The 72089-nt window shown below is 42.6% G+C and overlaps 3 protein-coding genes across 4 annotated transcripts; 1 reads left to right on the top strand and 2 right to left on the bottom strand.

The window, feature by feature from the left end:
• Positions 1-3124: 3124 nt before the first annotated feature.
• Positions 3125-3934, bottom strand: LOC311119113 (hatching enzyme 1.2-like; the record flags this gene model as incomplete). Its single annotated transcript, XM_084193855.1, has 1 exon — positions 3125-3934. One exon carries the CDS (start codon positions 3932-3934, stop codon positions 3125-3127), a length of 810 nt encoding a protein of 269 aa, XP_084049981.1.
• Positions 3935-13840: 9906 nt separating this feature from the next.
• On the top strand, positions 13841-16669 carry LOC311119128 (uncharacterized protein). Its single transcript, XM_084193875.1, has 3 exons — positions 13841-13977; positions 14230-14326; positions 15528-16669. Exons 1-3 carry the CDS (start codon positions 13866-13868, stop codon positions 15847-15849), a joined length of 531 nt encoding a protein of 176 aa, XP_084050001.1. The 5' UTR covers positions 13841-13865; the 3' UTR covers positions 15850-16669.
• Positions 16000-27221, bottom strand: LOC311119127 (xaa-Pro aminopeptidase 1-like). Of its 2 annotated transcripts, none has more exons than XM_084193874.1 (20): positions 27118-27221; positions 25479-25603; positions 24718-24781; positions 24109-24213; positions 23764-23856; positions 23421-23564; positions 23085-23180; positions 22011-22092; positions 21646-21856; positions 21198-21287; positions 21023-21073; positions 20800-20858; positions 20191-20268; positions 19998-20069; positions 19327-19387; positions 19152-19221; positions 18863-19036; positions 17028-17104; positions 16728-16826; positions 16000-16371 (listed from the first exon to the last, which is right to left on the bottom strand). In XM_084193874.1, the coding sequence occupies exons 2-20, from the start codon at positions 25593-25595 to the stop codon at positions 16252-16254; spliced, it is 1863 nt and encodes a 620-aa protein (XP_084050000.1). In that variant the 5' UTR covers positions 25596-25603; positions 27118-27221; the 3' UTR covers positions 16000-16251. The 2 variants fall into 2 exon arrangements, with proteins under 2 accessions (XP_084050000.1, XP_084049999.1); XM_084193873.1 differs by lacking the exon at positions 27118-27221 and adding an exon at positions 26130-26216.
• Between the last annotated feature and the right edge of the window lie 44868 nt (positions 27222-72089).

Here is a 72089-nt window from a genome sequence, read left to right on the forward strand (position 1 = left end):
CTGGGGGCGGCCCGTCAGGAAGTCCAGGATCCAGTTGCAGAGGGAGGTGTTTATTCCCAGGATCCTTAGCTTAGTGATGAGCTTTGAGGGCACTATGGTGTTGAATGCTGAGCTGTAGTCAATGAATAGCATTCTCACGTAGGTGTTCCTCTTGTCCAGGTGGGAAAGGGCAGTGTGGAGTGCGATAGAGATTGCATCATCTGTGGATCTGTTGGGGCGGTATGCAAATTGGAGTGGGTCTAGGGTTTCTGGGATTATGCTGTTGATGTGAGCCATGACCAGTCTTTCAAAGCACTTCATGGCTACAGACGTCAGTGCCACGGGTCGGTAGTCATTTAGGCAGGTTATCTTAGCGTTCTTGGGCACGGGGACTATGGTGGTCTGCTTGAAACATGTTGGTATTACAGACTCAGTCAGGGACATGTTGAAAATGTCAGTGAAGACACTTGCCAGTTGGTCAGCACATGCTCGGAGTACACGTCCTGGTAATCCGTCTGGCCCTGCGGCCTTGTGAATGTTGACCTGCTTAAAAGTCTTACTCACATCGGCTACGGAGAGCGTGATCACATAGTCGTCCGGAACAGCTGGTGCTCTCATGCATGCTTCAGTGTTGCTTGCCTCGAAGCGAGCATAGAAGTGGTTTAGCTCGTCTGGTAGGCTTGTGTCACTGGGCAGCTCGCGGCTGTGCTTCCCTTTGTAGTCTGTAATAGTTTTCAAGCCCTGCCACATCCGACGAGCGTCAGAGCCAGTGTAGTATGATTCAATCTTAGACCTGTATTGACTCTTTGCCTGTTTGATGGTTCGTCGGAGGTCATAGCGGGATTTCTTATAAGCGTCCGGGTTAGAGTCCCGTTCCTTGAAAGCGGCAGCTCTACCCTTTAGCTCAGTGCGGATGTTTCCTGTAATCCATGGCTTCTGGTTGGGGTATGTACGTACGGTCACTGTGGGGACGACATCATCGATGCACTTATTGATGAAGCCAGTGACTGATGTGGTGTACTCCTCAATGCTGTCTGAAGAATCCCGGAACATGTTCCAGTCTGTGCTAGCAAAACATTTAGGAGTGTTACATAGCTCCATTATAGCTCTGCAGATGTAAAGGAACATAGGAGTGAATTCGACCTCCTTGCTTACGTTCAACATTTTCTTTGGGCTTTGAGCCACTTCTATACTTTAAAACGCATGAGGTGAGTCTTCATAACAGAATCAGTACTATTAGATGGAAGAGATAGACCTAATGGCAGAGGGAAATAATCTTTATGCTTTTTATGAAATCTTCCACAATAGGTCATCTACTGTATTCATCTGCGTTTGTACTCTTGCCAAATGCACTCATTCCACTAGACTCAAGAGGATGTTCAGTTCCATTTTGAGAGCACTTTCACATGGACATACATTCCTCCTAGTACCAGAGATCCAAAGATAGCTAGCTCTTTCTACATGTAATTCAAAATGTGGCTCATCCTCATCCGCATAAACATATGACAATGAACAGATAGGATGTTGTCCAATGGCACCCTATTCCCTATTTAGTGCACTACTTTTGACCAGGGCTCATAGGGCATGGGCCATGGGCCCTGGTCAAAAGTAGGGCACTATGTATGGGAATAGGGAGTGATTTGAGATGCAGCCCATGCTTCCACTATGGCAAAGGATATGGTTTCATACAGCATTCAGAGAGAGAATGTGTGTGTCTGTCTGTGGGACCAGGGGCTGGAAGATAAGTGTCTAGAACAAGAAGGATGGAGGGAGACTCCGCAAGTGCATGGTCAGTGGGAGTGAACCAGTAGAATCCCACTTTATCTGGATAGTCCCCGTCAGATGATTTATAGATGTTCAAACTAACTATCAACAACTGTTCAACTAACTATCCACTAACCCTAACCCTAACTCTAGGTTCATGTTCATCCAATTGCTCAACCCTAACCATAGCCATAACCACATTTACATTTACATTTACGTCATTTAACAGACGCTCTTATCCAGAGCGACTTACAAATTGGTGCATTCACCTTTTAGCCAGTGGGATAACCACTTTACAATTTTTTTTGTAACCCTAACCCTAACCCTAACCCTAACCCTAGCTCTACCCATAGCTATAACCCTAACTCTAGCTCCAACCATAGCCATAACCCTAACCCTAGCTCTAACCATAGCTATAACCCTAACCCTAACCCTAGCTCTAACCAAAGCCATAACCCTAACCCTAGCTCTAACCAAAGCCATAACCCGAACACTAGCTCTAACCAAAGCCATAACCCTAACACTAGCTCTAACCATAGCCATAACCCTAACCCTAGCTCTAACCAAAGCCATAACCCTAACCCTAGCTCTAACCATAGCCATAACCCTAACCCTAACCCTAGCTCTAACCAAAGCCATAACCCTAACACTAGCTCTAACCAAAGCCATAACCCTAACCCTAGCTCTAACCAGAGCCATAACCCGAACACTAGCTCTAACCAAAGCCATAACCCTAACACTAGCTCTAACCATAGCCATAACCCTAACCCTAGCTCTAACCATAGCCATAACCCTAACCCTAACCCTAGCTCTAACCAAAGCCATAACCCTAACCCTAGCTCTAACCAAAGCCATAACCCTAACCCTAGCTTCATGTTCATCCCCTAGCTCTAACCCTAACCTTAAACCTAACCCCAGCACTTAGAGGTTACTAAGCCATATAACAACTTTAATAAAAATGGATCCCTAGGAGCAATAGAATTAGAGAGAGGTCAATTTTCCCCCAACCTAACCATAGCTCTAACCCTAACCCGAACTCTAATCTAACCCTAGCTCTAACCCTAACCCAAGCTCTAATCTAACCCTAGCTCTAACCCTAACCCTAGCTCTAATCTAACCCTAAATTATGTAGTTTGAACAATTGACTGAAATGACTTGACAAAATAAATACTTATTTGCTTCCTCATGAAATGTATTTTTATTTAATTACTATCAAGTAATGAACATGACAAAATGAGTTAACCCCACGTTGCCTCCAAACAACACAATGCCAGATCATTTTAACATTGACAGTCAGACATCAAATTCAGACATCAAATTCATACATCAAATTCAGACATCAGATTCAGACATCAAATTCAGCTCCAACTTTTCCCTCCCTTTAACACCTGTAGAGCTTGTTGACCCTCTGATAGTCGGTCGCAGACATCTCCAAGCTTTGTCCGATGGGCACAGCGGCATCAGGAATAGGAGTGATCGTCTCCTTCCCATACACAGTGCTGAACGACCATCTATTATAATGCATGACGGAGGAGTAGTCATAGGGAATGTCTAGGTTGTTGGTGTCCTCTTTGTCGAAGTTGGGCTCCTCCCCGCGTTCAACATACTCCCAATTGATCCTGATGTACTTGTCGCGGTCACTCCTGTTCTGCTCGTGGTAGAAACCCAGAGTGTGAAGCAACTCGTGCTGGATGGTACCGTGGTAAATACACCCTATTTTCTGCAGGGATACGAGCTGCTTACCTCCAGTTTTGCCAACCCATGAATAACAGCCGGATCTACTTTCGATGCTAAGGTAGTCCTTCTGGTTGCTACGGGGGACGAAGCGCACGCAGGTCTTGGTGTGGAAGGTGTTCATGGCGTACTTGATCTTCCACTGGGAATTATAGTCAAAATCTGAGCTGAGCGTGTAAGGAACCTCGACGATGTTCTCTGACTTCTTCTTCTCCCAGAGGCATTCGTTGAACCACCAGCACTTGATGGCGGTCCTGATTCTGGGGATCATGATGTCTCCTTCCATCAGCATCTCTGTGGTGGCATTGTTGGTCTCCAGGATCCTGGTGGTGATGTCCACCAGATCATCATGGTCTTCTGTGAAGACCATCTCATCCTTCTCATCCACCTGGAGAGGGTGGGCCTCTGTGAGTCCTAGGAAGAGAAGGAAGAAGGTGAGAGAAAGAAGGTAGACCATTGTTCTTAGCAGTGGAGAGACTGTTTGGATGTCCTCTTTTGCTGTGGCAGTGGGGGCAAGCCCAGCCGGCCGGATGCCTGACTATGACACAGATCACACAGGGCACAACATTCTCAGAGGCCTCAACTCGTGATGAATCCAACCTTGAACTAGCTAAACCTGCTGGTCATCACTCTCTGCACCCAAAGTAGCAAATGTTTCACTGTTCCCATTGTTCAGTTGAAAGTAGGTATCAATTTCATATCAACCAACGTCTGTACTGATGCATATACTGTATGCGTAATTCAGAATGACTACATAATCTTCAGACCATGTCTTTTTCAGGTCATTCAGGTCAGTTCAGGTCATTTAATGTCTCTGTACCAGAGCTGTAGGAGTTATCCAGTTATGCTGGCACACTCTTTATGATGCATCCCCACCAGACCAGACACTCTCCCCACATATTTCTAAACCATAAACTCTGATTGTAATTGCCCTACTCTGGGGCAGCTGAGGCCATTGTAGCCTGGTTGAGGCATTAAAGCCTTCGTCTCAGTGACTAGAAACATGGTGTAAGGACAGACAATACTGTATATTCAACAAGTGGTAACAATTTCATTTGATTGAATAATCCGGTTTACATTAATACAGCGTTTAAAAGGCCTTATACCCAATCATTCCAATCCTAGCTGTGCTGCAGACATTGTATTGGATACCATTACATAGACTTTGTGTCTGGGGCTGGTGTTTGTAGTGTCATGGAAGACTGGAGGGACAACAGGAATGCTGTTCTTGATTCTGTTAGATGCCATAGCCGCACTGGAGAAATCCTAAAATGGTTGAGGATTGTGATTGGTGCAACAGATAGAGAACAGACTGTCTCTCTCTCTCTCTCTCTCTCTCTCTCTCTCTCTCTCTCTCTCTCTCTCTCTCTCTCTCTCTCTCTCTCTCTCTCTCTCTCTCTCTCTCTCTCTCTCTCTCTCTCTCTCTCTCTCTCTCTCTCTCTCTCTGTCTCTCTCTCTCTCTGTCTCACATACTGTAATTCATCCTCCAGTGTTTATCTGCATGTGTGTGCCACACACTGACACACTCCCTCCTCCTTCCTACACCATATCATCAGACATGACCACAGTTCCTTGTCGTCATTCATCACGGCTGAGGTGAGAGGGCGAGGAGAGCTGGGTCTGATGTATGGCCATGGGCCTGACATACAGACACTGTCTCCATACGTTCTGCTTCACACTGATTAAGCTACACTGTGTGAGGGACGACCTTGGATCAACTGCACTTCAAGGATAAAGATCTGTATATGTCTGAAAGCTACACACTCCTATGTGTTGGACCATCACTCTACTCTATTCACCCTCCCTAATGGTACATTCACATATATAAATGACTAGTAGTCTAAGGATTAAAAGCCACCCGTGTTACATTTGTTTAAATTATTCTATCTTATCAACAAGTGCAAAGCTTCTATCGCACCGCTGTCATATTCAAGCTTAGTTCATCGACTGTGAGTTGACTCTACTCTTGTGGTACGGCAGATAGCACCCCTCTTATCACATACACAGATTAATATAACATGAACGGGAGTTAGATGATCAAGATAGAGACTATGGTTGCATCTCTAATGCCACCCTATTCCCTACATACAGATGTAGGATCTTCATTTGAGCCAGTTTGCTACAGCAGGAAAATAATCCCGTGGCAACAGGAAATGTGAATTATTATGTGGATTATAATCAATTGACATTTTTCGTAGGGGTTGATACATTTTTCGTTAGGGTAAATCAAGTCTGGAATGTCAAAGTGGAAATTACAAACTTTAGAAGCCTTTTTAAACCTTGAATACACTACATGTTTGCATTTCCTGCTGTGCAGGAAGATTCCTGCAACAATAGGATGATCAAATTAAGATACGGCATCTGTAGTGCAGTACTTATGACTAGCCCTCCCCCTATATAGTGCACTACACTTTGTAGGGAATAGGGTGCCATTTGGGACGCACAGTATGTTCCTATCCAGGGTGTGTAAATGAAGCCAGAGATGCCACTGTAATGAATTTTACGCTACAGTACAGTGCTGAGAACACACAGATGGAATGAGGAGGAGATGGGCTAAAGTGGGAGAGGAGGAGAGGAGGAGAGGAGGAGAGGAGGAGAGGATGAGAGAAGGAGAGGGGGAGAGGAGAGGAGAGGAGGAGAGGAGGAGAGGAGGAGAGGAGGAGAGGAGGAGAGGGGGAGAGGAGAGGAGAGGAGAGGAGAGGAGGAGAGGAGGAGTGGAAGAAGAGAAGAGAAGGAGAGGGGGAGAGGAGAGGAGAGGAGGAGAGGGGGAGAGGGGAGATAGTTGGTTAATATAGGTCACACACAGACTGAAGAATCCTAGGCCTTCTATACAGTACATTGATGTCTGTCTGGAAACAACCCCTAATGCCTATCTCTCATTAGGGGTGAAAACTGATCTAAAATCAGCATATAGTGGCAGCTTCATTGTACTGCGCTTCTGTCAGACGTTGAATAAAATACTTACGTGATACCATAACCACTCAGTAATGAAGCACTAACCCTTCTATAGAACAACATGGACAGAAGACATCTATTTAGACCTGCTTATTACACCCAAATGTAAACTGAACGTGCATGTTTTCAGTAGGCATGGTGTTGTGTGACCAACATGGATTATTAAGGGATCATCGCCTAGTTGGAATTGCGGGGTTAAACTGTGAGAAACTCCCATTTGGTGTTTGTACAGGACAGGTAGGATGGACACTAACCCATAATACTAATCCAGACACACCTATGAAGGTTCTATATAAAATACATGGTCTCCCTGGTCTTCCAGTCTATGGAGTCTCCACACATCCAGACACAGCTAAGGAGTCTTCCAGTCTAGGGAGTCTCCACACATCCAGACACAGCCAAGGAGTCTTCCAGTCTAGGGAGTCTCCACACATCCAGACACAGCCAAGGAGTCTTCCAGTCTATGGAGTCTCCACACATCCAGACACAGCTAAGGAGTCTTCCAGTCTAGGGAGTCTCCACACATCCAGACACAGCCAAGGAGTCTTCCAGTCTAGGGAGTCTCCACACATCCAGACACAGCCAAGGAGTCTTCCAGTCTAGGGAGTCTCCACACATCCAGACACAGCCAAGGAGTCTTCCAGTCTAGGGAGTCTCCACACATCCAGACACAGCCAAGGAGTCTTCCAGTCTAGGGAGTCTCCACACATCCAGACACAGCCAAGGAGTCTTCCAGTCTAGGGAGTCTCCACACATCCAGACACAGCCAAGGAGTCTTCCAGTCTAGGGAGTCTCCACACATCCAGACACAGCCAAGGAGTCTTCCAGTCTAGGGAGTCTCCACACATCCAGACACAGCCAAGGAGTCTTCCAGTCTAGGGAGTCTCCACACATCCAGACACAGCCAAGGAGTCTTCCAGTCTAGGGAGTCTCCACACATCCAGACACAGCCAAGGAGTCTTCCAGTCTAGGGAGTCTCCACAACTGCAGCAGAAGAAGAGGACATCCAAAGACTCTCCCCTCCAAAGTCTCCTCTCCACTGCCAAGAAAGATCAGCTACATTCGTTATCTCGCCTTTCTCCTTCTCTTCCTAGGCCTCTCCATGGGGATGACGAGGATGGGATGATCTTCACAGAAGACCCAGATGATCAAATTAAGATCCTACATCTGTACAAGTGTTAAAGGAATGGGTGGCATGTTGGATTTAAAGATGGTCTTTATTTGAAACAATCAGATTTTAGTTCAATGTGTCGACTGATTTTATCATAATGTCAATTCATTGTAATAGCATGGAAGTAAAAACACGCTTCATAAAAAAAAAAAGTCTAGCAGTTTTTTTATTCCCAATTGTCCACAATACATCATAATAAATATTGGGTCTTGTAGGGACTGTGTTGTAGCAAGCCTCCCTTGTCAGCCTGTCAGAGATATGAGTATTAATGCACATTTGATGGGTTTTGTTTAGATAACAGGGTTGACTTAGGGGTGGTAATGTGTGTGTGTGTGCGTGTGTGTGTGTGTGTGTGTGTGTGTGTGTGGGAGTTCATCTTCCTGACAGAGTATGTGTTTGGTACAAGCACGGACCGTGGTGCTCTGTCTGATGACAGCACACACAGACATAGATCAGGGTATTTGTGTGGGCTGTCAGGGATCCCACATGCCAACTCCACACTCTCTGGCTGAATCCCAAATGGCAAGCTATTCCCTACATAGTGCACTACTTTTGACCAGGGTCCATACTGTATGTCTCTGGTCAAAAGTAGTGCACTATGTAGGGAATAGTGTGCCTTTTGGGACGCAGCCTCCCTCTTACACACACACTGTCTTGTCTGGAAAAGGGGATCACCTCGGAGGGGTGAAATCACTGGGAGAGATAAACTGACTGGACTGAGTTTGTCCTGAAATGTTCACCTAGAAAACAGGAGGCAGAGAGAGAGAGAGTTGTGTGAGAATGAACAGGGTTTTGATAAGACTCTATGAGCAAAAAAGGTACATTTTGTCGAGATATATTGTATTGACTTTAATTCTGTTTGAATTATATTTGGATATTTGTCATTTAGCAGACACTCTTACCAGAGCAACTTACAATACATCTTTATGTAGTAAAGTTGATTTAAGGGTGTAGTTTAACTAAAATGACCACATTTTCCCACTACACCATAAAGTGACTGTTCCCTTGTGACAAGCCCCTTAGAGAGTACTGGGTGGTCTATGTTCTCTTGTGGTAGGGAGGGAAACTTCTTCTGCATTGGCTCATTTGAAATGTGACCCAATTATCGTTAAATAGCACGAGGTGACGAGGGGCAAACCACTCACACACACACACATGCACACATGCACGCACACACACACACACTGTGACAAGGGGCAAACTGCTACGCTGCATCTCAGACAAAGAAACGTACAAACACACAATGTCAGGCCCTCCACTTGGAGAACATTTGGGCTGTGTCATGGCACGTAGGCTACCAAGTGTTCGCTGTCATTACAATTTCCACTAAGAGGACGACTTTGCATCACAACAGATGCCAAGACTGTTGAGTTATACTTGAATGTATCTAGCCTATCTAACATTTCTTGTCATGAATCAAGGTCCCTACAGTCCTCTGCCAGATAGTCAGCTTACATCCATCTCAATACCAAGCAAGCCTAGCAACAAGCAACAAGCCTAGCAACAAGCCCTAACAGCAAAAGGACCTAGTCGCACTAGGAACAGTCCAAAACACAGCAACAAGTGTTTTCTTCTTTTAGTTCCCACAGTGTCTCCACGTCCACTTCCAACCCAACTGTATTTGCTACCACCAGCCAGAATAGTAGGCCTGGCTATCCTCAAGGGGTCGAGGAGGGCTTGGTACCCAGCCAACAGTGCACTGAGCTGGGCCGGGAAGGAAGGAGCATTGGGGGTGCTTGGATGATCTATGATCCATGCCCCCGTGGTTGTATTGAGTTATGGCAGACAGACAGACAGATAGACAGTCAGACATGTAATGGCATTTTAGTGGATAGCTTTCTGGTGGGTAAGATAGGTAGAGATTGATAGATGTGTAGAGATTGATAGAATCATTTCAGCTTTGTTGGGTATCCTAAAGCGTTATCTAATGGAAAAATATTGGTCAAAATGAATGCTTCTCTCCAGACAGAATAACTTCGGCAGAAAAGTAATAATTATTTTTGGAAGGCCGACACACACAAACTTGATAATTTTTGGTAAAATAATTCACCACTAAATAAGAAGCATATCTTTCTGATTCATGTATGATCTTTGCTCACACTGATTTCTCCTACACATCTGGTACAAGTTACAACCTCCCTGTGGGGTTACAAGGATCTTCATTTGTCCATCGCCGTATGCTCTAACTGTGTGAAGGATGAGGTAAGGGATATAGTAAAGCCATGGATTGCAACAGATATTCTAGGAATCCATTAAGTTATGTTTTTCTATATTATGGGATCACAGAGGGCTATATTGTTTATGAAAACAGGGATTTTCGTAAAGAGTAATTACATTAAATATAACGTTAAAGCTTAGCTGGATATGTATTTCGGTGTATGGCTACAAAGCTCTTGTTGGCATCCGAACAGTATGTATAGGTCAGACAGGATCGTGGAGGCAGTGCATTAACAGAGTTTATGGGTCAAGCACCATGTATAATCCCTCTCTGATATATGATACAGTCACACTGGGACCTGTGTGTGTGTGTGTGTTTGTGTGTGTGTGTGTGTGTGTGTGTGTGTGTGTGTGTTAAACTGGGACCTGTTATACATGACATATGACCATGTGCCATGTGTATGGATTCAATAGGATGGAACGGCGATGACAGCAGGAATCATTCAATCATTGTCTTGACTGTCTGGGTTTTCAATGGTCCTTGGTGGCTCCCATTCTGCTATGGGTGAATACAGTGAGATTAGTGGAGGGGTTTAACTGGTCATGTTAAGCTGGTCTCAATGCCTTCTATTTGTAAATGGTCATAGAAAAAAAATGGAAATGTGTAGGCAACATACAGAAACAGTACAATATGTTTTTGAAGATTTGATCTTCAAAATGTTCTCCTATAGGTCCACTGAGGCTACGTTCACCAGACAGTCGGCGTACAATATCATAATATATCATATATAATATAATATATTGGCACCTATTAATCAATTGAAAGTAGGTAGATGCTGGATGAATTGCTTGATGATGTATAACAAGATAAAGTGGGATTCTAGAACCAACAGATGACTGGATAAACAGCATTTATCGGTTCTGTACCCATGCAAATAAGAGTAGTGTGTACTCAGGCAGTGCCCTATGGTTAACAAGTATCCTGGGTATTATAACTGACACGTGCTATAAATCAATAGTCTGCCCTTGCCATTGAACCGCATCAGAACAAATGTACCATGTCACAACACTAATTCCCTACCAGCTTTTCCATAAACATAGACTACAGGGTGAGAAGGGGAGGAGGGGCGAGGGTATGGGGTGAGGAGTGGGGTAGGAGGATGGATGTGCGGAATGGGGAGGGGAGGGTGAGGAGGAGCGAGGCAGACGGGTGAGGGGTAATGGAGGGGCATTCATTCATTAATGACGACGTTAAACACGTACAATCTACCATGCCAAAGCTGGAACTACCTGGCACTCTCTCTGACAGAAACTTGGCTTATTTACTCAACAAAGTACGTCAAGAGGAATAAGGTTTACACAATAATTACCCCAGACACTTTCCCTCCTCATAAAATACAATTCCTGCACCACTTGCCCAAATAAACTGTATTAAAAGCAACCACATGTAGCCACTTCACTATGGTGTGAGGGGAATGCTATAGGGCTTGGCGTAAACTAGGGCACAAAATGGCAGCTCATGGCCATATGATTGAGCGATGGTGCATTAAGTGGCGTGCGTGCATGCTTGTGTGACATATTAGCACATTCAAACGTGTTAATATTTTAACACAATTGTAAATGGAGTTAGAATATAGACTCTCCTTCCCACGGTTGTTCTTGTAAGGTGCATAGTTTATGAATACCAAGTGCAGCTCAAATAAACCTTACCATCCACTGCCACACACAAACCCTCAGATCAAAACAGTTAGACTCCAGTATAGGCTATGGTATAATAACATATCAAACAGTGTAAGTAGGTAAATAAACACATTTAAGAGGCCAGTGTCATGCTTGATTTCCTTATCAGTCAATCTGTCTCCATACTGCTGTTTTTGCTCATTAGCTTCCCTTAACAGCTGTAACATATACACTACAGTGTGTTATATTATTACTGTAACATATACAGGTTATAACTGTCACTCAACTCAGCAGCATGTCCTCAATGTAGACGTAATGTGCTTTACATATCTGGGTACCCAAAACTTGTGAAAACTGGCTTGAGGAAGAACTTTCCCCTAACAGCAGATCTAGGATCAGATGACCTATTCCTCAATCCTATCCATAACTACAAGGTGGAAAAGAAACATCTGATCCTGGACCAGCATTAAAGGTACAACATCTTACAACTACAGTAGTTTAATGACAAATACTGACCTCTAGTGGATTATAAAGTAAAAACTATTCCTCTTTCAAATTCCAAAGGTCCTACAATAAGATATCACAGCCAAGGATAACATAAGATATTTTTAATTTGACATCCACATTATTTAATTTCTGTTATTGAATATTTACCATGTCAGTATTCTGTTATTGTTTCAGGCAAATTGACCAATCACACTCAGCACTTATCTAGCGGGCTATGACTGTCCGTCCAGTTTACAGTAGCCAGTTTGGTTGCTGTCCAATTGGTCTCGGTCAGGACAGTCAAATAAGCAGCAGTGAGAGTTCACAAAGAAACTATTTCTCCCACGTTCCATTGGCTCATTGCGGAGAGAAGAGCAAGGCACTGATTTCCCATGAGGTGAACAGACCCCCCTATGTCTAGAGAACTGTCCCGCTAGACTCCCAAGTCCAGTGGGTTCTTTCTTTCTCTCTCTCCTCTTATTTCTTTCTCTCTTTACCCTTCTCCCTCTTTATATTTCTGTCTGCTTCTGTATAACCATTTCTCTCACCATTTCTCCCTCTCTCTCCTTCCATCCATCCCTCCATCTCTCTAACCAGGATTGAAGCCAGACTCATCACAATAAACTTGTTGGTGGGATGATATGACCATGAAGACAGCCCCAGGAGAACAAGAGGAAAGAGTAGGAAGATGTTTACTGAACTTCTACTGGGACAATCTATTAATACATGTCTGGCATTGGATGGAGCGGCCGGGGACTGTGATATTGTCAAAAATGTCCAAAACAGTATTGAAGATGAGCATGGAAAATATACGATATCATCCACTATGATGGGATTATTCTAGAAGTATCAGGGGAGATTGAGATGTTTTCCTATTCACAGATATGGACATTGGACAGTAGGACTGATGTAGATTTGATACATCCACAAGGGCCTAATGATGACCTATGAACTATAGACACACATACACTGGAAAGTGATGAAGCCCAAATAAAATGGTCATAGATCGATGGGAGATGGCTTGGTTGAGTGAATGAATACCGAGAATCATAATAATGACTTCTATATCCAGGTTGTCTCCATGGTTTCACAGACAGAGACAAAGAGAGCATTCTATTCCTCTACCAACTCTTCATGCTTCATTTCACACTGGAACGCTACTGGAGATAGCCAGGCTATTACGCAATGTGTTCCAATGCAATACAGTGCGTGCCCCCCAAATGGGACCCTATTCCCTATAAAGTGCACTACTTTTGACAAGGGCTCTGGTCAAAAGTAGTGCACTAGTTAGGGATAGGGGCCATTTGGGACACAGACAGTGTGTTCCTTGTTTGACAAGACATGATGAAGAGAAGCCGATACGTGATGTATTGAACATGACGGACTTCTGTCTTATAGAGCCCATATTGCAACATATTGCTATTATTGGGTTCATTAGCTGAAACCAATTATAATGTCAGAACATGAACACAACATATCTTGTCTGTACTGAAGTGGGTGGCGGTGTTGAGGGAAAAGTTGGTGTTGTTGTTGTTCAACCCAAGAGGCCTAAAGTACTGTAGTTCCCTGTTAATGTAGTGGGGCACCACTCAGAACCTACCATTAGTATTTAGACTGTTACCCATCCACCCTCCTCCCTCCATCACTATCCCCCTCTCCTTCTCTTTCACTCTCACTGTCCCTCAGAGATGGAGAGAATACTAATAATATGTAAATGAGGGGTGTATGGAGAGATGGAGGGGGCAGAGGGGTACAATAACTAAAAAGGGTACAAAACAAAGACTGGGGTGCGACTAAAGAGGGGTGCCAAGTTTCCACGACGACAGAACAGAGCCAAGAATAGTTGGGGCGAGTCACATGGTGTTGAGGGCTTTTGAAATCCGCGAGTGGAGCTTGAAGCCTGGGATCAGTCTATGTGGTGGATGCCAATGGCAACAACATGAGTGGGATTGGGACCCACAACCACAGCAGTGTGACGGTGATGGCATTTGATATGAACAGGACCGCAGCTCTCACCACGGTCGACCAGGATATGAACGCAGCATTGCATGGTAGGTAAGGTAAACTATAGGCCTGCTTTTGGTATCTACAAACATATTGTATGAAGGGTCACTGTTGAATCCAAACCTAGCCTCTTCATTTGTAAGTTGAATTGGGAATTTTTTTGGTTGAGTGTGACATTGTGTGTTGAATAAGTTTAAGCGTTTTACTTGAAATGAAGGTGGACCCTAGTCTTCACTTGTTTTCCCCTCTTCTCAGAATATGGTCACCATAGTCACCTGTTCTGTTTTTTCTTGTTCCAGAGTTCAAGGTGTTCAACATCATCCTAATGTCTCTAGCCTTGTGTGTTCTCACCATCACTGGCCTGTTCTGCAGCATATCCTGTCACAACCGCAGACGGTAAGGCTTGATGTACTACAATACCCATAATGCTCTGTACTACATATGAAACTATTGTTTATTATATTGACAAGATATTGGATATGTCCTCAAAGATAGCAGGAAGAAGGAGGCGAGATCAGGTGGGACCATTCTAGCCAATGAGAGGGCAGATAATTGTGTAAACAAGCCATAGATATAAATAGAGGACTCATCGTTGTATCTGTGCCATTATAGCGTCTGTGAGAGCATCTCTATTTAAAATTAGCAAATTGTCTACTCCAATGGCTGATTTCTCCCAACTCATAGGAATATCCACTCAGTTTACTACTTTAAAATGGTGGAAGCCCTCAATGGCAATGTCTATGCTAAAACAGGTTAAAACCATGATGAGTCCTCTATCTATCTCTATCACAACAGGCACATATCCAATATAGTCGTTTTTGGGTAAGTTGCAGAAATGCCACGTGTCCACTTATATCAGTGCATTCGTAACAACCTAACCATTACGAAACGTCTATTTTATCAAAAAAGCCTCACTTAGCAAATTAGCAATTAAATGTTTTATTGACCAAAATTCAACACTCTCTTTTTGACCTCCATAGAAATATTTTTGTGGACAGATTTTGGGCAGTCATACCTCTTGCTTTGCATCTCCTGTCACAGTCGCATGAGGTTACCTGTCTCTGGGTCATGTTAATATCGCTGCCTTATAATTACCTCTCTGAGTCATGTTGGCATCCTCAACTAAAGTAATCTTAGTAATGACTCTCACTCATTAGGCTTCATTGAAGCAAACTAAGTATTTGGTAATCTAATAGGAGGCTGGTGGGAGGAGCTATAGGAGGACTGGCTCATTGGAATGGTTGGAATGGAATCAATGGAACGGAGTCAAACATGTGGTTTTCATATGTTTGACGTGTTTAATACCGTTCCATTGATTCCATTCCAGTCATTATAATGAGCCAATCTTCCTCTGGTGTAGTCTTTTCCTCACTGTCCAGCTCTACATTTAACACAGCTGAACAGTGCCACTCCATGGACATATGATGAAACTGCATGGTCTTTTACAGCAACAGTTTTTGCCATGTTGGTGGGACACACAAAATAATGACGGACATTTGAATGCATTGGTTTAAAATGACATGAAAGAACACAGAATGTCCCACAGTTCCCTGAAAGCGCATTACATATCTCTCCCTCCTCCCCCCCCCCCTTTCAGGCTGTCCAAGAGGGCCCTTATGTATGAGAGTGCTGTGCTTCGTGAAGTACCAGTCAACCCGGTGGACATCAGAGCCGTCAAGAGATCCACCAGTTTCAGAAACCCTCTCTCATTCTTCAGAAAACAGGATGCACCTAAGGACAACTCTAGAATATACTACATCTACAGTAACCCTCTACCCATAGGGATGGAGGAAGAGGACAATATCCAGAATATCACCCCCGGTGGATCGAAGGAGCAAGAGCCAACTTTTCAGGACTACGCCAACGATCCCAATAGTGGTATCATCCTGGACCCACCCAACTTTTACATGCAGCTCTAGAGGAAGGTGGAATGTTCCACTTCATAGGAGGGGTGTTTTACATTTTTGTTGTCCTATTCAAGTTTGTAAGGTGGAGGAGTACACATTGTCCACAATTTTGGAAACAACTGTCTAAAGTGGATGAACTTAGTTATTTGGAAGTTGTGAAAGTTAATTTTTTCCACACTTGAGATTTTTTATTTAATCGCCATAAAACAGTTCAGACATGGATGGTGTGCTTTAGAAAATAAGCGTAGCGTGAAATACACAGAGACCAGAACGATAGATAGTAGCTTCTCAGAGAAAATATCAAAAGAAAAGATAATCACTGCTGAGATGAGCAATCAACTGATCGATCGATCTATCAATCATACTCCTGGGCAATACCATTGGATTAAATAAGAGTCAGTCACAGATTAGCCTTCAGGTGATTGGCTGGGTTTCCCTGATCAGCCAATCCAGAGCCTCCTTGCGGCCCTGCCTCTGCAGCTCTGCTCCAATCGTCTCCCGGCACTGCCTGTGGTACTCGTTCACCCAATCACGCTGCAGGAAGAGAGGAGAGCGTGTCACACACATAGTGATATCATACAAAATGGCAGAACTATTTCTGATCGATTTCCCCGGTTTCAAAGAGCACCCGTGGATATTTGGATATTTCCTGAAGACTTCCTTATCTCATATGGCAAAACTGATTTGAAACAAAGATTGTCCCTTCATTCAACTCAACCAACCATTACAGTATTTCTACCCAAGTTTCAAGTGCTATGTTTACATTTTCCAGCTTTTTTATTAGAAATAAATTAGTGCTTTATTTTAGTATAAATAAATGAATGATAATTCCTAAAGAAACAGTGTGTTTGGTAAAATATGAATTCCAAAGAATGAGGACCAAGACTGACCTCTTTCTGGGTGAGAAGATCTGTGTTCACCATCTTGGCTTGGATGGGGACCAGAGTGAGAGGCTCAAACGTCAGACTACCCTTGTTTCTGTAGTTGTACTGAGGACACAGACACAAAGGTCACATGGTCTTCACTCCAGTGTTCACACTTCATTTTACACTTATTCAGTCAATGTCTTACCACAAATATAAATACTCATTCTCCACTCTATCCACTTTACACTTAGTCAATCTGTCTCCAGAGACATCAACTCATTCTTCACTTCACTTCATTTTATTCTTATTCAGTCAATCTCTTACCTTGGGTTTTGCTGGCACCACCAGGACAACGTTTTCAATTCTAATGCCAAAGGAGCCGTCCTCATAGTACCCAGGTTCTGAGGAAAGGAAGGAGGCAAGTTCAGGTGTGTATGTGAGAGAGAGAAACAGACAGAGACGGAAAGAAACAGACAGAGAGAAATACAGTGGGGAGAACAAGTATTTGATACACTGCCAATTTTGCAGGTTTTCCTACTTACAAAGCATGTAGAGGTCTGTAATTTTTATCCTAGGTACACTTAAACTGTGAGAGACGGAATCTAAAACAAAAATCCAGAAAATCACATTGTATGATTAAGTAATTAATTTGCATTTTATTGCATGACATAAGTATTTGATCACCTACCAACCAGTAAAAATTCCGTCTCTCACAGACCTGTTAGTTTTTCTTTAAGAAGCCCTCCTGTTCTCCACTCATTACCTGTATTAACTGCACCTGTTTGAACTCGTTACCTGTATAAAAGACACCTGTCCACACATTCAATCAAAACAGACTCCAACCTCTCCACAATGGCCAAGACCAGAGAGCTGTGTAAGGACATCAGGGATAAAATTGTAGACCAGCACAAGGCTGGGATGGGCTACAGGACAATAGGCAAGCAGCTTGGGGAGAAGGCAACAACTGTTGGCGCAATTATTAGAAAATGGAAGGAGTTCAAGATGACGGTCAATCACCCTCGGTCTGGGGCTCCATGCAAGATCTCACCTCGTGGGGCATCAATGATCATGAGGAAGGTGAGGGATCAGCCCAGAACTACACGGCAGGACCTGGTCAATGACCTGAAGAGAGCTGGGACCACAGTCTCAAAGAAAACCATTAGTAACGCACTACGCCGTCATGGATTAAGATCCTGCAGCACACGCAAGGTCCCCCTGCTCAAACTAGCGCATGTCCAGGCCCGTCTGAAGTTTGCCAATGACCATCTGGATGATCCAGAGGAGGAATGGGAGAAGGTCATGTGGTCTGATGAGACAAAAATAGAGTTTTTTGGTCTAAACTCCACTCACCGTGTTTGGAGGAAGAAGAAGGATGAGTACAACCCCAAGAACACCATCCCAACCGTGAAGCATGGCAGTGGAAACATCATTCTTTGGGGATGCTTTTCTGCAAAGGGGACAGGACGACTGCACCGTATTGAGGGGAGGATGGATGGGGCCATGTATCGCGAGATCTTGGCCAACAACCTCCTTCCCTCAGTAAGAGCATTGAAGATGGGTCGTGGCTGGGTCTTCCAGCATGACAACAACCCGAAACACACAGCCAGGGCAACTAAGGAGTGGTTCCGTAAGAAGCATCTCAAGGTCCTGGAGTGGCCTAGCCAGTCTCCAGACCTGAACCCAATAGAAAATCTTTGGAGGGAGCTGAAAGTCCGTATTGCCCAGCGACAGCCCCGAAACCTGAAGGATCTGGAGGTTTGTATGGAGGAGTGGGCCAAAATCCCTGCTGCAGTGTGTGCAAACCTGGTCAAGACCTACAGGAAACGTATGATCTCTGTAATTGCAAACAAAGGTTTCTGTACCAAATATTAAGTTCTGCTTTTCTGATGGATCAAATACTTATGTCATGCAATAAAATGCAAATTAATTACTTAAAAATCATACAATGTAATTTTCTGGATTGAAGTGTCCCTATGATAAAAAATTACAGACCTCTACATGCCTTGTAAGTAGGAAAACCTGCAAAATCGGCAGTGTATCAAATACTTGTTCTCCCCACTGTAGTTAAATTGTCTGTGTGTTTGTGTATGCATGCATGCATGATAGTGAGTGTGTGTGTATGTGAGTGCGTGTACGTCCATATGTGTGTGTGTACCCACCATCGCTGACGATCATGCCTGCCTCCAAGGGCTCGTCGGCGAAGGTCTTGTAGGAGATGCCACAGGGTCCCTCGTGGACATTGAGGAAACATCCCACCCCGTGGCCCGTACCATGGAGGTAGTCCAGCCCAGACTCCCACAGCGCCTGGCGGGCAAACGAGTCCAGCAGGTGGCCTAAGGGTGGAGGGGGTGGAGGAGGAGGGAGTGGAGGTAGTTTATATTTCACATATTATTCATTTAAAAACAAACACTGGCAATCTTGAGCACTCCATAAACAACAAGGTCTCACCTTTGGTTCCGTTGGGGAAAATGGCAGCGCTGACGGCTATATGTCCCTTCAGAACATAGGTGAAGGTTTCCTGAGATACAGAGAGAAAATCCATAGGTCAATGACCATAACACTGGGACTTTCCCTCTGTCATATGCTGTAGCATGAGAGGAGAGGCCATATGGAGAACTGTTACCTTCTCATAAGCAGAGGGGGATCCAAAGTGCATGGTGCGGGTGACGTCTGTTGTTCCGTCACTATAAATCACCAGAACTTATTATAATAATAATACTAAGTTGTATTTGTAACGCGCTTTTCTTATGTGTCACATTATTACATGTCTTGGTGAATGCCATGCTTACATGAAGGATTATGTGTAGCATTATCACATGTAGGATTATGTGTAGCATTATTACATGTAGGATTATGTGTGGCATTATCACCTGTAGGATTATGTGTGGCATTATTACATGTAGGATTATGTGTAGCATTATCACATGTAGGATTATGTGTAGCATTATTACATGTAGGATTATGTGTGGCATTATCACATGTAGGATTATTTGTGGCATTATTACATGTATGATTATGTGTGGCATTATTACATGTAGGATTATGTGTGGCATTATTACATGTAGGATTATGTGTGGCATTATTACATGTAGGATTATGTGTGGCATTATTACATGTAGGATTATGTGTGGCATTATTACATGTAGGATTATGTGTGGCATTATTACATGTAGGATTATGTGTGGCATTATCACATGTAGGATTATGTGTGGCATTATTACATGTAGGATTATGTGTGGCATTATTACATGTAGGATTATGTGTGGCATTATCACATGTAGGATTATTGCTTACATATACTGGGCTCCAGAGTCAAGGAGGTAGATTTCATTTAAAGAGAGAGTTCTGTTGGTTTCAGGGAGGGGACTATAGGAGGACAACAAAAATAAGTACATAAATACAAATCAGTTATCAAAAACATGATTATAGACAACTTTACATTAATTACATTGTAATAAAGTTACATTAATGCAATAAACAAAGATACCTGTAATGAATGATTGCCCCGTTTGGTCCAACACTGGAAATGGATGGAAAACTGAGCCCGACAAAGTCTTTCTGTTGGCTAAAACCACATAAAACACATTAATATTTAAGCAATAAGGCCTGAGGGGGTGTGGTATATGGCCAATATACCACGGCTAAGGGCTGTTCTTAAGCACGATGCAACACAGAGTTGCAGTAGAAACATACAGTTCCTAATTGTTTCAATAGAGGGAGTTAAAATGCTAAATATCCCTCTCATGCAAAAACCTCTTACTCACTGGGAATATCCTTGCATCCTCTCTACTCTCTCCTTGTCTCCTTCTCAAAACCCATTGGATGAGAAAGCCAGAGGTCCCTCCCCTCTGCCCTTCTCCTCCAATCGGTTTTGAGAAAGAGATGAGGAGTATGCAATTGAGATCTTCCCATTGTCCTATTGCCTTGTGCTTCAGAAATTATTTTTCACTGTGTAGTGACTGCACAGAACCTATCAAATCTAAATCTAAAGATCCAGGATAATAAGTGAAGTTGGAGTGAAACAGATTGCAGATCACAGATTGTGTTATTACATAGTTTTGTTATTTTATGGTTGAAGTGAAAAGGAGACCCCCACCTGCGTAACTCCTCAGCCTTATCTGCTGCAGAGATCTCAGTCACTGTGCCTTTTGGAATCTATAAAACAACCACCACGCAGGTCATGACACGTAGCCATGGCAACACTGTCACAGCCAAAAAGTCTGTAATCATAAAACTGTAATACTACATTCAGCTACAAAACTACTGGAAAATATATATATATTTTTTTAAAGGTGTAAGGTGCAAACAATATATAGTACCTCTTTTTCCAACCAAGCGAAGAGCTCACAAAGGGCGACAGCATCCTTGATCTGTGGTTGAGGAGAAAAAGTCAAACATGATCAATGGCTGGTTGTTGATACATTTATGGAGATTTTATGATGTCTGAAATCAAATGAAATACATCTAGGGGTCAAAAGGTCAAACGTAACTTACATGGGCCATTTTCATCCCTTGAATCTCGGTGGCGTTCTTGACAGCTTTGGCGAGGCAGAGAGGAGTGTAGGGGACAGGAGACCGGTGGGCCTGTGGACAAAACAGAAAAACAAAGCAATTAATTAGTAGGTACCTTATGTTACACATATCATTTTACTAAATAGGCCTACATGTATTAACAGAAAGGTAGAGCTTTTCTTTACGACAAATTACTTTACATTGTTTGGGGGTAACTCATCCCCATCCACCAGTGTGATATAGCTATGCACAGTGGTCATTTTGTGCCTGACTATGCAGTTGCACTCTCTCACTTTGGGAATAACCTGCATGAGCACCCACAACAGCCATTTTGTGTCAGACATTCACACTCTCTCACCTTGGGAATAACCTGCATGAGCACCCACAACAGCCATTTTGTGTCAGACATTCCACAGTCGCACTCTCTCACCTTGGGGATGACCTGCGTGAGGGCGCAGCTGGCCTTGTCGCTGATCCACACCTTCTCCTTGGGCCCCAGGGAGGCACACACGGCCTGCAGCTCCGTGAACACAGACTCGTAGGGGGCAGTCTGGATGCTAAGCTCCGCCTTAGAGGGTGTGTCAAGCTGAAGGTGCTCCCTCACCGTCGGCTCGGCCAGACGCTTGACATCCACGAAGAGCCTAGGAGAGGTCAGAGGTTAGAGGTCAGATTCATGACCTACTTCTCATGGGAGGTCAAACTATGTTGTGCATTCTATGCTGTGTCAGAGAAAGGACAGTCTGGAAAGAAAGTAAAGTGTTTTTATGTTATTTTAGATTCATTTATGTATTTTACCTTATTGTGTTCATTCCAACGATGGCATACGCAAAGAAAACAGGGTTGTACTCGATGTCAGAGCCACGGAGGTTGAACAGCCCTGGGAAGAGTAACACAGTTAAAAGACTACCACTTTACACCTGTTTTGTGGATGCGATTTTTCCTGTTCTCCTTCAACAAATTCAGTAGTGTATGTATGTACAGTAGTTAGAATTTTGAAAGCTCAAAATAAATTAGCTAGGACTGTGTGTATTATTATTATTATTATTATTATAATAATCATTATAATATTCATTATTATTATAATCATAATCGTCATTATTATTATTGTTATTATTATTTATATTATTATTATTATGAGGTTACCCTCTTCACCCTCTAGGGAAGAAGCCCAGACAAACCCCCTCATTTAGACACACTGGTCTAAAAGTGACTGGACGACTGCAATCAACATCAACATTGTCCTCCCTAATTAACACAAACACTCTGGCCAGCCAATCAGCTCTGAGAGCTCTATAGGCTCGTTAGGGCTGGCTAACGTGGTGCTCAGACAGGCATCCACAGGGTCACCCGTACAGCCCCAGGGTCCTTGGATCGTGATCAGGGGGTGCCGTGTCTACCTCACAGGGTTATGCAATGTAACCGTGGAGTCGATGCGATTGGCTGTGCCTGCTACCACTCTTTGGTGAGGTCATTCAATGAAGAGCATCAACCCATCCTGGAGAGCTACTGGTCGGGCAGACTTTTGTTCCAGCCCAGCACTAACACACCTGATTCAACCGATCAACTACTCATCAATCAAGACATTTCATTTGCTGAATCAGGTGTGCTAGAGCTGGGTTGGAACGAAAGTCTGTGCACATTGTAACACAACATGACCAGGGTTAGTGAGCTGGTGTTATTGTACATGGTAAATCCAATTACTGTTTAGGGTAAAAATCAAATCAAATTTTATTTGTCACATGCGCCGAATACAACAGGTGTAGACCTTACCGTGAAATGCTTACTTACAAGCTCTTAACCAACAAATCATATAGGAAAATGTCTCTGTGTTGTGTGATAGTAACTATATTAGTATAAAGGGAATCATACATGCAATCTCATCCAGCGCCGTGGCAACGAACCAGGAGATCTTCCTCTCGGCCATCTTGGATCTTAGAGCGGTCATCTTGTCCTGCCAGGTCAGACCTGGAACAGAGGAGGACCTGGATTAATTGTGAACCATTGCTGAGGAAGATGTCATCATGCCATCATCACTGCTCAACAAAATCCTTTCTGTATCAATACATTGTACACACATGTACAGCTACTACCTTTCAACCAATCACAAGATAGGATACATAACACCTCTACAATGTTGAATAGGTCAATAATGCATTTGTTTCATGTATTTGACATAGACCAACTGCTCCAAGTGGTACTACCGACCGGTGAACCCCAGGCCCAGGGTGATGAGCTGAGTGGAGGGTCTGGTTGGACGGTCCATCCAGATGGCATCTATCAGGTTGTCCTGAACAGCCACCAGGGAGTGGCCTGCACTGGCCAGGGCCTTAGACATGTTCTTCCACTGGTCTGGATGGAACAACCGACAGGTCATGTAATGATAGAAAGCCAGGAACAAAATGGTAGATACTTAGTACTGTAAGTATAGTACACAACATTTAATTCATGTAATTCTATACATGTATAACGGGAGCAATCTGCGAATGTGTATTACATAATTATTACTGTGTTATTTTATATGACGTAAGAGATGTAGCGCTCTACTGACCAGCAGCAATGATCCAGGGGTCCACTCCTACTGTAGAGTTCTCAGGCAGAACACTGATCAGCCAGTCCTCCTGGCTAAGAGTCTCCTTTAGACCTGGTGACAGGAAAGATCCACAATGAACCATCAAATACGGACACATTTCAAAACACAGCAGACTGTCCCATGTGTAGTATGTCTTATCAAGAGAAGCATTGGCCAATCTATACTAAGGTGGTTAAGGGCAGTTGCTTTAAAGTTGGAACTTTAGATGCAGAAGAAACCAAGTTCCACATATACTAGCTTCAACTAGGTGTCTTCAGATGCCATTTCAATTCAAGAACTAAGAGTGCTGCTGTTGTTGTTTACCCATCTTCATGAGGGTCCAGTTGTTGTCCATCTGCTGGCTGGCCTGGAGGAAGTACCGTCCGTCTGTCCACATGGCTGCATGCTTCTCTGTCACTATGGCCGTGCCTGGAGACATGTCATCAATCAATCAAGGCTACATACAGTATCTATTCTCTGTCACTATGGCTGTACCTGTAGACATGTCGTCTTAATATCTGATTGTTAGTCATGTCTTTAGTTGTCACTATGCTACTGTTCAAAGCTTGTCAAGCAAGGCTACATAACTGTTCTCTGTTTCTATGGCCTTATTTCATTTGATTATCAATGTGTCCAATCTCTAACCCGAATTCAATAAGAGCAAAATGTCTGTCTTTTTGTTTATAGATGTCCTGTTCTTTCTTAGGGCGTAGCGTATAAATTCACTGTTATAAGCATGGTGTGCATTTATGGGAAATTACAATACAACTGCCCTGGTATTGTATGAAGTGTGGATTTCATATGGTCTGACATTACCAAAGTTTTAATAATAGTTTGTCTTTGTGTATTCACTGGTGTTCTCAACATATCAACCTCCTTTATAACAAGGGAACTAGATCCTGACACAAGTACACAGACACACACACACAATACCTGCGGAGCCATTGAAACCACAAATGAATTCACGTCTGCAGTCACATGGTGCGATGTATTCACTCTAACGAGAGAGAGAAAAAGAGGAAAAAGATAGAGAGAGACAGACAGAGAGACAGACAGACAGAGTGAGAGAGAGAGAGACAGAGAGACAGAGACACACAGACACAGAGAGAGAGAGAGAGAGAGATAAAGAGAGACAGAGAGAGAAAGAGAGAGAGAGACAGAGAGAGAGAGAGAGACAGAGAGAGACAGAGAGCGAGAGAGAGAGACAGAGAGAGACAGAGAGAGAGACAGACAGAGACAGAGAGAGACAGACAGAGACAGAGAGAGAGAGATTAGATCAGATCCAGCAGTAATCAGGTTTAAGTGGTCCCCTAGCAGTTATTATAACATCTTAATTATTCCTCTTTTCACATCACGACTCAAGACCAGAGAGTGAAAGAGAGGGTGAAAGGGAGGGATGAGGATTAGAGAGAGAGAGAGAGAGAGAGAGAGAGAGAGAGAGAGAGAGAGAGAGAGAGAGAGAGAGAGAGAGAGAGAGAGAGAGAGAGAGAGAGAAAGAGAGAAAGAAAGAGTTGAGAGAAAGATGTGGAGATGGATAGGACCCTGCTAGAAAGTCACCTTGTCTATGTCTAGAGGTCAGGCAGACTTATACTAACTATCGTTAATTATTTATAATTAGTAATTGTGTGTACATGTGTGTGTTCTTGCGTGCGTGCGACCGTGTGTGTGCGTGACCTTGTGTGTGTGTTCAGTACCTGGTGTGCGTCTCCAGAGGGGACAATGTAGGCCTGGATGGGCTCAGCGATGTATTTGGTGTTCCTCATGGCTTGCCGTAGCTGCCGCAGCAGCTCCACCGTGATCTTTGGAGACATGGCAGCGTCTAGGGAGAGATATACAGGTGGTAAAGCCATAACAAATTAACTGAACAGGCAGCCCAACAATGGGAAAATCCAAAGGTACAGTATGCTCCTGCCTCCCCTGTTGAGTAGGTTAGTTAATCTGTCTCAGACACAGTTTTACTCCACAGATGCAGGGGTTTAAACCACGATAGAGTGACTGAACCTGCAAAACATGGCTAAACATGCTCCCTCAAACCTAGATTATGCTCAGTAGTGTAATACAATTGTAGCGACCCTGGTTTATAAGCACGGATATCGACTCTACCACTGGAGCATGCTTTTGTGGCAGAGTTGCTTTCCGTGGGGCTACGGGCCAGAAGGTTGCGGGTTCGCACGGCAATCCCTGCCTGTTTCGTTACATTGTGGACCATGTATAGCCTAAACTAGAATCGACCTCCTACAAAATGATAAAGAATAGTAACATAAACGCTTTGTTTAACATACCGGACAAACTAAACAGATATGTTACTCATTATTATGAAATCAAAGTATTAATAACGCGATTACCTGAGGCCATGTTGTCTTCAGCCAGCTATGAAGACAAATAGCCTATTAACGTGGAGCTCAAAGTCTTAGTTTGCACCTGGATCTTTAACCTTGCTGACTCAGACAAACCCAGGGTTAAATATTGACAGATTATGATTCTTATCTTTGCTGCAATTGCAAACTAATCCATTACCCGTAGGCCTGAATGCTGCCTTTATATACGTTGATCATGCATAAGGAACACATCTACAAAGAGGCATTTTGTGAGATCCTGATTTAGAAAGATTTGACATACTGTAAGATGTATAATGGATAATATCAATGGTTTCATTTCAGGCTGTTAAAGGAATATAATCATCCCATATTATTGATGGTGGAGTTTTATTCATCGATGCAAGTATGGGCATATCCAATCGCCTCAACAAAAGCACCGCAGAACTCACGGATTGGCTGAACCCTACATGCGATGTTATTTACCATTTGAAAACAATTATTTAGGAGGTTCGCTTTAACGGATGAGTGCTGGCAACAAGTGGGGGGAAACTAGTTAGCTACTTCAATTACTAATTGAATGATTCCAAATTGCATAATTGTGTTAATCAATTCAATGCAGTTATTGTGTCGCAGTTGGGGTAGGTGTGGCATTCCATCAGTCTGCTGTGGGGGTCTTCAATGGGAAAGTTACTTTGAGCAAAATAATACACATTTCTTAGCCAATATTGTATATATTTCATTAGAGTATGAGTCACATTTTGTTCATAGCTGTAGTAGGTAACACATTAGACATCGCCTTTTCACCAAAACCAGGCGTGGGCTTTGCCTATCTAGCTAGCTAGACAAGCCTTATGGGGCTACGTGAGTAGCATGTAGCACACAAGCGTCTACCACATTACAACCACACGCGATATTCTCCATTCATTGCTTTCTTGCATCGGGCAACTGAACCCCATCTAGAAAGTGTATTAACACCTTGTCGGCTTAATAAGATAACGTTAAATTGTAAATTTACCTTAGAAATGTGATTCTGTCGTTAAAAACAGTATTTTATACAGCTGTTCCTTGTGTTAATTTACAAAACAGTAGGCTGCCATTGAATCGTTGACGTTTCTGGTCACGTGACACGAGCTTCTTCCAGTAACCACACAGAGATGAGACTCGCCCCCCTTTCATTCAAAACACAGTGGATCAACTAAACAACAACATGTATATGTAGCCTACACCCCTGCATAGGAGCAAACGGCCTATAGAGATTTCATGAAATACACGTTTTCAATAATCCGTATTTATCCAAATATATTTTGTTCATCATCACATATTATTTTTATGGTTACTCAATAAAAACATAAACAGCAAAAAAAAAGAAACGTCCTCTCACTGTCAACTGCGTTTATTTTCAGCAAATTTAACATGTGTAAATATTTGTATGAACATAACAAGATTCAACAACTGAGAGATAAACTGAACAAGTTCCACAGACATGTGACTAACAGAAATTGAATAATGTGTCCCTGAACAAAGGGGGGGGGGTCAAAATCAAAAGTAACAGTCAGTATCTGGTGTGGCCACCAGCTGCATTAAGTACTGCAGTGCATCTCCTCCTCATGGACTGCACCAGATTTGCCAGTTTTGCTGTGAGATGTTACCCCACTCTTCCACCAAGGCACCTGCAAGTGCGATCCAACAGGTCCCAGACGTGCTCAATGGGATTGAGATCCGGGCTCTTCGCTGGCCATGGCAGAACACTGACATTCCTGTCTTCCAGGAAATCACGCACAGAACGAGTAGTATGGCTGGTGGCATTGTCATGCAGGAGGGTCATGTCAGGATGAGCCTGCAGGAAGGGTACCACATGAGGGAGGAGGACATCTTCCCTGTAACACACAGCGTTGAGATTGCCTGCAATGACAACAAGCTCAGTCCGATGATGCTGTGACACACGGCCCCAGACCATGACGGACCCTCCACCTCCAAATCGATCTCGCTCCAGAGTACAGGCCTCGGTGTAACGCTCATTCCTTCGACGATAAACGCAAATCCGACCATCACCCCTGGTGGGACAAAACCGCGACTCGTCAGTGAAGAGCACTTTTTGCCAGTCCTGTCTGGTCCAGCGACGGTGGGTTTGTGCCCATAGACGACGTTGTTGCTGGTGATGTCTGGTGAGGACCTGCCTACCAACAGGCCTACAAGCCCTCAGTCCAGCATCTCTCAGCCTATTGTGGACAGTCCGAGCACTGATGGAGGGATTGTGCATTCCTGGTGTAACTCGTTGTTGTTGCCATCCTGTACCTGTCCCGCAGGTGTGATGTTCGGATGTACCGATCCTGTGCAGGTGTTGTTACACGTGGTCTGCCACTGCGAGGACGATCAGCTGTCCATCCTGTCTCCCTGTAGCGCTGTCTTAGGCGTCTCACAGTACAGATATTGCAATTTATTGCCCTGGCCACATCTGCAGTCCTCATGCCTCCTTACAGCATGCAAGGCACGTTCACGCAGATGAGCAGGGACCCTGGGCATCTTTCTTTTGAGTCAGTAGAAAGGCCTCTTTAGTGTCCTAAGTTTTCATAACTATGACCTTAATTGCCTACCGTCTGTAAGCTGTTAGTGTCTTAACGACCGTTCCACAGGTGCATGTTCATTAAATGTTTATGGTTCATTGAACAAGCATGGGAAACAGTGTTTAATCCCTTTACAATGAAGATCTGTGAAGTTATTTGGATTTTTACGAATTATCTTTGAAAGACAGGGTCCTGAAAAAGGGACGTTTATTTTTTTGCTGAGTTTATATATAAGACTTGGAAATTCACCTTAAATGGGAAAGTGGCAATGTAATACATTCATGCATGAGAAAAAATGCATATATACAATGGGACACATTTACAAACATTTACAGCATCTCTTTCCTTCAAATTGCATTTTTGATACAGTAATTGGACAGGGAAGGACAATGAACAATTGTTGCTCTATTATGTTTTCTTTGATGTTCTGGATATTGGCCTGAAACAGTATACTCAGTCATATTTTCCCAAACTTGGAATATTTACAAGGATAAAAAACGAATAAACAAAAAAATACTTGCTTCAAGAGCAAATTCAAACCCACACCATTCAGATCAATGACAAAAAGATAATCAAAAGATAGACTTAATTGCAGTTTAGAAAATAGAAATATTTGACAGTTCCAGTGTTGATTCAATGTGAGGTTTAGGCGTATTCCCAAATGGCACCCTATTCCCTATATAGTGCACTTCTTTTGACCAAAGCCCAGGTCTCTGGTCAGAAGTAGTGCACTATTTGGGGAATAGGGTGCCATTTGGGATGCAAGTCTAGATCTAAAGTATAAACTACTGCTGGATCAGAGAGTATAGGATGTAGGCTGCAGCTGTCATCAACATCATCAGATATCTCCCAGCCTCCAGCAGTTGTCCAGAACTTCCTGTTTGAATGAAAATTGAGATGAAAGATTGTTTTACATTAATACGTCTACACAGTAAGGTTTATTTGTATGTTTCTGTTCAGTCATACACTATCACACCTACTGTATTGTGTGTGTGTGTGTGTGTGTGGGTGCGTGTGTGTGTGTCAGTGGTGTACTTACTTGAGCAACCTTCTGTCTGCTTAAACATGCCCATCTTCTTACTGTCTTTGATAGAGTTAATCTTGTCCATACTCACCTCCCCTGTAAGTCAACAGGGTATTGGTTATTAAAAGTCAGAATATTATGGAGCATTGTGAGTAACTTGTTACCATGGTATTTTTACAATGTTATTACCACTTTATTCCCCCCTGTAATGTCTTCATCAGGCTTCCCTAAACTGAGAATATTTTGTAATGATTGTTTTGGAGTCTGTAAAAGCTTGGATGGTATATCATGCATTCTCTACCAGAAAGTTGGTTGGCCCTCTTTGATGTCATGTAGGTTAATGCATTGCTATGTTTTCATTTATAAAGCCCTTTTACAAAAAGTCCCACTGTACCTAACATCATTACTAAACTTTAGACATACGAGTTACCACACCCGGTCTCAGGGATGGTTAACACTGGAAATTCCTTTGGTCTCTACTGAGTTAGGTAAATCAGCTTTTGTTTTCTTGCACCTTATTTGTAGAACAATCTTCAAACTGTTCTTACATTTGATGTTCTGGTGCCTATAGGGCAATTCAGAAAGCTGATTGAGGACCTTATTACTGATGAATGTGTTAGTTTTTTATGACAGTGTTTTTCTTTCTGCTTGCTTTTTTTATTTATATTTTGATGTGTGTATTTTCTGTAATTTATGGTCTCAGTATGACTCCCTGATAAAATAAAGGTTCAATAAATAAATCTACAGCCTAGTCTGAGTACACAGATCAAGGAAAATACATGTTTTTAAACGAGACAAATACACTTTTTTCACAAACATAGTTTAGCATTCACAAGTCTATATGTCTTCATCAGGCAGTCCTAGACTGAGAACGTTCCACTGATGTATTCTTCTAATGTCATAAAGGCCATCCTGTCTGTGCTACACTGTGGCACCACTTCTCCATACACTGCTCTCCTCTGTCCTACTGGGACAGACAACTTGGAGGGGACACATGCTGCATCCCAAAGGCCACCCTATTCCCTACTTAGTGCACTACTTTTGAGCAGGGTACATAGGGCTTTGGTCAAAAGTAGTACACTATAGAGAATAGCCAGACACTCAACTCCAGCATCAGGTTACCCAGCAGTTTTTCCAGGTTTTCTAAGGCTTTTGAATGGGCAGAATTCTTCATTGTCTGGACAGACACAGAGGCCTGAGCAGTTAGCTACTTAGTGCACTACTTTTGACCAGGGCCCATTGGGTTCTGTTAAAAGTAGTGCACTATGTAGGGAATAGGGTGCCTTTGGAACGCAGATATCTCTGAGTAGCTCTCAGAGTGGGGCGCAAGGGCTGAGAAAACAACAAAGCTTTATGGAGGGAAGAATCAACACCTAGCATAGCATCTACACAGACTCCCACGATTTGACAGTTCATTGAATATGACACACAAAAACCCTGGTAAATTGCTCTGTAGCGATAGGAGGAGTTGTTTGTCTCCATTATACTACATTTACATACGTTTTCTACATTTAGCAGACGCTCTTATCCAGAGCGACTTACACGAGCAATTAGGGTTAAGTGCCTTTTTCAAGGGCACATCAACAGATTGTTCCCCTAGTCAGATTGGGGATTCGAACCCGCGTCCTTTCGGTTACTGGCCAAACGCTCTTAACCATTAGGCTACCTGCCGCCCGTCTGTGAGTGGCCTACTTCCTCATTCTTCAAATAGGTATTCCTCCACCCACCACCAAAGCCACATACAGCTCGTTTTGCAGCACCTCTATTCCCTCTCTCCCTGACTGTCTGCTGTGACACTTGAATGACTAAGACAACTATATAAGTGGTGTGATGTTCAATCACCCAGACAACATAATTATAATGTTTGGGATGTAAACAATAGGTTTACATTCCAGGTTAATGCTTTTGACTAATGTAGTGTGTCATGACCTCCAAGAAACTGGCTTGCCAAATATAAATGCACGCACACACACACACAATCACACACACACACACACAGACACACACACACACACACACACACACACACACACACACACACCTTTCCAATATAACTTTAGACTGGTGATAGGCCTAGACTGTATTGTCACTGTCAGTAGTTTACTTGAACTGATGTTTACCTTAAACTAAGTGACGTGGTACTGAAGCACTTCAACAATGTGCAGTAGCTGTCATTCTTACTTGAATTACTGTCATCGCTTCAACACCTCTGCAGTGAACCTGTCCTGAAACCACTTCTGAATACGGGTGACTAACTTCTCACTACTTTCAATGACTCACTGAGGAAGATACTTTATTGTTTTTCTGAAGTTGCTGTAGGCTTGTAGACTATAAGCCCTAGGGGATCTCCCTCACAAGTGCTTAAAGGTCCAATGCAGCCATTTTTATCTCAATATCAAATCATTTCTGGGTAACAATTAAGTACCTTACTGTGATTGTTTTCATTTAAAATGGTCAAAAATACACAAAAATTGCTTCTTAGTAAAGAGCAATTTCTCAAGCAAGAATTTTGCTTGGACTGTCTGGGAGTGGTCTGAGTGGGGTGGGGAAAACTGAAAATTAGCTGTTTTTGGCAGAGAGGTTTGGACTGCACTGGGACTTTACACTTTACACTTTATTGTTATTGTTAAAACAATTCCCCCACATGTACTGTCAGATGTTTTAGGCTGATCTGATTCATCAGCACAACCCACACACTTCCTTGTTACACCTTACATGTTCAGTTTTAGGGTCAGGAGAGGGGACTTGGTATATTATCATGGGCACAGACAATAATTAATTTTTTTATGTTTTGAGTTTGCCACAATTATCAGTGTTTGTGCTGGAACATTCTGTCTTATTTGGAAAGAATATAACATTTGAACAATATAGAAATTCATAGAAAACACATTTTTCAGGCAGATTTTGATAAAGGAATATTGGGCATCATTGCGCTGAACCATAGACAAACGATAATGTACTACTGTATGTCATCGGCTGTATCTGAGATAAGGAAGCTGATAATAGGCATGGGCAGAGACAAGAATTACCAATGTAATGTTTTGAATTTGTCTTAAGTGCCACACTGCCTCCGTAATTCAGAGACATAACATTTTTCAAACTTGATGGCATGAAATTTTGATAAAAGAAAATTGTGCATCACTGTGCTGTACCCATACACATACTGCACTATATCATTGGCTGTACCTGAGACAAGGAAGCTGACTTTCTGGCATAGTCCATCCACTGAGGCCAGAGGAGACCCTGGAAGGATGGTGACCCTGGACATGTTCACCTCTAGGACCTCTGCCACCCTACTGCGGAAGTCATATCTGGAGAGACAAATGAACAATACACAGTTTGTATTATTGTTTTTATAATTTGTTGGAAAAATATACAATTTGACTTCTGCAGAAGTCATATCTACACAGAAAAAAATACGACAACATACACTACCAGTCAAAAGTTTGGACACACCTACTCATTCCAGGGTTTTTCTTTATTTTTACTATTTTCGACATTGTAGAATAATAGTGAAGACATCAACACTATGAAATAACACATATGGAGTCATGTAGTAACCAAAAAATGTTTATTTTTGAGATTCTTTAAAGTAGCCACCCTTTGCCTTGATAACAGCTTTGCACACTCTTGGCATTCTCTCAACCAGGAATGCTTTTCCAACAATCTTGAAGGAGTTCCCACATATGCAGAGCACTTGTTGGCCACTTTTCCTTCACTCTGCGGTCCAACTCATCCCAAACCATCTCAATTAGGTTGAGGTCAGAGGATTGTCGGGGCCAGGTCATCTGATGCAGCACTCCATCACTCTCCTTCTTGGTCAAATAGCCCTTACACAGCCTGGAGGTGTGTTGGGTGATTGTCCTGTTGAAAAACAAATGATTGTCCCACTAAGCCTAAACCAGATGGGAAGGCGTATCGCTGCAGAATGCTATGGTAGCCATGCTGGTTAAGTGTGCCTTGAATTATAAATAAATCACAGACAGTGTCACCAGCAAAGCACCCCCACACCATCACACCCCCTCCTCCATGCTTCACGGTGGGAACTACACATGCGGAGATCATCCGTTCACCTATTCTGCGTCTCACAAAGACACGGCGGTTGGAACCAAAAGTCTTATCAGACCAAAGGACAGATTTCCCTTTCTTGGCCCAAGTCTCTTCTTCTCATTGGTGTCCTTTAGTAGTGGTTTCTTTGCAGCAATTAGACTATGAAGGCCTGATTCACTCAGTCGCCTCTGAACAGTTTTCTTACGAAAACAAGGACATTTCTAGGTGACACCAAACTTTTGAACGGTAGTGTATATATATATACATATACATACATACACATACATATACACATACATACATATAAATACATATACATACATATATATATATACATATCCTTTTAAAAAATACATTCCAACCCCACCACCCCTTCCCTAATTGGAGTAAACTAGTGAACAATGCTTAGGCCTCTACTTCCAGCTAATACATACTATATACATTTTATGGACACAGTCAATTTTACAATAATTATATTTTGTTTGTTTTTACTCCTGAACTTCCTCTACCCTCAACCTCTCTGATAATTTTCATGATGTCCATCCGGTTTGCTTCTATATGCCATATCTTTCAAACTGTGCTCTTTTACAAAAGCTCTCAACCTATAACCTATATACTTATTATGGACACAGTATGCTTTACATTAGTTATCTTGTTGTTATTAGTTGTTGTTAGTTGTTTTTAGTCCCATCCTTCAGCTCCATTCAACACCTCCCATCTATCGCTTAACACTATCCATATTGGATTTCTATTTGCCATATATTTTTCAACTGTACTGTGATGTTTCACAAAAGGTCTGAACCCTTCTATTCTCATTGTTTCTACAGATTGTAAATAGAAAATAAACAATTTTGCTAAAAGTATTATAATATTATTGATCGATTGACTATGACTTTTCAGATCACTCAGTAGGGCTATCTGCAGGGTTAGCTCCAGGTAAATATTGAAATCCTTCAGCCATTCCTAGACCTGTGTCCAAAAAAAAGCTACAAATGGACAGTACCAAAACAAATGATCTAATAATTCTGTCTCTTTGCTGCAAAATCTACAGAGCTGGGAAGATTGTATCCCCCATATAAATAACATTCTATTGGTAGCAAGAATTTTGTATAATAATTTAAATGGAAAAATTATACGTTTTGAATCCGGCGTCGTTTTGCGTATCAGTTCATAAACACTATGCCATGGAATCGGTACAGTTGAAGTCGGAAGTTTACATACATCTTAGCCAAATACATATAAACTCAGTTTTTCACAATTCTTGACATTTAATCCTAGTAAAAATTCCCTGTTTTAGGTCAGTTAGGATCACCACTTTATTTTAAGAATGTGAAATGTCAGAATAATAGTAGCTTTTATTTCTTTCATCACATTCCCAGTGGGTCAGAAGTTTACATACACTCAATTAGTATTTGGTAGCATTGCCTTTAAATTGTTTAACTTGGGTCAAATGTTTCGGGTAGACTTCTACATGCTTCCCACAATAAGTTGGGTGAATTTTGGCCCATTCCTCCTGACAGAGCTGGTGTAACTGAGTCAGGTTTGTAGGCCTCCTTGCTCGCACACGCTTTTTCAGTTCTGCCCACACATTTTCAATAGGATTGAGGTCAGGGCTTTGTGATGGCCACTCCAATACCTTGACTTTGTTGTCCTTAAGCCATTTTGCCACAACTTTGGAAGTATGCTAGGGGTCATTGTCCATTTGGAAGACCCATTTGCGACCAAGCTTTAACTTCCTAACTGATGTCTTGAGATGTTGCTTCAATATATCCACATATTTTTCCTTCCTCATGATGCCATCTATTTTGTGAAGTGCACCAGTCCCTCCTGCAGCAAAGCACCTCCACAGCATGATGCTGCCACCCCTGGGCTTCACGGTTGGGATGGTGTTCTTCGGCTTGCAACCATCCCCCTTTTCCCTCCAAACATAACGATGGTCATTATGGCCAAACAGTTATATTATTGTTTCATCAGACCAGAGGACATTTCTCCAAAAAGTACAATCTTTGTCCCCATGTGCAGTTGGAAACCGTAGTCTGGCTTTTTCATGGTGGTTTTGGAGCAGTGGCTTCTTCCTTGCTGAGCGGCCTTTCAGGTTATGTCGATATAGGACTCGTTTACTGTGGATATAGATACTTTTGTACCTGTTTCCTCCAGCATCTTCACAAGATCCTTTGCTGTTGTTCTGGGATTGATTTGCACTTTTTGCACCAAAGTACGTTAATCTCTAGGAGACAGAACGCGTCTCCTTCCTGAGCGGTATGACGGCTGCGTGGTCCCATGGTGTTTATACTTGCGTACTATTGTTTGTACAGATAAACGTGGTACCTTCAGGCATTTGGAAATTGCTCCCAAGGATGAACCAGACTTGTGGAGGTCTACACATTTTTTTCCTGAGGTCTTGGCTGATTTCTTTTGATTTTCCCATGATGTCAAGCAAAGAGGCACTGAGTTTGAAGGTAGGCCTTGAAATACATCCACAGGTACACCTCCAATTGACTAAAATGATGTCAATTAGCCTATCAGAAGCTTCTAAAGTCATGACATCATTTTCTGGAATTTTCCAAGCTGTTTAATGGCACAGTCACCTTAGTGTATGTAAACTTCTGACCCACTGGAATTGTGATACAGTGAATTATAAGTGAAATAATCTGTCTGTAAACAATTGTTGGAAAAGTTACTTGTGTCATGCACAGGGTAGATGTCCTAACCGACTTGCCAAAACTATAGTTTGTTTACAAGAAATGTGTGGAGTGGTTGAAAAACGAGTTTTAATGACTCCAACTTACGTGTATGTAAACTTCCGACTTCAACTGTATGTCAAAAATCTCTTCCCAACTATTTTGCAATCTATATGGGACGGCTGTCAATCCTTTGGTCCTTAAATGAAACTGGTATACTTTTTTTGTTAATCACAATTTCCTTTAACCAATTATGTTCTTTAATGCAGGGCCGACAGACAAGTTCCTTACTTTTTCCCCCTTCCACGTTCCTCTTCCAATTTTGCGGTAATGCTGCAATTATTTGGTTGTAATTTTGGGTAGAGCAGACATTTCCATATGTTTTTGTTAGCTGCATGTGCGACATAACTCCACCTGTCCTACCTATGATATAATTTACAAAGATTATACCTTTTTCAAACATTTTTTCAAACAATAATTTTTTTTTATCAATTAGTATATTGTAGTTCAACCACAATATTTGTTGCATTATTTGTTCTGTCGTTTCTGGATGATTAAATTGAAATTGCAACCAACTTTCTATGGCTTGTTTTAGAAATAGTGATATTTGGGAGATTATTTCCTTTTCAAATAACTTAAAGTGAGAGGTTGTAATCTGAATAAAGGGAAAAAGGCCATTCTTGAACATGGGGTGAGACAATCTTACTAATTTGCTAGAGAACCAGTTTGGATTTAAGTATAATGTTTGTATGACTGAAGTTTTTAGTGATAGGTCTAATGTTTTAATATTTAATAATTTCTGTCCTCCAAATTCATATTCATTATATAAATAGGCCAGTTTAATTTTGTCTGGCTTGCCGATCCAAATAAAATGGAAAAAAAATGTCTCATATAATTTAAAAAACTGTTCGCTAGGCGTAGGCAAGACCATAAGCAAATAGGTAAACTGGGATAATACTAAAGTGTTAATCAGGGTGATATTTCCACAAATAGACAGGTATTTACCTTTCCATGGTAGCAAGATCTTATCTATTTTTGCTAACCTTCTATTAAAATGTATTGGAGTGAGATCATTTATTTCATTTGGGATATGTATTCAGTGTATATCCACCTCACCATCAGACCATTTTATTGGTAAACTACATGGTAATGTAAAAATGTTATTTTTTAGTGATCCAATACGTAATATAGTACATTTATCATAATTTGGTTGTAATCCGGAGAGGTTAGAAAATGTATCTAGATCCTCTATGAGGCTGTGGAGGGATTCAAGTTGTGGGTTTAAAAGAAAACATTAATCATCAGGGTACAATGACACCTTTGTTTTTAAGCCCTGGATTTCTAATCCCTTGATATTATTGTTGGATCTGATTTTCATAGCTAACAATAAATAGATATGCCGATAGTGGACAACCTTGTTTTACTCCTCTTGACAGTTTAAAACTTTCGGAGAAATAGCCATTATTTACTATTTTACACCTAGATTCTCCAAAATTGAAATGTTCCAGGCATTTATATATAAACTCCAGTCATACTTTATCAAATGCCTTTTCAAAGTCTGCTATGAATAGCAGGCCTGGTTTCCCAGATTTTTCATAGTGTTCTATTGTTTCCAGTACTTGCCTTATATTATCTCCAATGTATCGTCCATGTAAAAAGCCTGTCTGATTAGAATGAATAATGTCCGACAATACCTTTTTTATTCTATGCGCTATACTAGAATTTTTGCATCACAACACTGAAGTGTAAGGGGCCTCCAATTTTTTTAATGGACTGGATCTTTATATTTCCCACCTGTATCCTTTTTCAGTAATAATGAAATCAGACCTGATGATGATGTACTGTAATCCCATAATACAGGACTAGTGATGGTGTATTATCATCTAAAGTATTTGAGATATGGTTGGATTGTTTTTGTGGTTCGACTATTGGCACTGGGCCAAACCCTTTATGAAGATGTGATCAATGAGTTGTGTCACATAGTTGCCAATGAACCCTCCATCGTCTTATACAGGTGTGGCACGTGTGGTGGCTGGCTGGAGGTGGCGAGAATACACTCTTAGAAAAAAAGGTGCTATCTAGAACCTAAGGAGAACCCTTTGGAGAACCCTTTTTGGTTTCAGGTAGAACCCTTTCCACAGAGGGTTCACACATATTGGCTCCCAACACTAACGCCTGTAGGTTTTAGCTTGATGGGCTAACACAGTCTTGAGTTCACAGGCGGTTTAATACCCAGTCGGGTCAATCACACCCACCTGCTGAAAGAAATGACGTTGGGGAAGGTCTGCTCTGCCCAAGGGGATTCTGGAAGAATGACGGCACACGCCAAGACATTGCTGCCGCTCCTCAGGACCAGGGACCTGTGGACCACTACAACAACAACATCAACAACAGCACCAAAGTCAGAAATATACTTTTTAGATTATCACCTAAATTACTTTGTTGTTTCACACATGACATATCCCCTAATAGTGAAGACGGTTGACATTTTTCTCATGAAACTTGATTCTCTTGGGAAACAATGTGACGCAACAATTTTGGATTGCAGTTCAGTGAGTGTGTAATGACAATACATCACTATTATGTTTTATATGCATACTAAAGGAGTCTAGATTCCTGAACAGACAAATTGTGTCTGTTACCTGTGTAGTCCCCTGCCAGTTGTATGCTGGTGTCAGTGTACAGCTGTCTGTGTGTCAGGCTGACTGTCCCCTGTCTGGTGGTCAGGTCTCCCACCTCACAACTCAGAGCGTTGTCACGGGAACAACTGGAGCTCTGAGAGAGAACAGAACAGAGGAGAGTATGGAACCAACCATAGAAATAGAATTACTAGAAGGGAAGTCCCCTTTCAAGTCAATAGGGCTGGGTCAGAGGTTCCACGTCTGTTCTACTCATTCTATTTCTATAAAATCAACATAGATTTAGAATCATTAGTCATTCTAATTCTATGGAAACCAATTCTAACAAACACTTTCACTTCTGGTTATGAACAATGTGAGGTGTATGGTTGTGGTTGTGGTGTAGTTTCAAGTTTTAATGTCACATGCACAAGTACAGTGAAATGCCTTTCTTGCAAACTCAAAACCCAACAACTGTGACATTGTCAAAGACAAAGATTCTATGGCATATCAAATACAGTTCCGTTGGATTCCATAAGACTTGTTGATCAAGTGGAACTTTAAAGTTGAAATAAAACAGAGATCAGTGCTACACAGTGGGTGAAATGATCCTATGAGGCTATGTACTGGGCCCTTATTCATAAAGCATCTCAGAGTAGGAGTGCTGCTCTATCCTAGATGCTGTATGAATAAGGGCCATGATGTATTGGAAGTGAAAATGAGAGAATAAACTCACCCCAGCTTCCATGTTGAAGGGGTTAAACGTGTCCCCAGCACTGGTACACTGGCTCTCGTTCACCTCAGAGCGAATACCAGTGATGATCCAGGAAACCTCTGTTACCTGGTTACAGTCGGAAAAACATTATTATTTCTCTGATGTTTTACCATTCTTTTTATACGGCTTCCCTTTTCTAATAGAACTAAAATTAAAATGCTACAGAGCAGCTGATTTGTTTCTACATTGTTTCTACATCTGCATTGTGCTTCTACATCTGCATTGCTTGCTCTTTGGAGTTTTAGGCTGGGTTTCTGTATAAGCACTTTATGTCAACTGCTGATGTAAAAATAGCTTTATAAATACATTTGATTGATTGACTTTGATTGATTTCTGGATGCCGAGATTGCACAGTGGGCTAGATAACAGCAACTATGTGACATAAGTTATTTGTTGTCACAAAAAGAGGATATTTTTCCAGGCTCCCTTTTTCGATGGAACCTACCTGTGATAAGGCTATAAATTAGATAACAACAAAGAATGTGACATACGTTTTTTTTGTTTCTATTAAAAGAGATCGAACAGATCCAAGAGATCCATGCATGCTTACGTCTAGCACCTGTGATGACCGCACGTCCACCTCCAGAGTGATGTCACTGTAGCTGCCATCCAGAAAAGTCTGCTGGGACTGAAGACAGTAGAGTATACTGTTAGACTAGCTACTGAGTCAATGGGACTGAAGACAGTAGAGTATACTGTTAGACTAGCTACTGAGTCAATGGGACTGAAGACAGTAGAGTATACTGTTAGACTAGCTACTGAGTCAATGGGACTGAAGACAGTAGAGTATACTGTTAGACTAGCTACTGAGTCAATGGGACTGAAGACAGTAGAGTATACTGTTAGACTAGCTACTGAGTCAATGGGACTGAAGACAGTAGAGTATACTGTTAGACTAGCTACTGAGTCAATGGGACTGAAGACAGTAGAGTATACTGTTAGACTAGCTACTGAGTCAATGGGACTGAAGACAGTAGAGTATACTGTTAGACTAGCTACTGAGTCAATGGGACTGAAGACAGTAGAGTATACTGTTAGACTAGCTACTGAGTCAATGGGACTGAAGACAGTAGAGTATACTGTTAGACTAGCTACTGAGTCAATGGGACTGAAGACAGTAGAGTATACTGTTAGACTAGCTACTGAGTCAATGGGACTGAAGACAGTAGAGTATACTGTTAGACTAGCTACTGAGTCAATGGGACTGAAGACAGTAGAGTATACTGTTAGACTAGCTACTGAGTCAATGGGACTGAAGACAGTAGAGTATACTGTTAGACTAGCTACTGAGTCAATGGGACTGAAGACAGTAGAGTATACTGTTAGACTAGCTACTGAGTCAATGGGACTGAAGACAGTAGAGTATACTGTTAGACTAGCTACTGAGTCAATGGGACTGAAGACAGCAGAGTATACTGTTAGACTAGCTACTGAGTCAATGGGACTGAAGACAGTAGAGTATACTGTTAGACTAGCTACTGAGTCAATGGGACTGAAGACAGTAGAGTATACTGTTAGACTAGCTACTGAGTCAATGGGACTGAAGACAGTAGAGTATACTGTTAGACTAGCTACTGAGTCAATGGGACTGAAGACAGTAGAGTATACTGTTAGACTAGCTACTGAGTCAATGGGACTGAAGACAGTAGAGTATACTGTTAGACTAGCTACTGAGTCAATGGGACTGAAGACAGTAGAGTATACTGTTAGACTAGCTACTGAGTCAATGGGACTGAAGACAGTACTTTACTGTTAGACTAGTTACTGAGTCAATGTAATTTAACCAGGTGTTTTAAGGTTATGCAATCTTACTTCACTGGGAACATGAACATACTGCTGTCCTATCAGCAAAGCTATATTAGCACTTGTTTTATGGGACGCTCATACCAGGTATTCTAAACTGTCTGTAAAGAGCACACAAGTCCTTCATCTGATAGACCATAATATTTGAAAGGATATTTGATTGGTTATCTAAGCATCCTAAACAGTAATAGAGATACACTGTAGAGGACACAGGTCTGTATAGGAGCCTGACAAATACATCTGTTCTCCTGAGTGCTTTAGACTGGGGGTTGCCGGGGGCTGCTAGATACTAGAACATTTTACACGGAATCTCAGCACATGACTCTACAGGCCAGTGGTACACTCTTAGGGTGTGTTTACACAGGGAGCGCAATTCTGATCTTTTTCCACTAATTGGTCTTTTGACCAATCACATCAGATCTTTTCAAGAGACCAATTAGTGAAAAGAAACATCAGAATTGGGCTGCCTGTGTAAACGCAGCAATAGACACACATAGACAAACACAAACACGCACAGATATACACACACAGATCCAGACACACGCCCCATTGTCACACACAGGACTCTGCCACAGCCCTAATGAATTCACTGTCTGGCGCAGCAGAAAATACAGTGTCATGTTTTTGTGGCAGCTTTGTAATGATTCACCAGCTTACTCTCCTGGGACATATAATAAATGGGATAACATCCACCCCTGCAGATGAGTGTTCTTGTATTCCTCATGGTCTGAATTAGTCTAAATAGGTTTCCCCTGTAGGCAATAATTAAATATTTTTTGTGTGTGTATATCTTTGGTATTTAATGCTTTATTGGATAGAGAAGAGGCAGTATGAAATATAGAGATTTTTGCTGAAATAGCATTAGACTGGATTCAAACCAATGAAGTACTTTTGTGTCATCTGAACATTGTAGAGAGCAAAGGAGAGATCCAGGTCTTACCAGTGTGACTGTCCCTGTCACTGTGCTTTTGAAGACAGCCTTGGCAAACACCCAGTGTCCATCTGTTGCATTCTCAGCTGAGATGTCAGCACACCGCATCCTGGAGTTCACAAACACAAATAGACAAAATATTAACTCATTAAAGAAAATAATTATTGTGAACGACTCAAAAATGAAACAGTGCATTAGGGATGCAAAACATGATTCAGATGTGTTATAAAATGTATTGTTGTAAAATGTATAACACTGTAGGCCTATATGGTGCCGATTCAGAAGACTGACCACATACTCCCTTTAGAAGTCAACCCCACAACAAGAGATGATGTTACAGTATTCCAGACATCCTACCCTATAATGGCCCTACTTTACCTGTTTGGCTTCTTCTTGTGCCAAACAAGCATTGTTCAAGGTAATAATGTGAGCTGTCCTGTATAGTCCCATGTAGAGCATGATGCTTGCAACACCAGGGTTGTGAGTTCGATTCCCACGGTGGACCAGTAAAAAAGTGTATGCACTCAGTACTGTACGTTGCTCTGGTTAAGAGTGACTGCTAAATGACTCAAATGTCTGTGTCCCCCATGTAAAAAAGGGACTATAGCTACCTCCCTTTTACATGAGTACAGTGTTTGATTTGAGTCCGACATTTTCTGCGTGAACTGACTGAGCTGAAGAGGAATGGTAAGGTAATGTAAAACGTTCAAACTTTGACACAGGTTCTGTTCATAAATGTCAAGGTATCACACATGTGACCCAAAGAGGAACCAAGTCTACAGCAGTCTTAAATTAATCACACACCACCTGATACAATCTTCCCGCCTTGGTTTAGCTGTTTATAGCACTCCTGGAGGAAACTGTGGCTATACAGACCCATGACAAAGGACACATTCTCCCCTCCCTCCCTCCCTTTCTCTCTCTCTGTCTCTCCCTCCCTCCCTTTCTCTCCCTCCCTCCCTTTCTCTCCCTCTGTGTCTCTCTCTCTCTCTCTCTCTCTCTCTCTCTCTCTCTCTCTCTCTCTCTCTCTCTCTCTCTCTCTCTCTCTCTCTCTCTCTCTCTCTCTCTCTCTCACTCTTCACACACACAAAATCACCACACTCACCTGGATCCGTTAGTGTAGTGAATGACCAACGACCTCCCCACTATACTGTTCGGCCCTGTCATCGGCATATTTCCATCCAAATACTGAGTCTGTGTCTGGTTCTGATTCGTCAGCATCCCGAACTTCCCGCTGATGTCCCCAGTCTCATATTCACATCCACAGTCCCTGACCCCGGAGCAGGAGAAGCAGACACATTCCAGGAGAAGGGGTTGAAGTGGCCCATGATGTTGTTGTCCGAGCAGGGCTCCCCTGTAATATTACAAATAATATGTTTTATTTGATAGACGCCTTTCACAAAATAAGGGAAAAGGATTGATACTTTGGGTTTCAAAAAATTTAGATTTTATCAAGTAATCTATTCATATTACAAAACAGTTACAACTTTGAAATGAATGAACAGATATACAAACAAAGGCTGAACAAACACTCAAGGACATCTGGCTCCCATTATAAAGAACATGAAAGAGTACCTGTGGTACTGATAGGTAGCATGTGGACATGGTAGCCCCCAGCCCTGGAGCTGAGTCCAGCCAGGGAGACGTCCATCATGGTTGGGCCCTGAGGGAAAGCCTGGGAAAACCGGATTTGGCCCCTGGAGGCCTCTGGTCCATGCCAGGGGCCCAAGACCGCCGCGGGCATCCGGAACTCTGTGAGGTTAGCACAGGCTATCCTGGGGGCGGCGCCCTCCGCGCTGTGGATCACCACCGATCGACCAATCATGGAGCCCGATCCTGCCGGATGTGCCAACCAGGAAGTGGTATCTGTGAAGAAGTGTTTGGCCGCCACTCCACCCACTCGGGTCCCCAGGTCGAGGGTGCTGTGCTTTTTGGAGAGGTCCCCCACCTCGCAGGAAAAGGGGCTGGAGGGGCCACAGTGGAGGGGGTAGCTTGAATCGCCCGTGTCCACATTGAAGGGGTTCCAGTGGCCCCCCGTGGTCCCGCACCTCCCCTTGTCCGTGTCCATCTCCGAGCTAATAGGATACATGTGGATGTGCCAGTGGTGGTTACGTGTAGCGTTCACGGAGGGTCTCCCATAGGACAGATCCATGAAGACTGTGACATCAGACAACGGGTTGCTCTTGAGTTGGACGAACTGGACCATACCCACCACAGGGTGTCGGAACATAGCCCTGGCTACGTGCACCTCTCCTGGGTAGCATATGTAGGCGCACAGGAACCTAGCTCCATCCGGTTGGTGGATTACCACAGACCGACCCACTATGCTGTTCTGTCCGAACAAAGGGAGGTTGAAGTCTGTGAAATCTGCGTCCATCTCAGCTTTACCCTTTAGTGACCCATGCCTGGCGCTGAGGTCCCCTACTTCATACCGGTCGTGGGTCGACCCAGGTCCAGAGGGGTAGGTGGGATCTTTAGTGTCTATCCCGAACGGGTTCCAATGGTCTCCAACGTTGTCGTTGGAGCAGGTCGTCTGCGGCGGTGACCTCATAGTAGGTGTGGGGAAGTGGTGGATGTGATAAGGTCCGACCCGGCTCCCCAGATTGGTCAGATTCACTCTCAGTTCTGTAACGTCGAACGGCGAGGCCTGCCTGAAGAGGAAGTAACCCTTGACCCCTCTCATGTTCACCAGGGCGCTCACCTCCTTCCTGTCCATTGTTCTGATCTCAGCGCACTTATAACTCGAAGAGCCCAGTTTCAGGAGAGCGAAACGAGTGTTTGAGCTGACACTAGTGAGGTCCAAACGAGACTTTACGGGTGTAAGAGGGGTGCCTACTTTCAGTTCCCCAAGCTGGGTGAGAGATGAGGGTTCCAGACTATCTAGAAGAGCCTTACAGTCTCTAGCAGAACTCTGCGACGTCAAGATGTTGACGTTGGTTGCCATAGCACCGACCTGACCAATTGTGGCCAAGTTTGTGAGGACCCTGGCGTGGGTCTGTCCGACGTTCTGCCTGATGTAAATGTCGCCGGCGACCGAGCTGAAGAACCTGGCCTGCCACGTCTGAACTGTGGTTTGACCACTTATGACTGTACAAGCTTTGGTGCCGTTGCACGTCTCCAAGGTCAACGAAAGGTCATCCAGATTCGACCTCTGCTTAAATAGACTGGACATATTAACAGTGGTGTTGGATGAGAATGGATCGATTGTGAACGAGAAGATGCTCGCTCCTACATTGACTTCAAGGCAAGGCTGAGCAAAATGGCCGAACATCACAGGGAACACACTCAGGGAGAGGTTGAGCGACGAACCACAGGTTCCGGTACCGGTGATGTTCACGGTCGCCGTCTGATTGGTGGAGTCAAACCGCACCCATCCCATGACTCCCCCCATGTTTAGGTTGGCCTGAAACCGGGTACAGGAACTGGAACCTGAAAAACACAGCCAAACAGACAGAGAGACAGACAGACAAACGTGGAAATAAGGAAGTAAGTCTCTGTTCTGTTACATCTGAATTGTTTTGGAGTGTTTACATGCTTTGCCATTATGGACGTAATAACTGACAAGTTTAGTAATTGATGGTGATCTTTCTAATTTCTCCAGGAAGTTCTTAAAGGTCCAATGCAGCCGTTTTTATCTCAGTATAATTTCTCGGGAACAACTAAGTACCTTACTGTGATTGTTCTCAATTAAAATGGCCAAAAAGAAACCAAAATAGCTTCTTGATAAAGGACCATTTCTCAAGCAAGAATTTTGTTAGGACTGTCTTGGAGTGGTCTGAGTGGGGAGGGGGAAACTGAAAACTAGCTGCAATTGGCAGAGAGGTTTGGAACTCTCTTTCTTATTGATCTAGCCAAAGCTCCATCTCACCAAAACAGGCTGAAATTTCTGACGGTCTTTTCAAACAGCTCTTACAGTAAAAGGGCATTATCATAATCTTCACAATATCACAGTATTATTTCAACCACTATGGGGGCCATAGTGTGGAAATATATATAAAACACAGGAAATTCATGTTTTTGACTGCACTAGGCCTTTAAGGATCATCTTAAAGTGATGTGGTTTATGATATTTCTTCAAGCTTAAGTATTGACGACTATACAGTAGCAGTGGTTAAACTAAAATAGTTTCCAAGGCATGTAGAGAGGGTTTCCCCCACTATTACAGTAACTTCCTCATCACTGGAATGTCAATAGCTAGTATATTTCATCATCACTGGAATGTCAATAGCTAGTATATTTCATCATCACTAGAATGTCAATAGCTAGTATATTTCATCATCACTGGAATGTCAATAACTAGTATATTTCATCATCACTGTAATGTCAATAGCTAGTATATTTCATCATCACTGTAATGTCAATAACTAGTATATTTCATCATCACTGTAATGTCAATAGCTAGTATATTTCATCATCACTGTAATGTCAACAGTGGTGGAAAAAGTACCCAATGTTCATACTTGAGTAAAAGTAAAGATACAGTACCTTAATAGAAAATGACTCAAGTAAAAGTGCAAGTCACCCAGTAAAATACTACTTGAGTAAAAGTCTAAAAGTATTTGGTTTTAAATATACTTAAGTATCAAAAGTAAATGTAATTGCTAAAATATACTTACGTATCAAAAGTTAAAGTATAAATAATTTCAAATTCCTTATATTAACCAAACCAGACGGCACCATTTCCTTGTTTTTTAAATTTACATATAGCCAGGGGCACACTCCAACACTCAGAAATCATTTACAAACGAAGCATGTGTGTTTAGTGAGTCCGCCAGATCAGAGGCAGTAGGGATGACCAAGGATGTTCTCTTGATAAGTGTGTGAATTAGACAATTTTCCTGTCCTGCTAAGCATTCAAAATGTAACAAGTACTTTTGTGTGTCAGGGAAAATGCATGGAGTAAAAAGTACATAATTTTCTTTAGGAATGTAGTGAAGTAAAAGTAAAAGTACAGATACCCAAAACAACTACGTAAGTAGTACTTTAAAGTATTTTTACTTAAGTACTTTACACCACTGAATGTCAATAACTAGTACATTTTATCATCAATGTAATTTCAATAGCTAGTATATTTAACATGAGATGATGACAGATAGCTGCAGCGCATTAGTAATATTAAGTAATCAACATGCATGTAGTAGTCTATAAAACAGATACGCCTACCAGTTAATATACCTTCATATTCTAGCCGAATGATAGCCTATGACTCAGGACTGTTATGAATGTAATGTATGCAGTAAACATCAATATTAGGATATCTGGAGGAAGTAAACAAAGCACCTATGAATGTAAACTATTGGACTCCACCTCTCAATTAACTGATATGCCCCCTTACCAGGAGTATACTGCTCACCTGATCTAAGCTAGTGACACACATTCATTCAAATAACACTGGTCTCACGTTACCCCATGAACGAATTTCATACAAGAGCTCAAATCAGCCATGGAGAATAGGCTACTGGTGCCAAATACAGCTGCGTGAGCCAATCCATGTATTAATGATGGATTAAATGTCTATAACCCTTGCTACCCAATGGGGCGATAACATTGTCTGAAACTATAGGGTGATAACATTATCTGCATCCCAAATGGCACCCTATTCCCTACACAGTGCACTACATTTGACCAGGGCTTATAGGGCTTTAGTCAAAAGTAATGCACTATGTAGGGAATAGGGTGCCATTTGGGAAGCAGACATCGTCTCTCAGCGCATGTAATTCTATCAATTAACCCGGGTAGCCCTGAGAAATGCTACAGTATCAATGACATTCATAGCTGCTACGGGTGGAGTGAACGTATCTAAGGGTGAAAAAGTAACATAAGAGTAATATGTAAATATACATCACAGGTATGTTCTGAACCTGTGAAGTCAACCATGCAGAAGACAACTACATTGGAACATCACTGTGCTTTTTGCCATCAAGTTTGATAGATTAGTTTGATACTTGATAGATTAGTTTGATACTTGATAGATTAGTTTGCTAGATTAGTTTGCTAGATTAATTTGCTAGATTAGTTTGAATGATTGGGGATAGTTAATAGTAATAGTTTATAGTTAACAATCAATTATTAACTAAGCAAGTGGATTTCAAGGAGGTTACATTGAAAAATTATAATGTACCATTATTGTGTAAATGTTATGTGACCATTTCCCATGCCCTCTACAGTAACCGAGGAAACAGCACTTCATATAGACAAGAACTGCAGACCAACCAGGCTTAAGTATTGCAAAAGTATTTCAAAAACCATTGTGGTACTTACCCAGAAAAGCCAACAGCACGACAACTGGAACAAGGCACATATTGGCAAATGTGTGTATTGTACTAATTGTATGAAAACATGTAAAAAATAAAACCAATTCAAAATGTACATGCAAAATCAAAATCAAAAGTGTATAATAAAACTCTATGAGTGTGTGAAAGAGAGATCCAGAGTGTGTCTGTGTGTGAGAGAGTGTGTGTGTTTGGTCTCAGAAGGAACAACCCTGTGTGTGTGAGAGATGTGTATGCAGCCTCCCTCTCTGTGCCTCTCTCTCTCCCAGCCTCAACCCCTGCTGTCTAAGCAGCTGATTGGTCCAGCCAACACCACTGTATCTATTCCATGGAGTGCAGGAAAGGAGGGGCTGGCTGGCTGGTTAGCTGATTGACTGACTGACTGGCTGGCTGGTTGGCTGACTGGTTGGCTGAATGACTGACTGGTTGGTTGGCTGACTGGATGGTTGGCTGAATGACTGACTGATTGGCTGGTTGGCTGAATGACTGACTGAATGACTAACTGGCTAGTTTGCTAAATGACTGACTGACTGGGTGGTTGGCTGAATGACTGACTGACTGCCTGACTTGACTGTCTGTCTGTCTGTCTGTCTGTCTGTCTGTCTTCCTGACTGTCTGACTGGATGACTGGTTGGTTGACTGACTGACTGGCTGTTGGGAACTCCCTCTGATCTAATCTCTATGGTCACTCTAGGAGGCTATGAACTTGTGAGTTCAAACTGTTGCCTGTAAATAGGATTACCAATAATGCATGTGTATACATGCACACACCCACAAAGTACAGTGGGGAAAAAAGTATTTAGTCAGCCACCAATTGTGCAAGTTCTCCCACTTAAAAAGATGAGAGAGGCCTGTAATTTTCATCATAGGTACACGTCAACTATGACAGACAAAATGAGAAAAGAAATTCCAGAAAATCACATTGTAGGATTTGTAATGAATTTATTTGCAAATTATGGTGGAAAATAAGTATTTGGTCAATAACAAAAGTTTCTCAATACTTTGTTATATACCCTTTGTTGGCAATGACACAGGTCAAACGTTTTCTGTAAGTCTTCACAAGGTTTTCACACACTGTTGCTGGTATTTTGGCCCATTCCTCCATGCAGATCTCCTCTAGAGCAGTGATGTTTTGGGGTTGTCGCTGGGCAACACGGATTTTCAACTCCCTCCAAAGATTTTCTATGGGGTTGAGATCTGGAGACTGGCTAGGCCACTCCAGGACCTTGAAATGCTTCTTACGAAGCCACTCCTTCATTGCCCGGGCGGTGTGTTTGGGATCATTGTCATGCTGAAAGACCCAGCCACGTTTCATCTTCAATGCCCTTGCTGATGGAAGGAGGTTTTCACTCAAAATCTCACGATACATGGCCCCATTCATTCTTTCCTTTACACGGATCAGTCGTCCTGGTCCCTTTGCAGAAAAACAGCCCCAAAGCATGATGTTTCCACCCCCATGCTTCACAGTAGGTATGGTGTTCTTGGGATGCAACTCAGCATTCTTTGTCCTCCAAACACGACGAGTTGAGTTTTTACCAAAAAGTTATATTTTGGTTTCATCTGACCATATGACATTCTCCCAATCCTCTTCTGGATCATCCAAATGCACTCTAGCAAACTTCAGACGGGTCTGGACATGTACTGGCTTAAGCAGGGGGACACAGCAGGATTTGAGTCCCTGGCGGCGTAGTGTGTTACTGATGGTAGGCTTTGTTACTTTGGTCCCAGCTCTCTGCAGGTCATTCACTAGGTCCCCCCGTGTGGTTCTGGGATTTTTGCTCACCGTTCTTGTGATCATTTTGACCCCACGGGGTGAGATCTTGCATGGAGCCCCAGATCGAGGGAGATTATCAGTGGTGTTGTATGTCTTCCATTTCCTAATAATTGCTCCCACAGTTGATTTCATCAAACCAAGCTGCTTACCTATTGCAGATTCAGTCTTCCCAGCCTGGTGCAGGTCTACAATTTTGTTTCTGGTGTCCTTTGACAGCTCTTTGGTCTTGGCCATAGTGGAGTTTGGAGTGTGACTGTTTGAGGTTGTGGACAGGTGTCTTTTATACTGATAACAAGTTCAAACAGGTGCCATTAATACAGGTAACGAGGGGAGGACAGAGGAGCCTCTTAAAGAAGAAGTTACAGGTCTGTGAGAGCCAGAAATCTTGCTTGTTTGTAGGTGACCAAATACTTATTTTCCACCATAATTTGCAAATAAATTCATTAAAAATCCTACAATGTGATTTTCTGGATTTTGTTTTCTCAATTTGTCTGTCATAGTTGACGTGTACCTATGATGAAAATTACAGGCATCTCTCATCTTTTTAAGTGGGAGAACTTGCACAACTGGTGGCTGACTAAATACTTATTTTTCCCCACTGTACATACACTACCGTTCAAAAGTTTGGAGTCACTTAGAAATGTCCTTGTTTTTGAAAGAAAAACTATTTTTTTGTCCATTAAAATATCATAAAATTGATCAGAAATACAGTGTAGACATTGTTAATGTTGTAAATGGCTATTGTAGCTGAAAACAGCTGATTTTTAATGGAATATCTACATAGGCGTACAGAGGCCCATTATCAGCAACCATTAGTCCTGTGTTCCAATGGCACGTTGTGTTTGCTAATCCAAGTTTATCATTTTAAAAGGCTAATTGATCATTAGAAAACCCTTTTGCAATTATGTTAGCACAGCTGGAAAACTGGCCTTCTTGAGACTAATTGAGTATCTGGAGCATCAGCAATTGTGGGTTCGATTACAGGCTCAAAATGGCCAGAAACAAATAACTTTCTTCTGAAACTCAACAGTCTATTCTTGTTCTGAGAAATGAAGGCTATTCCATGCGAGAAATTGCCAAGAAACTGAAGATCTTGTACAACGCTGTGTCCTACTCCCTTCACAGAACAGCGCAAACTGGCTCTAACCAGAATAGAAAGAGGAGTGGGAGGCCCCGGTGCACAACTGAGCAAGAAGACATATACATTAGAGTGTCTAGTTTGAGAAACAGATACCTCACAGGTCCTCAACTGGCTGCTTCATTAAATAGTACCCGCAAAACACCAGTCTCAACATCAACAGTGAAGAGGCGACTCCGGGATGCTGACCTTCTAGGCAGAGCTGCAAAGAAAAAGCCATATCTCAGACTGCCCATCTTAATCTTTTCTTTTTATTGGTCAGTCTGAAATATGGCTTTTTCTTTGCAACTCTGCCTAGAAGGTCAGCATCATGGAGTCGCCTCCAGAAGAGATATGGAATGAATATAAAAGGAGGAGGGAATTTGAGTTGGGGGCTGTTCTTTGTTCAGTGTTGAAGATTGAGTTGTTATTGATCTGTATCTAATATCTTCTGTTTATTTGATGATAGAAGGGATTCTAGTTTTTATTCGCCTTTTATTATTTTAATCCTTTTTGAGTTTTAAGAAAATCATTACGATCTTAGAAAAAAAGGGTTCCAAAAGGGTTCTTCGGCTGTCCCCATAGGAGAACCCTTTTTGGTTCTAGGTAGAACCTTTTTGGGTTCCGTGTAGAACCTACCCTTTAAGGTTTTAGATAACACCTTTTTTTCTAAGAGTGTAGGATCTCTTCATTGATAGTATTTTAAAGTATTTTTTTTAGTTTTCCTTTTACTCTGTGAACCATTTCACCTTGAGGGGGGAAAGAACAATACTGTATTGTAGTTTTAGAAGGTAAGACCTTTTTTCTTGTTATTAAAATATTGTACTAGACAAAAACTGTGTACTGGTAGTCCTATAGGGATGTGAGTTAAGGGTGCAAAAAATATCTTACATATCTACATTTATCATGCTTGTGTGATTTTTGTGATAAAACCAGGCGCATTTTATGCCTGTCTGGCATCTTGAATGAAACTCAGTTTTGTTGTTCCGGACCCTATGTCATCAGTGCGTGTTATTTTACTTAAGGTTCTTAATTGGGTTAACTGATTGAGGATTTTAGCATCTGGTCAATTTAACGAATAAGGATCTGAGTTTCTGGAATACAGGAACCTAGACCCAGTTTATTGTACTACACTGAACAAAAATATAAACGCAACATGCAACAATTTCAAAGATTTTACTGAGTTACAGTTCATATAAGGAAATCAGTCAATTTAAATAAATTCATTAGGCCCTAATCTATGGATTTCACATAACTGGGAACACAGATATGCATCTGTTGCTCACAGATTTTTTTATTTAAAAGGTAGGGGTGTGAATCAGAAAACCAGTCAGTATCTGGTGTGACCACCATTTGCCTCATGCAGCATGACACATCTCCTTCGCATAGAGTTGATCAGGCTGTTGATTGTGGCCTGTGGAATGTTGTCCCACTCCTCTTCAAGTTGCTGGATATTGGTGGGAACTGGAACACGCTGTCGTACACGTCGATCCAGAGCATCTGGATGGGTGACATGTCTGGTGAATATGCAGGCCATGAAAGAACTGGGACATTTTCAGCTTCCAGGAATTGTGTACAGATCCTTGTGTCATGGGGCCGTGCATTATCATGCTGAAACATGAGGTGATGGCGGTCGATGAATGGCACGACAATGGGCCTCAGGATCTCGTCACAGTATTTTTTGTGCATTCAAATTGCAATCGATAAAATGCAATTGTGTTTGTTGTCTGTAGCTTATGCCTGCCTATACCATAACCCCACCGCCACCATGGGGCACTTTGTTCACAACATTGACATCTGCCAACTGCTCGCCCACACGACGCCATACATGCTGTCTGCCATCTGCCCGGTACAGTTGAAACCGAGATTCATCAGTAAAAAGCACACTTCTCCAGCGTGCCAGTGGCCATCAAAGGTAAGCATTTGCCCACTGAAGTCGGTTACGATGCCGAACTGCAGTCAGGTCAAGACCCTGGTGAGGACGACGAGCACGCAGATGAGCTTCCCTGAGACCGTTTCTGACAGTTTGTACATAAATTCTTCGATTGTGCAAACCCACCGTTTTCTGGGTGGCTGGTCTCAGACAATACCGCAAGTGAAGAAGCCGGATGTGGAGGTCCTGGGCTGGCATGGTTACACGTGATCTGTGGTTGTGAGGCTGGTTGGACATACTGCCAAATTCTCTAAAATGATGTTGGAGGCAGCTTATGGTATGGAAATGAACATTCAATTATCTGGCAACAGCTCTGGTGGACATTCCTGCAGTCAGCATGCCAATTGCATGCTCCCTCAAAACTTGAGACATCTGCAGAATTGTGTTGTGTGACAAAACTGCACATTTTAGAGTGGCCTTTTATTGTCCCCAGCACAAGGGGACCTGTCAGGTGGGTGGATTATCTTGACAAAGGAAAAATGCTCACTAACAGGGATGTAAACAAATTTGTGCACAGCATTTTAGAGAAATAAGCTTTTTGTGCATATGGAACATTTCTGGGATCTTTTATTTTAGCTCACTTTACATGTTGCATTCAGATTTTTGTTTAGGATATAACATTGGTAGGAGTCAGAAAATGATTTAATCTGAGGTTTAGCCAGCCAAGAGAGATTATGGAGATTGTGGTCCTCTGTAGCTCAGTTGGTAGAGCATGGCGCTTGTAACGCCTGGGTAGTGGGTTCGATCCCCAGGACCACCCATACGTAAAAATGTATGCACACATGACTGTAAGTCGCTTTGGATAAATGCGTCAGCTAAATTGCATATTATTATATTTATAGCATTTACTGTGGAAACTTGCCTAACATAGACAGTTGGAAAAAGAGTCCGGGAGTATAGGCGCTAGTCGCTGAGGATGACCGCTAAACTATACATCCTCATCCCCAAGCTGTCTCCAGCCTACTTTATGAGGTTTATCAACCTTTTTCAGTCCCCCTTGAACTGAGACAAGGAATAATCGACTGTTGTTGGGATAGGCAGATTTGATTGAGTATTAGTTTAAGGGCAGAGTGGGATTGTAGTTTTGACAATCATCACAGTCACTACGCTCCCAAATGTTACTATGTTACTGAAGTTCTATGTCCCCAGACACTATGTGGTTGTAGTGACCGCAGAATCAGAGTATACTGTAGATGCATAAATATAAATACTGCATAGATGACAGCCAATACTGCATTGATGACAATGTTAGTAGTTCTACGCCCCAGACACTTTGTGGTTATAGTGACGATAGCATAAAGAGCGTGGATTAATTGCTGCATAGATATAGATACTGTACGTAGAATAGATGACAGCATGGTTCTACATCTCTTTTTCTATCCAGAGAGAATCGTAACTTCCACTGATGCCAATGGGAGAAATGTATTTAGGTGGAAACATTTGACTTGGGTGGAAGCTGTGTGGGCCAGCCGCATTGAGATTAGGCGTCTGAAAATTCTGGTATGAGCAAATGATTTTTCATTGGGAGTGATCCGTTGGCGAATGAATGACAACAGAGATGATTGTATGCAACTCGTCTGAAAAGTGGAGATGAGTTGAACTTTTGAAGGACAAAAAAGGGCAATGACGTACGTCATATACGATTTAATCCATGTTCATGTGTCTCAGTGTGGCCATACCCTTAATCTGACAGGAAACGCATAGATGCATTACAAATAGATAGCCTAGATGAGAGCAATTGTTCTTTTCTATTCATGAGTGAACGTCTATGGGTGTGGATTGGTATTGGAGGGACAGAGTACCCGTGTATCTATTGGGTTGGGTTTGATTCTCAGGAACATGAATATGACTACCAGGGAAATCTGACTGATGTTTCATTAACGGGATTTATCACTACATCAAATTCAGACAAACCATGATGTCAAGGTTGAGGCGGGCAAGTTCACAAGAAAAAAGGAACAGTGCCAGAAATTAAGACAGTCAGATAGGTGAATTAAAGAAGTTGATATACATGTTTTACACTTTGATCTGATACACTAACACCATTTTAATTGCTCACTGACACGAACAGTGAACATGGACATATTTAGACTCATCTCTTTTTCCATATCCTTCATTCCCCATCCTTCTGTTCCTCATCTTGGTCATCTCCCCTGGTGACGGGATTGAGCAGAATAGGCTATTCCCTCCTAGCTAGAAATAGCTGTCGTAAAGGACCATCAGATCAGAGTGTTGTTTTTGGTAGGTGTCTCTCGCTCACACACAGACACACACACACACACACACACACTCCAGTGTGAGTTATTAATAGGTCATGCTTTGGGGGCCATTTACACGTTTCAGAGGGCCCTCAAGGTGGTGAAGGTACTTCACTGGACCTATTTTGGCACTTGATTGTAGTGGGAGGTAAACTCGTGATGGGGATGCATGCTGTTCCACAGTAAGGGGAGGACACACACACGCATGTATAAGCACACACAGGGTGCGTCCTAATATGATCTCCTCTCTCCTGATGTGTGCGCTTCACCACTTCACCACCATTTTTATTGAACCAAATCAAAGTTGTTGGGGCGCTGCCCGACCTAATTGAAAAGTGCTGGGGCAATGACTGCTCGCCACGCGTTTGTCGGTGTTATGACACTGATGATTTGTCGCCACCTATGGTTTGTTTACGTTTCTATCGTTGTGGAGAGATGGAGTAGACCTACAGCTCCATTTAGTGGTCGTGTCGGAGATAACAGTCGTTAACAACTGTAGCATTGTAACCCTAACTATTTTCCTAACCTTAACCTCATTCTCATAACCTGCTACGTTAATTCACCTAACTTGCTGCGTTAGTTCTAATAACCTGCCAAGTTAATTCACCTAACCTGGGTTTGGCCGGTGTAGGCCGTCATTGTAAATAAGAATTTGTTCTTAACTGACTTGCCTAGTTAAATAAAGGTAAACAAAAAAACATTTTTTTTATCCTAACCTTCTATGTAAACAAACCATCTCCGGCAACAAATCAACAGCATCAAACTAATGATGTGGTTTTGTGAGAAAGCTCCCACCACACACTGCCTCACCAGAACATTCTCACACTCCGTTTCTTTTATTGAGTTTTGTTATAATAATTTTGGGGGTGCTTGTATTTGTCCTTTAGCAAGTGTATAATGGGAATGTGTTTCTTGCATATTCCAACTCCACCTGAGACACATGCAAGGAGTGGGGTCACGACGAGGGTCACCATTGTCCATCACCCCTGGAGCAATTGGTCCAGGGGTACAGCAACATATTTTTGCAGTTAACACAGGCTAGGCTAGCCTGGTCTAATTGATTTATACAGTTAACACTTTACTTATACCAATTAATTATCTTCTTTATATAAAAACAAATGTTTATTTTCTCTAACCTTGTTTTTCCACTTCCTGGTTATTGGCGCCAAACAGCGCGCTGTGCAAGTGAATGGGATCTCTTCCGTCTTTGATTAAAGGGGCAATCTACAAATCAAACAATAACAAAGCGGTTAACCTGCCACTGATTTGGTAAATAATAAGTGAGCGATGGGGCTGGAGAAATGTAACCACTTCAAATTCAAAGACAGAGCTCTGGATGCAAGTACTGACCATCCATTAGATCAAAATTACAATTGTAACCATGGTTTGAATGTTTAAAAGTCCACAAATATATTCAGCAATTGCAGATTGCCCCTTTGATTAAGGGTATGAAGGGGGTCGAGTTGTGTTCCTTACAATTGTATCTATAGCTTTGAGTTTAACAGTACTAGCATACATTCTAAATATGTTTTCCTCTAACAAAAACATATTTAGTCAAGGCTTCTATTATAGTGTGACGTGTATTGTCTCCAGGAGCGCTCATCACGGCGATAGGACCGTTGTACAAAAATTAGGCTATGAAAAAAGTAATCTTGAAAAAAGTGATAGGCTGGCTAAGTTACATAACCTGGTGTTTAAGACAAATGGCCAAGGTTCTTGTTTTTGTCATTTGTGAAGAAATCTGGCATATACAAAAACAGGCCTACCATTTTATGCTACCATTTTATTATAGTAGGCCTACTGTTAAAGTCAAAGCTATAGATAGCCTACACCAGGGTTTCCCAAACTCGGTTCTTTTGAACTCACACTTTCTACGTCACAGTGAGAATGGCCACTAGGTGGGCTCAGTGTAACATGGAAACAGCAGGAGAGGCTGCATCACCAGCAGCATCTTTTGGGCAGGTGATAACCCAATGTCTGTTCATGACAATCCGTGTTAGGACATTGTGATCTTTCTGAAGTTTTTGAGGAGCATACCTGAAAGTGTTGATAAAGATGGAATATAAGAATTTGCTAACTGACCCAAATCGGACAGACTCGCCCTACATGTTTTATAAAGTTGTAATCCATCATATTTCAAAGTACCTGATGTTGACATTCAGTGTAAAAAAAAAATATCTAACAGATGCATAATTTAATATGGTTGTAGGATGCAAGCTTTGACGTCTATATAATGATACATTTTCGGAATGGTCTCGTTTGCAGGAATGCGCTACGCTGTAGAAGACAGGGGCGGTGTCCGTTAAATGCCATGGAGGCTGCACGGAGCCGGTAGAACACCATCGGTAGTAGGGAATTCTGTTGCAGGATAATTCAAAGTGCGACTGTGTTGAGTATCCTACATAGATCTATGGCATGCATGTATAGCCGTAGGTATAGCATTTAGAGTTGAGTTTTGCATGGGATACACTGGTGAAATTATATAGGCCTATGCAGAACGCATGTGGGCGTTGTTTCTTCTCGTCCACTTGACTAGACTACTTACTGAATGCCAAAGCAGGCTCAGATTACAGTCAGGTCAATGGGAAGCACAGTTCCCTAGTCAGAACAACTGACCTATATAGGCATATTACTCTGCCATATACATTTTTATACTGTTTTATTAACGAAAAAGTGGCTATGTTGTTTTTGTGAATTAGATTGATAGGCCTAGTCTTAGTATTCATGGTCCATCTATTCAGATTGGGATAAAGATTGGATAGTTTGCCCTTTTTTTTGCCGTGCGTAAATGTATAACCTAATTATTTACAGTAGGTCTATAACTTATAATATCATTCATACTAGCCTACTGGAGGTGAGGTTAGCCAAATGTATGCACATTCACGTAAAGCAGAGGAAAGTCAGAAACGACTTCCTGCCAAATAGTGACTCGGTGGTTCCGCATGCATATATTTTAAATCTCTACACCATCTGGCTTGGTCTTTAATAAGTGTTGGGATTGGTTTAGGCCTCTCCCTTTAGTTTGTCGTCAGTAAAGGAGGCGTGCTCTTCGTGTGGTCCATAGCTTGAATTCAAAACGCTTGAATCAAAGGATCAGAGCACTTTGCGGAGTGGGTTGCTGTGGGACTGAATGAAAGTCACTTCTTCTCATTTTATCCAGCTTGCACGAGTTTATCAGGTAAATGCACTTTGAAATGTTAACTCAGTTATGTATATTCATAGTCGTAGCATATTCGTTTACATCTTGTAAGAATGTTAACCTGTGTGTGTGATTTTGATTAACGTTATCCGCACGTCAGACAGTAGCAGCCTATTATCTCGCAATCCGTGGCATGCATTTGAAGATGCCTATGCAACGTGGTGCAACAATGTGTTAACCGCAGATAATGTAAATTGTATCCTCCGTCGCGTGGTGGTGGCTACAGTATGTAATCATGGCAACCAGCCAATCAATGTAGGTTCGACTAGGGAAAGTAAAAGAAGTGATTAGACAGGCTACTCTTTAAAAAAATGCTAAATATGTTGGCGTGTTATTGCATGAAACTACCTTATATTTTGTTTACGGAAAGCGTGAAAGTTGTCTGCTACGCATACAGCATGCAACAACACTCGTGGTGAAGAGGATCATGACGTCAGTGATCTTCAGGTCGGAAAGGCGGAGCTCTAGAAAGATGCCCGAGTTTCCGACTTGGTATTCGGAGTTGGATGAGTGTTAAAAATATTTTTTTCCCCGAGATCCCAGTTGTCTTGAACGCACTGAAGTCGGATGTCCGATTTCCGAGTTCCCAGTTGTTTTCAACGCGCCATATGGTGCGAGAAAGTGCGATGATCAGTGCTTTGCTCCTTCTTTGATTTTGCAGTATTGAAAAGGCTAAATTAAATTATAGCATTCATTCTTCCATGTCACAGTTGTCTGAGTTCACTTGATTATCTTCCAGACAGAAAATAATGGTCTGCAGTTTCCGTTCTGTCTTCTTCCTATCTCTCTGTATCTCCAACTGAGAGTCTGGCTGGTAGATAAAACCCTTTGATATCATCTGACACTGTACAGTTCCAGTCCTTTATCAATGTGGTCCAATCACTGTCACCCACTACATGGAATTGAAATGTTTTGGTTTAGTTGTATGTAATTACACACTAACTACACTGGTAACTATTCTGAAACATAATCCAGACAGACAATGAGCTACTACCACACACACACACACACCAGTGGTATGACTAGACAAGCTAAATATGTGTTTAATCACAGATTGTTACAAAGTTGGTTTTAACCTATGGAGTTCAGTGCAGAATCACTGATATCTTCCAGACCCCTTGAAGGCCTTGTGGTTTCAAACCTCTCTATCTCTCTGCCAGTCTGCTATGTCTGGATAGATCAAAGCCCAAAACTTAAGGGATACAGGCATGTACACACACACACACACACACACACACCTCCCCGACTATCCAGATCACCTCAGCACTCTGATATTTCTCAAATCATCCTCTAAGGATATCCATTTCAACACCAGGACCAGAGAGCAGAATATGATAATCGGTTCTGAAAGGGTGTAACTCTGAATCCTGCTTGTGCTTCGCTTCCTCTATCACTCAAACCTAATGATCTCTCCTTTCTCTCTCTCTCTCTCCTCTTCCTCTATCTCTCTCTCCTCTCTCTCTCTCTCTCTCTCTCTCTCTCTCCCTCTCCCTCTCCCTCTCCCTCTCCCTCTCCCTCTCCCTCTCCCTCTCTCTCTCTCTCTCTCTCTCTCTCCTTGCCTCTGTTTATTTTCCCTTTCCAAATGAATGGCTTTACAATCGCCCCAAGGCGCTAGCCGGCCAGCCAAAACTAACGTCTATCTAAGTAGGCAGGAAGTACAGTGTCTACCATGGTCCATTTTACCTACCGAATACATGTAGAGGAATAAGGCCTATTAACGATTTTGACTTTTGCAGGCGGCTCCAACAATAACAAGCCTTCAGTGATTGGCTACATGGCTACAGTCAGTGCAGAACACTGTATTTGTAGTGACAGATGTCTGTCCAACTAGTACAATAATCCTTGTTCAACTGTTTGCAGCATTGTGTTGTATGAAATCAAACCTGAAATACTGATAGCTACGTAATTGAGGAAAAATGCAGTTTCTATGCCTGTGATATGTGGTTGTCCCACCTAGCTATCTTAAGATGAATGCACTAACTGTAAGTCGCTCTGGATAAGAGTGTCTGCTAAATGACTAAAATGTGAAATGTAAATGTATGAAATCAAACCTGAAATACTTCTGTGTACTGAGGAAGGAGTGAAAGAGTTAGCGTTTGTTTAGGTGAATACGTAACTTCTCAATAGGCTCAACTCTATATAAAAGAGCAGCTAGGGCTTGTTGTAACATGCACCATCAACTTGGTGTGTGTGGAACTATGCTTGTAAATGTGTGTGCGTTTGGTGGTGGATGGGTGTGGATGGGAGGTGTGGGTGGGTGGGTGAGCATGTGTAAGCGTGACTTTTACGTTTGTTGTTGGTGTGTTCGTTCATGTTTGCCTGTATGTGTGTGTGTGTGTGGTGGGAGAGAGAGAGAGGGTGTGTTAAACCATTTAGATGGCATCAAGTCCTTTTATTTGAACCTGTCCAAAAGATAAACATGACATCACCATTACCTCACTTCTCCTCTCAGTTAGAGGCTGATCAAAAACATGTGTCTCTCTCTCTCTCTCTCTTTCTCTCTCTCTCTCTCTCTCTCTCTCTCTCTCTCTCTCTCTCTGCATCTCCCCTCTCTCTCTGTATCTCTGTCTGTCTCTCTCTCTCTCGCTACGCTACAACGTTGATTGAGACTTGGCGTGGAAAGTTTTCCTTTTGTTATGAAGGCGTCTGCATGTGTGTGTGTGTGTTTGGGGGAGGTGGATGTGTGTGTAGGGGGTCAGATTGTGTGTGTTCATCTGTGGGCTTTGTTTTGACTATTTCTCTTCATCTCTCTCTCTCTCTCTCTCTCCATCTGTAATGCATTTGACTCTTTTATGTATTTCCGTCTAGTTGTTGGTTCTTGGTCAGGTCTGAATGAAGCTGCTCTTTTGGACATGCTCAGAACTTGTCTCTAAGCTTGTTTGTAATGCCCAGTGAAGCCAGATTAACGCCATTAGATCAAGAAATGACTTATGTCAAAGTAATGTAAGAACAATTACACATTGTTTACATTTAAAATCTCTTTATACAATATTCTCACCATAGATAAATGGATCTTACTGGCTGGCTGTGTGGGATGAATGTTTGTAGCATTGTTTGGGAGCCAAACACTGTTCCCAGTAGTCCTGGTGGGCTGGGTTATAATAACCTCATTATACATATGTGGGTGGGTGATGTGATGTGCTGAATGGGGTCATGGTTCCGGCCCTTGGACTACAGCTGAGTTTTTGGTTTTGCCAGGGAAAGTGTGTGTGTGTGTGTGTCCGCGATCCAGTCCAGACTAGAGTTGAGATTCCTGAGCGGTGAAAAGGCGTTTGCATAGATATTGGAGTTCCTTTGCGATGGTTACGGGGTCAAGCAAGCCACAACCATGGGAAGAGAGAGGGGTGGCAAGTTTGGGTGAAATTAGTTTGTAAACCGAGCGGGACATTTGATCACGCCAGACTCCTCTCGTTAAAATGGCTCTCGAGATCTCACGAATCCATAGTTGTGTCCCAAATGGCACCCTATTCCCTATTGGCCCTGGTCAAAAGTAGTGCACTACTTAGGGAATCGGGTGCCATTTGGGATGCATACCTGTTTTCTGTGCTTCATGAACCCTTGGCTTTGATGAGTCCATCTAGTTGGTCTACAAGGGACTGACTGGTCTGGACTGAACATTCAATTACTGTCTGCTGTCTGTGCTGAGTGCTTAGTGTTCTTGTTTGATCATTGTTAAGAAAGAAACCAGATGAGGTGATATGTCTTTATTGATCATCTATTAGTTAGTTACTTAGTTAGTCTTTCCCTTATTAGTATAAGGTTACTGTGATTACTGTGATGTTTGCTATTGTCAGTGGAGAGACGGACAGAGTGCAGGTGTTTTTCTGAGGACTGGGATGTTTGCCAGTTAGAAGAGGGTACTGTTCCTGGCCCCCTGTCGATACCCCCTTGTCTGTGCCCCTATATTGGGTGTTGTGGGTAGGGAATAGGGTTGTTTATCATATAGGAGAGGGTATTGCCCCCTGTATGTACCCCCTTTGTCTGTACCCTCCTGTATCTACCCCCTACACTGTCTGTACCCTCCTGTATCTACCCCCTACACTGTCTGTACCCTCCTGTATCTACCCCCTACACTGTCTGTACCCTCCTGTATCTACCCCCTACACTGTCTGTACCCCCAGGGCCTCTATACTCTATATGCATGTTTAACTAGATGTGTTCCAGGTCACCAGACTAATTAACCCAATCACTGTCATCCGAGTTCACATCGTTACAGGCTGCTGCAGATGATCATTAGACAGATGAGATGTTTTGGGGTGTGTCAGTGTGTAGGGGGAACAGAGCTGTGCAGTATGTACTGTAGCTATGTCATCCCTGTTAGGGTGTAGTATTTAGCTATGTCATCCCTGTTAGGATGTAGTATTTAGCTATGTCATCCCTGTTAGGATGTAGTATTTAGCTATGTCATCCCTGTTAGGATGTAGTATTTAGCTATGTCATCCCTGTTATGGTGTAGTATTTAGCTATGTCATCCCTATTAGGGTGTAGTATTTAGCTATGTCATCCCTGTTAGGATGTAGTATTTAGCTATGTCATCCCTGTTAGGATGTAGTATTTAGCTATGTCATCCCTGTTAGGATGTAGTATTTAGCTATGTCATCCCTGTTAGGATGTAGTATTTAGCTATGTCATCCCTATTAGGGTGTAGTATTTAGCTATGTCATCCCTGTTAGGATGTAGTATTTAGCTATGTCATCCCTGTTAGGATGTAGTATTTAGCTATGTCATCCCTGTTAGGGTGTAGTATTTAGCTATGTCATCCCTATTAGGGTGTAGTATTTAGCTATGTCATCCCTATTAGCGTGTAGTATTTAGCTACATCATCCCTGTTAGGTGTAGTATTTAGTTATGTCATCCCTATTAGGGTGTAGTATTTAGCTATGTCATCCCTATTAGGGTGTAGTATTTAGCTATGCCATCCCTGTTACAATGTAGTATTTAGCTATGTCATCCCTAATAGGCCTAAGTTAGTTGAACATGCAGTAAGTAGGCCTGAACAACATTCATAGCAGCCATAAGAGAACAGCTGTAGTAATGCAGTATAAAGCAATAGGCATATTAATGGAGGAGGGATATGTGTTTTGACATGTGAGTATCTAGGGGATATGATCTGTCCCCAGCAGAGGCATGTTTTATAGGTGTTGATCCTTTCACCATGGAGGGAATCTGCACTGCGCCAAGTCTATTTGTGTGTGTCTAAGCATATACTAGCTAGGCGTGTGTGCAAAGACATACACGTGTGCATATCCAGTAGCACTACTGAGGTCAGAGCCCCAGCTCTATGGTGCTGCCTACTGAACTCAATGGTATGTGCCCCATTCTCTATTAAATACACTAGTCCGTTCACTAGGCAGTGGCCCAAATGGCACCCTATTTTCCACATAGTGCACTACTTTTTTTTGGTTGTACTTTTACCCCTTTTGCTCCCCAATTGGTAGTTACAGTCTTGTCCCATCGCTGCAACTCCCCTACAGACTCGGGAGAAGCGAAGGTCGAGAGCCATGCGTCCACCCGAAACGCGACCCTGCCAAGCCGCACTGCTTCTTGACACACTGCTCGCTTAACCCAGAAGCCAGCCGCACCAAAGTGTCCGAGGAAACACCGTCCAGCTGGCGACCGAAGTCAACTTGCAGGCGCCCGTCCCGCCACAAGGAGTCGCTAGAGTGCGATGTGACAAGGAAATCCCAGCCGGCCAAACCCTTCATCCCGGCCGGCCAAACCCTCCCCTAACCAGGACGACGCTGGGCCAATTGTGCGCCACCTCATGGGTCTCCCGGTCACGGCCGGGTCTGTAGTGACGCCTCAAGCACTGCGATGCAGTGTCTTAGACCACTGTGCCACTCGGGAAGCCCTATGGACCCTGCTCAAAGGTAGTGCACAGAGTCCTATGGACCCTGCTCAAAGGTAGTGCACAGAGTCCTATGGACCCTGCTCAAAGGTAGTGCACAGAGTCCTATGGACCCTGCTCAAAGGTAGTGCACAGAGCCCTATGGACCCTGCTCAAAGGTAGTGCACAGAGTCCTATGGACCCTGCTCAAAGGTAGTGCACAGAGCCCTATGAACCCTGCTCAAAGGTAGCGCACCACATGGGGAATAGGGTGCATTTGTGACAAAGACCCAGCCTCCAGCCTGTGGAGCAGTGTTCAGATAGGCTTCATGGACCCACATCCCGCTGATGTTTGACTACCGTGGTATTAAAAACACTACTCTCTCTCTCTCTCTCTGTACCTCTCTCTCTCTCTCTCTGGATCTCTCTCTCTCTCTCTCTCTGTACCTCTCTCTCTCTCTCTCTCTGTACCTCTCTCTCTCTGTACCTCTCTCTCTCTCTCTCTTTCTCTCTGTACCTCTCGCTCTCTCTCTCTCTGTATCTCTCTCTCTCTCTGAATTTCAATTAAATTCAATTTAAGGTCTTTATTGGCATGGGAAACGTATGTTAACATTTTCAAAGCAAGTGAAGTATATAGTAAACAAAAGTGAAATAAACAATAAATATTAACAGTAAACATTACACTCAGAAGTTCCAAAATAATAAAGACATTTCAAATGTCATATTATATATATATATATATATATATATATATATATATATATATATATATATATATATATATATATATATACAGTGTTGTAACAATGTGCAAATAGTTAAAGTACAAATGGGAAAATAAGTAAACATAAATATGGGTTGTATTTACAATGGTGTTTGTTCTTCCCTGGTTGCCCTTTTCTTGTGGAAAATCTTGCTGCTGTGATGGCACACTGTGGTATTTCACCCAGTAGATAAGAGAGTTTATCAAAATTGGTTATGTTTTCGAATTCTTTGTGGATCTCTGTAATCTGAGGGATATACAGTGGGGAGAAAAAGTATTTAGTCAGCCACCAATTGTGCAAGTTCTCCCACTTAAAAAGATAAGAGAGGCCTGTAATGTTTAGGCTGAGGTATGTATAGATTTTTGTGTGCTCTAGGGCAACGGTGTCTAGATGGAATTTGTATTTGTTGTCCTGGCAACTGGACCTTTTTTTGGAACACCATTATTTTTGTCTTACTGAGATTTACTGTCAGGGCCCAGGTCTGAAAGAATCTGTGCAGAAGATATAGGTGCTGCTGTAGGCCCTCCTTGGTTGGTGACAGAAGCACCAGATCATCAGCAAACAGTAGACATTTGACTTCAGATTCTAGTAGGGTGAGGCCGGGTGCCCTCGCCAATTCGTTGATATATATGTTGAAGAGGGTGGGGCTTAAACTGCATCCCTGTCTCACCCCACAGCCCTGTGGAAAGAAATGTGTGTGTTCTTTGCCAATTTTAACTGCACACTTGTTGTTTGTGTACATGGATTTAATAATGTTGTATGTTTTTCCCCCAACACCACTTTCTATCAATTTGTATAGCAGACCCTCATGCCAAATTGAGTCAAAATATTTTTTGAAATCAACAAAGCATGAGAAGACTTTGCCTTTATTTTGGTTTGTTTCTTTGTCAATTAGGGTGTGCAGGGTGAATATGTGGTCTGTCGTACGGTAATTTGGTAAAAAGCCAATTTGACATTTTCTCAGTACATTGTTTTCACTGAGGAAATGAACTAGTCTGCTGTTAATGATAATGCAGAGGGTTTTCCCAAGGTTGCTGTTGTCGCATATCCCACGGTAGTTATTGAGGTCAAATTTGTCTCCACTTTTGTGGATTTGGGTGATCAGTCCTCGGTTCCAAATATTGGGGAAGATGCCAGAGCTAAGGATGATGTTAAAGAGTTTAAGTATAGCCAATTGGAATTTGTGGTCTGTATATTTTGTCATTTCATTGAGGATACCATCCACACCACAGGCCTTTTTGGGTTGGAGGGTTTGTATTTTGTCCTGTAGTTCATTCTCTCTCTCTCTCTCTCTCTCTGTCTCTCTGTCTCTCTGTCTCTCTGTCTCTCTGTCTCTCTGTCTCTCTGTATCTCAGTGTTCAGATTGTTCTTGTGATATATTGCTGTAGGTCATTACAACTTCTCTTGACACTGCCTAAGCAAAGAAAGCATAAATCTATTAGATAACTCTAAAGTCAAAGTTTAATAGTAGGTATGTAAATCAGTGAGAGTTGTAAAAGTTTTCTTTGTGGTTTGGTTAGGTTGTCTTGAGGTTAGGTAATTGGTATCTGGCTGGGTTTAGGGTAGTGGAGAGAGAGAGTGTGGTTTGGGGTCAGAGAGAGTAGACTTCTTCTGCTGATGGAAAGAGAGTCAGAGATTAACTTTATATTATCATTAGGCCTTGTGTTTTGATTGGCTCGTTGCTGACACATCACATTGTCAAACATAATCTAGTATCTTAATGTTTTGTCTGTACCCTCCGTCCTCAAATAATCTAGTATTTTATTGTTCTGTCTGGACCCTCCGTCCTCACATAATCTATATCTTATTGTTCTGTCTGGACCCTCCGTCCTCACATAATCTATATCTTATTGTTCTGTCTGGACCCTCCGTCCTCACATAATCTATATCTTATTGTTCTGTCTGGACCCTCCGTCCTCACATAATCTAGTATCTTATTGTTCTGTCTGGACCCTCCGTCCTCACATAATCTAGTATCTTATTGTTCTGTCTGGACCCTCCGTCCTCACATAATCTAGTATCTTATTGTTCTGTCTGGACCCTCCGTCCTCACATAATCTAGTATCTTATTGTTCTGTCTGGACCCTCCGTCCTCACATAATCTAGTATCTTAATGTTCTGTCTGGACCCTCCGTCCTCACATTTTAGTCATTTAGCAGACACTCTTCCAGAGCAACTTACAGTTAGTGAGTGCATACATTTTATTAAATATATATTTTTTATACTGGCCCCCCCATGGGAAACGAACCCACAACCCTGGCGTTGCAAGCGCCATGCTCTACCAACTGAGCTACACGGGGCCCCTTATTGTTCTGTCTGGACCCTCCGTCCTCACTTCAATCATAGCTGTCCTGTGGGGTTGGATGGCTTCCTTCTGGGGTGTTTGTGGCAGGATTGTGGGATGGGTCGCTGACACTAAGCGCTAGTGAGTGTAAAAGTGTGTGTTGTGTCAGTATGCATGTGTAGTGTATGTGAATGTGTGTGGGAGTGTCAATATAGTGTATGCGAGTGAGTGTGTGCGTACAGTGAGGGGAAAAAAGTATTTGATCCCCTGCTGATTTTGTACTTTTGCCCACTGACAAAGACATGATCAGTCTATAATTTTAATGGTAGGTTTATTTGAACAGTGAGAGACAGAATAACAACAAAAACATCCAGAAAAACGCATGTAAATTTTTTTATACATTGATTTGCATTTTAATGAGGGAAATAAGTATTTGACCCCCTCTCAATCAGAAAGATTTCTGGCTCCCAGGTGTCTTTTATACAGGTAACGAGCTGAGAATAGGAGCACACGCTCCTAATCTCAGCTTGTTACCTGTATAAAAGACACCTGTCCACAGAAGCAATCAATCAATCAGATTCCAAACTCTCCACCATGGCCAAGACCAAAGAGCTCTCCAAGGATGTCAGGGACAATATTGTAGACCTACACAAGGCTGGAATAGGCTACAAGACCATTGCCAAGCAGCTTGGTGAGAAGGTGACAACAGTTGGTGCGATTATTCGCAAATGGAAGAAACACAAAATAACTGTCAATCTCCCTCGGCCTGGGGCTCCATGCAAGATCTCACCTCGTGGAGTTGCAATGATCATGAGAACGGTGAGGAATCAGCCCAGAACTACACGGGAGTATCTTGTCAATGATCTCAAGGCAGCTGGGACCATAGTCACCAAGAAAACAATTGGTAACACACTACACCGTGAAGGACTGAAATCCTGCAGCGCCCGCAAGGTCCCCCTGCTCAAGAAAGCACATATACAGGGCCGTCTGAAGTTTGCCAATGAACATCTGCATTATTCGGAGTAGAACTGGGTGAAAGTGTTGCGGTCAGATGAGACCAAAATGGAGCTCTTTGGCATCAACTCAACTCGCCGTGTTTGAAGGAGGAGGAATGCTGCCTATGACCCCAAGAACACCATCCCCACCGTCAAACAAGGAGGTGGAAACATAATGCTTTGGGGGTGTTTTTCTGCTAAGGGGACAGGACAACTTCACCGCATCAAAGGGACGATGGACGGGGCCATGTACCGTCAAATCTTGGGTGAGAACCTCCTTCCCTCAGCCAGGGCATTGAAAATGGGTCGTGGATGGGTATTCCAGCATGACAATGACCCAAAACACACGGCCAAAGCAACAAAGGAGTGGCTCAAGAAGAAGCACATTAAGGTCCTGGAGTGGCCTAGCCAGTCTCCAGACCATAATCCCATAGAACATTTGTGGAGGGAGCTGAAGGTTCGATTTGCCAAACGTCAGCCTCGAAACCTTATTGACTTGAAGAAGATCTGCAAAGAGGAGTGGGACAAAATCCCTCCTGAGATGTGTGCAAACCTGGTGGCCAACTACAAGAAACGTCTGACCTCTGTGATTGCCAACAAGGGTTTTGCCATCAAGTACTAAGTCATGTTTTGCAGAGGGGTCAAATACTTATTTCCCTCATTAAAATCCAAATCAATTTATAACATTTTTGACATGCGTTTTTCTGGATTATGTTGTTGTTATTCTGTCTCTCACTGTTCAAATAAACCTACCATTAAAATAATAGACTGATCATTTCTTTGTCAGTGGGCAAACGTACAAAATCAGCAAGGGATCAAATACTTTTTTCCCTCACTGTATATGGTGTGTATTTATAGTCTAGTGAGTGTGCGTAGGGTCAGTGCAAGATGGTCAGTGCAGATAGTTCGGGTTCCATTAATTGACTATTTAGCAGTCTGGCTATTTAATCCACACCACCCTCTATAGCACTTTGCTGTCAAGGGCGGTGTGTTTGCCATACCAAGCTGTGATGCAGCCAGTCAACCGAGGAACCGAGGGCCCATGGCAAGTCTTTTCAGCCTCCTGAGGGGGAAGAGGTGCTGCTGTGCCCTTCACGACTGCGGGTGTGTGTGGACCATGTCCTTAGTGATGTGGACGCCAAGGAACTTGAAGCTCTCGACCCGTTCCACAACAGCCCCGTCGATGTGGATGGGGGCATCCTCTCCCCTCTTTCTCCTATAGTCCATGATCAGCTCCTTGGTCTTGGTTGTTGTCCTGGCACCACACTGCTAAGTCTCTGACCTCTTCCCTGTAGGCTGCTGACTCATTGCCGTTGGTGATCAGGCCTACCACGTTGTGTCATCAGCAAACTTGATGATGGTGTTGGCCACGCAGTAGTGGGTGAACAGGAAGTACAGGAGTGGACTAAGCACACACCCCTGAGGGGCCCCTGTGTTGAGGGTCAGCATGGCAGAGTTGTTGTTGCCTACCCTTACCACATGGGGCCGGCCCGTCAGGAAGTCCAGGATCCAGTTGCAGAGGGAGGGGTTCAGTCCCTGGGTCCCTAGCTTGGTGATGAGCTTTGAGGGGAGTATGATGTTGAACGCTAAGCTGTAGACTATGAACAGCATTCTCACATAGGGCAGTGTGAAGTGCAATTGAGATTGCATCATCTGTGGATCTGTTGGGGCGGTATGCGAATTGGAGTGGGTCTAGGGTGTCTGGGATGATGTAGTAACTGTTGATTTGATGTCCAGAAGTGCTTGGCGATCATATGTGATAATAGTGTGAACTTTCTGTACAAAAGAGTAAAGATAAACGTGATAAAAGTTGGGTTGGAACTCGTAAGATGACCCCCTTCTCCATTGGCGCCATGTTCACAAGTGTGTGCACGTGCACATATGTACATGCAATTGCGTGTGTGTGTTCGTATTTGTGCGTGTGTTCGTACGTGAGTTTGTGTGCTTTCTCTCCACAGGCACAGGAAACGTGCTTTATCGTCTCTGTTACCAAACGTCTATATTTACCACATCAGCTGCTGTTCTACCAGACACACCCAGACTATAGTTCCTGTTTGTGGGGTAAACCGTCAGCAACATCCCCTGGTCACATCACACACCCAGTGACAAATCACTACTGGCAGCATTCACCCCTAAATACTGCCACAGCATGTTGTGTGTGTTCTGCATCCAAATTGATTATACTCTTACCAACTGCACTGTTCTTATAGGTTAGGGCAGCATTTCCCAAACTAGGTCCTGGGGACCCCAAGGGGTGCACGTTTTGGTTTTTTCCCTAGCACTACACAGCTGATTCAATTATTAAAGCTTGATAATGAGTTGGTTATTTAAATCAGCTCTGTAGTGCTAGGGCAAAAAACTAAACGTGCACCCCTTGGGGTCCCCAGGACCGAGTTTGGGACACGATGGGTTAGGGTATTTTCTGGTCAGGTCCAATGGGTTGAGGGTTCAGAAGGAAGAAGACAGTGTCGGCCCTAGTGATAGGGCATATTTAAAGCAAAGTGATCGTAGGTTAGATGGCTATATAGAGGGGAGGGTAACAATGTGGTGTTAACTACGTATGTACCATACTTTATTCACTGGACTGTATGGTGACATGAGATCCCTGAACAACATTGGAGGCCCATCACAGTGTTAATCCACGGATCGTCTGTATAGAACCACAATCCCATAGGGGATTTTAGAAATACTTAAAATAAGGGCTGTGTTTCGTGTAGGCTTACCCTGGCGTGACGTTTTGATAACTGTAAATCCCTCTAGGACAAGGTGACTTTTTACCTCCACTGTTGGGCTCTATTGCTTCAACAGCCTGAACTCAAATAGAATGTGTGTGCATGTGTTTATGACGTGTGTGTGTGTGTGGTGCGTTTCCGTGTGTGTGTGTGCATTTTCCCGCACACGTGTGTGTGTGTTCATCTCATTGTGTTCTAATAGTAGACAGTGACCCCCGTAGTTCAGGTTCTCTCTATTTCCTGCTAACATGAGCCATGCTAGCTGTTCACTGCTAGATTCTAAACACACCTAGACTCACTTCCATTGTTCTTAGAATGTTTATACAACCCCATTGTGTTCTATGGCAGTTTAATGCATGTAGGTCAGTGTGTTACTGTATTTAAAG

The sequence above is a fragment of the Coregonus lavaretus genome, assembly GCF_964263955.1.
Source record: "Coregonus lavaretus genome assembly, contig: HAP1_SCAFFOLD_408, whole genome shotgun sequence".
Classification (NCBI taxonomy): domain Eukaryota; kingdom Metazoa; phylum Chordata; class Actinopteri; order Salmoniformes; family Salmonidae; genus Coregonus; species Coregonus lavaretus.

Bases quoted from the DNA above. Each gene is read 5' to 3' on its own strand.
- LOC311119128 (XM_084193875.1), top strand. From the start codon at position 13,866: ATGAGTGGGATTGGGACCCACAACCACAGCAGTGTGACGGTGATGGCA. The intron at 13,978-14,229 runs GTAGGTAAGGTA...TTCTTGTTCCAG, and splicing joins TATGAACGCAGCATTGCATG to AGTTCAAGGTGTTCAACATC. The intron at 14,327-15,527 runs GTAAGGCTTGAT...CCCCCCTTTCAG, and splicing joins TCCTGTCACAACCGCAGACG to GCTGTCCAAGAGGGCCCTTA.
- LOC311119127 (XM_084193873.1), bottom strand. The intron at 24,782-25,478 runs GTACTGAACACA...CTCTCTCGTTAG, and splicing joins CCTCTGGAGACGCACACCAG to AGTGAATACATCGCACCATG. The intron at 16,372-16,727 runs GTCAGTCTTGGT...CTCTTCCTGCAG, and splicing joins ATCTTCTCACCCAGAAAGAG to CGTGATTGGGTGAACGAGTA.